The sequence below is a fragment of the Podarcis liolepis genome, assembly GCF_965112155.1.
Source record: "Podarcis liolepis genome assembly, chromosome: 5".
NCBI classification, from domain to species: domain Eukaryota; kingdom Metazoa; phylum Chordata; class Lepidosauria; order Squamata; family Lacertidae; genus Podarcis; species Podarcis liolepis.
Genome location: NC_139556.1, coordinates 92,902,475 through 92,973,689, shown reverse-complemented (window position 1 = coordinate 92,973,689; position 71,215 = coordinate 92,902,475). Strand labels below are relative to the sequence as shown.

Sequence of the window (71,215 nt, the reverse complement as noted above, 5' to 3'; positions counted from 1 at the left end):
GGCACCCTGCGCCACTAGCCTCTATGGGTAAGATGCCCCTGGCTGTACCCCCTCACCCCAAGCCCTACCAGCTTCTACTGGTCAGGGAGGAAGGTGTGGGTTTTCTTCGTCCTCTTTGCTATTCCAGCTCCAGCCCCCAAGGGATAGAAAAGCTTCTGGGGCAAAAAGAAAACAAGAACAAAAACAAAATTAAAATGAACATCAGCAAAGAAGAGGGATAGACAGCATCTTAAAAAGCAGAGACATCACCTTGCCAACAAAGGTTTGTATAGTTAAAGCTATGGTTTTCCCAGTAGTGATGTATGGAAGTGAGAGCTGGACCATAAAGAAGGCTGATCGCCAAAGAATTGATGCTTTTGAATTATAGTGCTGGAGGAGACTCTTGAGAGTCCCATGGACTGCAAGAATATCAAACCTCTCCATTCTGAAGGAAAATCAGCCCTGAGTGCTCACTGGAAGGACAGATTGTGAAGCTGAAGCTCCAATACTTTGGCCACCTCATGAGAAGAGAAGAGTCCCTGGAAAAGACCCTGATGTTGGGAAAGATGGAGGGCACAAGGAGAAGGGGACGACAGAGGACGAGATGGTTGGACGGTGTTCTCGAAGCTACCAGCATGAGTTTGACCAAACTGCGGGAGGCAGTGGAAGACAGAAGTGCCTGGCGTGCTCTGGTCCATGGGGTCACGAAGAGTCGGACACGACTAAATGACTAAACAACAACAACAACCACCACTGAAGGGTGGGGGGAAACCACAAGCCTGGTGTTACCAGCAGCTGCAGCAGGGCATGAGCAAAAGGTCATCTCAGAGAGGGAGCAAATACATATGGGAACAGGCAGTCCTTTCCGTTATTTGGTCTCAGAGACATTGAGGGTGTTAAAGATGAAAAGCCAGCAAGGTTGACTGTGTGGTCTTTGAGGCTCAGGTTGTGACCATGGCAGGAGGTGCTCAGGACAGATGCATCCTAGATACATACCATAACTATTTTCCTAGGCAAAATAAAAAAATTTCTTCCAGTAGCACCTTAAAGACCAACTGAGTTAGTTCTAGGTATGAGCTTTCGTGTGCATGCACACTTCTTCAGATACACATCTGAAGAAGTGTGCATGCACACGAAAGCTCATACCTAGAACTAACTCAGTTGGTCTTTAAGGTGCTACTGGAAGAATTTTTTTTATTTTGACTATGGCAGACCAACACGGCTACCTATCTGTAACTGGAACTATTTTCCTAGGGTGGGGGGGGGAGGAAAAGATGCTGGAGGCAAGCATGCATTCTAATAAATTCCTTTGACTGCTCTGAACTATTCATTAGAAAAATGAGCGCTATCATGTTCTTTCACTCTACATGTACTTCCTTCAGGGATAAATGCAGTGTGACATGTATCAATTTTTGTTAAATACGATGTAACAGGAGACGGAAGCTATGGGGCTACAGTTGGGGAGGAAGTAACCACAGATATCACCCCCTTCTCCCCACCCCCCAATACCATTTATTTAACATGTCTTCCTTTAGAAAAGTTGGAAACACAGACATTATCCCAATATTTTTCTGCTTCTACCTGATATATAGAAGCTAACTAAATAATGATAACAGGTTGCTGAAAGCATTGTTATATACAAGGCTGGCTCTACCACTAGGTAGAGGAGCAGGGAGATATCAGGGTACCACTAAAAGTAAAGGTAAAGGTAAAGGGACCCCTGACCATTAGGTCCAGTCATGGCCGACTCTGGGGTTGCGGTGCTCATCTTGCTTTATTGGCCGAGGGAGCTTCTGGGTCATGTGGCCAGCATGACTAAGCTGCTTCTGCCAAACCAGAGCAGCACACGGATACGCCGTTTACCTTCCCGCCGGAGTGGTATCTATTTATCTACTTGCACTTTGACGTGCTTTTGAACTGCTAGGTTAGCAGGAGCAGGGACCGAGCAACGGGAGTTCTCCTCGTCGCGGGGATTCGAACCGCCGACCTTCCGATCGGCAAGTCCTAGGCTCTGTGGTTTAACCCACAGCGCCACCCACGTCCCTCAGGGTACCACTAGAGGGCAGCAAATGGGCATTTGCTTACTTTATTATTATATTTTTGGCTTATGAGGACACCATCTTGGTTTTCTGCCACATGCTCCAAAACAGAATGGCCCCTTCTGTTTGCAGAAGTAATACAGTCAGTGCTATGTTTTCTTAATGCACATTGTTAATCTGTCTAGGTGAAACAAGGCCCAGATAACAGGATTTGGAATAAGGCAAAATGTGGGGAGGTGTGTGGCTGCAACAAAAAGTTGCGTTGTGGAGTCTGGCTGTACAGGATTCCAGACACTCTATTCCATATACCCTCCATTTCCACCTCCAGTGGTGTGTCTGCATGCACACCATACATTTAACATACGCGTGCGCATACACACACACGACTCCTGGGGAACTGCAGTTTACCTCCTCCCAGAACTATAATTCCCAGAACCCTTAACCAACTAAGGTTCCCAGGTTTCTTGGTGGTGGTGTGTATGTGTGCTTTAAATTTATGTTGCGCACACAGCCTTCTGTGCCAACTGAAAAGTCCAATACTTACTGGACTGTTTTGGGGTGTTGTGAAGGGTTGCATGTTGTTGTTGTTCTGTGCTTCTGCAAACCTCGGTTTTAGCAGCAAGTCTGCTGATACTCCCTTCTGTGTCTGGGTAATGCCATTTTGGCTACATAACGATCGACACAACCTGAAGATCAGAAGCAGAATAAAGACTACCTTAAAGGCTTACGTTGCACGCAAGTTTCTACATGAGTTGAAAGGACAGGGGAGAGAAGGGCAGAAGATAGGGAGGGTTGTTTTGGGTTTTTTTAATCATTTTTTCATCAGGGCAAAAAAGAATAATCCAAAGCGTGTCGGAAATGGAAAACAATTTACTCGGGACTGTCTCCTTAAGTGTCACAAAACTCTTCTCCGGCTGCTGCGACATCCTCTAATGACATTACAGCTTGTGGCTCCCATCTCATCTAATCTGTTAGCAAAATCCGAAAGTCACTTATGTCAGTCTCTAATGCAAGCTAAATGAGTCTTCCCAGTAATAAGAAGCTTCGCAGAATTAGTTTTCGTTCTGCAGAAAATTGCCATGGGGGCCGGCACTTTTATCTAAAAATTTCACTTGTGCATAAGCAAAAAACTCATATATTATTTGGTTACATTCCATCAGTGTGAGGAATAACATTGTGAGAATTCAATGCATGCTAATGATATATAGAAATCCACCTGCTTTCCGATAAAATGAGTTTAATTTTCTGTTGCCCACTGCCTGGTTGGCCTTTCATAAATTACTTATGCACAGCTATTATTAAAATAGAGGGAAAGCAAATTAGAAAGTCGGCATATCTCTCTACTGGATTTAACCAAGGCAGGACTGTGACAGCTAGAGTCAGCGTTTTTGAAAAAAAAACCCCTCTCCTCTCTTGAAAATTTTTGCATCTCTATACAATTCTCTGCCACTGTTGTAAACGTTCTGACCTGCCTTCTTACCAAATTAACCTAAATCCTTTCTATTTTTCAACATTAATGGAATCCTCTAGAGTCCTGCTGATATATATTAAAATATATTTATTGGTTAATTTGAATTCCAGCCATATATTTTTTTTGTACTTCATTTCCTGGCACTTCTGTTATATCTCCCCAGTTTGGAGCTTTAGCACGAGAAACCTTACAAATTAAGATAAATGCATCTGACAATTATCAGATCAAAAACAACTTAACTTTCATTGGAATATATGATTGCAAATTTCCCTTCCTGATGAAAGAGAAAAATGAGGACTTTCTCCTTGAAACAGTTAATTGGATTTTGAAGCACTGTACATTTCAAGCAATTGGTACAGCTTTGGGCTGGTCTGCGACTATATGACCCCTTGGCTTTACAAACAGACAATGGGCTTTCGTTTTCTCGCAGGTCTTTCAAGTCCATAGTTCACGGTGACTTTAACTTTAATTTCTGTTAATGATATTATTTTGCTCTTTTTAGGATAAAACTTTCGTGTGATGGGTTTGAGCAACAGTGGCAATCCCATTAGCTTCTCAAATTGCACTCTTTTTAATGCTGCTTGCAGCATTATTTCATTTTATACTATCTTTTCACACACAAACACATTTCATATGCATACAAACACACATACATATGCACACACATATAGAGAATTTCCAAGTATTCTAGGAGATACATAATAATAAAGGGTAAAGAAAATTAAATAAATTGAAGCTGCAGTCCTCTATCCATTTACCTAGGAGTAAGTCCCATTGGACTTAGTGGGGCTTACTTCTGAGTAATAATAAGAATAATAATTTTTTATTCATACCCCACCCATCTGGCTGGGCTGCCCCAGCCACTCTGGGCAGCTTCCAACACACACAAAAATAATAATAAAACATCAAACATTAATAGTAACAATCTGATCCAATATAAAAAATCACAATAACTTTAAAGTAAACAACTTATATCAAATAAAGCAATATTTGTACTGTGAACCACCCTGAGACCTCAAGGTATAGGGCGGTATATAAATTCAATAAATAAAATAAATAAATATTCAATAATCCATTACAATCCATAAGTAGACCATACGTTTGCACTGTAGATGATTAAGCCGTTGTACAGAGGAAGCTGATAATCTAATAGTCACAAACATTGGGTTGTAGCCAACATTAGTATTACTCAGAGCTGGATTTAGGTTTGATGAGGCCCTGAGCTACTGAAGGTAATGGGGCCCTTTATATGTCCAGCTGTTCTTTGTCAACAGTAAATTGTCACTGTTTTCTGTGTTGAATATATGCTACATGGTAATTTATGGACCTAACAGGTATCTTTATCAAAGTAATTGTTGAACTGAAATACAATTAAGAAGAAGTATAATAATAATAGTGAAATACAATTAAGAAGAAGCATTTTAATAGTGAAATAATTACTGGTACTAAGCTCTAACTTAAAACGAACTAAAAAATGCAAACACATTGGCATTTGGCAATGTTCCTTTAGAAACACTATTTACAAGGACTCATAATTTTTTGCCCCCCCCCCCAAGAGAGTGGGGCCTTAAGCTATAGTTTGTTTAGCTTATACGTAAATCTGGCACTGGTCTTACTCAGAGTAGACTCATTGAAAATATTGGGCATGATTGACTTAGGTCCACTAATTTAAATAGTCTATTCTGCACTGAATACAACCCCTTGTGGTTTCACTCAGGGATCTGATGAGAAGAAAGGGCAGGGGCTGATTCTGTTCTCGTGACTGGACTGTAGTAGCAGGGGGCCTGGTGAGAAAGAGCGACTCAGGGATTAGACTCACAACCACCCCATAATTGGGCCAGAGGAAGAGTGTTATTCATTGCCCCCCAAAAACCCACCACTTGCATTCAAGGGTTTCAGGTACTTGATATGTCCACTTGGTGGGCAGGATAATTGCAAACTGCAATGTTACTCATTTTCATTTTCTCCCTCTTTGACCTGTGTCCATGGAGCCCTTGTTGATTCTGTGCAGAAACACCACATTTTCTTGAAGTACGAAGCAATGGCAACAGAAAAGGTGACCACTTACACCTTGCCCAAAAATAAGACAAAAGGGGTCATGGTTCTGCAAAAGCTAATTTGTGTGCATTGATGCAAATTTAGAAATAATTGCTGACCTCCCTCACTGCAGATGGTGACAGCAGTCACAAAATTAAAAGACGCCTGCTTCTTGGGAGAAAAGCAATGACAAACCTAGACAGCATCTTAAAAAGCAGAGACATCACCTTGCCAGCAAAGGCCCTTATAGTTCAAGCTATGGTTTTCCCAGTAGTGATGTATGGAAGTGAGAGCTGGACCATAAAGAAGGGTGATGGCCAAAGAGTTGATGCTTGTGAATTATGGTGCTGGAGGAGACTCTTGAGAGTCCAATGGACTGCAAGAAGATCAAACCTATCCATTCTTAAGGAAATCAGCCCTGAGTGCTCATTGGAAGGACAGATCCCGAAGCTGAGACTCCAATACTTTGGCCACCTCATGAGAAGAGAAGACTCCCTGGAAAAGACCCTGATGTTGGGAAAGATGGAGGACACAAGGAGAAGGGGACGACAGAGGACGAGATGGTTGGACAGTGTTCTTGAAGCTACCAGCATGAGTTTAACCAAACTGCAGGAGGCAGTGGAAGACAGGAGGGCCTGAGATGCTCTGGTCCATGGGTCACGAAGAGTCAGACACGACTAAACAACAGCAACAACAACTGTCCTCCCATCACTGCCATGGCTGTGGTATACCAGGAAAGCAAAGGGTGAGGCAGCAGCAAGGTTGGCATGCTGCAACCACATTGCCAGTGCCAATCCGGTACGCTTGCTGGCATATTCGCACCCCGCTGACCTTGGTGTTGCCTCATCCCTGACCCTGCTGTTATGCTATAGCGATGGCAGTGATAGGCAACACTTCTTTCTTAGAGTTCTTTATCTTTAAACCAGACTTGGTCAAGGCAGCATGGAGGGCACCTTCAAATACGGAGCTGTCCCCCAGTGTTTCACCACCACTCCCCAAAGCACTTAGCACCTGCCGTGCCAACTGAGGTAGCTGCCTCACTTTGTCTAATGACAGGGCTGGTTCTACATACAGGAAGAGCTGGAATTTAAGCCATTTCCCCCCTTATGAACACCTAATGGTTGCTTTATGTCAGGCTTCCTCAACCTCGGCCCTCCAGATGTTTTTGGCCTACAACTCCCATGATCCTTAGCTAGCAGGACCGGTGGTCAGGGATGATGGGAATTGTAGTCTCAAAACATCTGGAGGGCCGAGGTTGAGGAAGCCTGCTTTATGGGAACACCCCTCTGAATACCAAGTTTTAATATCACAAGGCTCAAAATTAAGTGATTGTTATGCTTACATGGGCAAGACTGGTTCACAGAATAAGCTTTAGTGGGGTAGGAGAGCTGAAAATAATGTCAATATACCTTGCATCTGCCGACAAATGCGCCCCTTGGGTTTCAGATAACACAGGGGAAATTTAGGGCTGCCATACATCCAGATTTTCCCGGACATTACCGGGATTTCAAAGCTGGAATTGATGTACGGGGGGGTGGGGTGGGGGGATTTCCAAAAGGCAGCGCTTTGTCCTGGTTTTTAGGCAAGTCAATCAAAAAAATTGCTCTTTTTGCACTGTCATAAAGGAAAGCTCAACAGCTTTTGTCCTGGTTTTTACTTTTTGAAATATGGCAACCCTAAGCTAGGATTCCCTCTCTCACCCTTCATATTTTCAGTCTTCTTATGAACTCTGGAAAGATACAGGGATTAATCATGAGTACATTGACACATCATTCAGTTCAAGTTTCTAAATATTTAGATATAAATTTGCAAGTACCGTAACAGGCATTTAACATACAGGGGAACACAAGCACAGTTATCAACTAGAATCCGCCCATGTTAAAACTTAAACAAAAAGGGAAAGCAAAAGACAAAAGGCATAGCTTCCAGTTAATGAACTGTAGTAATTAATAAGTAATAGTTAAATAACCCCCTCATTAGGAACCAGCTGCTCTCCAACTTCCATTGGGTCCTTCTGTTGCTTATCTTTCTTTAGTACTGTGTATGCTCTCTGAGTTGTCTAATGGCTGGGATTAAAATAACCTTCAGTTTGATTTATTATTATTATTATTCATTGGTTAGTTGCTTTATGCATAAGTAGATAGTTTATTAGCAAGAAAAAAATACAATAAATTAAAGCAATTTAAAACCAGATTTTTATTTAAAAGTGAACTATACAAAATACATAAAATGCTTACTCAATATCATTAAGAAGGACAAGTCTTACCCCACCCCAACTAAGAAGAGCATTGCCACTGGAGAAACTTAATTCCCTAAGGCCTGACATCTGATGGAATATGATGAGCTAAATACTATGGCTTATATGTTGAGTTGGTGGGGTTTTTTTTAAGTTGCTGTTCATATTAATATTGTTTAATTTTACAGTTAACAAGACTATCAATAATAATATATTCCTGTTTACAGATTGCATTGTGTTGGTTTTTGTTGTGTGTTACTATTTATGACCTTTTATAAACTGCGCATTCTTGATGATTTGTACTCACGATGCTATTGGGGTGGTCATACACGATTTTGCTTTCCATACTGGTTGTGCCTGCAAAATGTTTGGAGTTCTCACACTGCTTCATTTCCAACCAGTTACATATCCCATAACTTCCTGCTGAAATACCACAACTTTTTATACTGCAACTGTTTTGGTTCTGGTTTTGTCCTTCTTTTGTTGTGCTATAGCCTCTCCAAACAGCAAAAATGTGGTAACATTCAGGAAACATCATGTAACAAACTGAAGCAGAATAAAATCCACCACAGTTGCGGTATATATATATATATGTTTGTGTGTGTGTGCTTTAAATTATATTCATTATTTGTTGTAGGTCTCCAAGAAAGTGACTGGTATTAGGCGATGAGCCCTAAACTAGTTCACCCCTCAATGTCCAAAGATGCTGAGAACCAAGGAAATTTCCCATGCACAGTAACATCCTACACAGAACTGGGCAAGTACCTTTACCGAAACATTTCACTAAGCTACAAGAACAAGGCAATATATGCCTCTCAACAGGCATGGTAGCAATCTCCTCCAACCCCCTAGAATGATGGGAAGCAAGACTATGGCAGGTGACTTGGAAGGTTCCACTTCTGGCAGAATTAACATTCTCCAGTAATTGGCTCACTGCCTCTTTAGCCGCAAAGCCATTGTAAAACAAAACTGGGAATAAGCAGGCATTTGACAAAGCATCATTTTGAGCATAGTATACTGAAAACAACATCCAAGTCTTGTTTGCGTAAGCATGCAAATTAGCTGGCTTAAGGGCAGAGAAAAAAGCAGCATTCCCTTGTGATGACTTTTTTTTTTTTACATAGAAAACTCGCTCTACTGTATTTGTTTGATAATGGATTCGTGCCTATTGTCCTGCCCTTCACTCCTCATCAACAAGAGCACTTCAGTACAGAGAAATATGATTTTACTGCAGAGGAACAAAAGCGAGTGAGAAGGCAGAGGGGAGGGGAGGGGAGAAAACAGCAGATGGAATATTATTTGCATCTGTGCAAATAATGCATTGCAACAAATATATATGCTGTTTTATTAAGAGATAAAGCAAGCCAGCTTGTCTAGAGTGCACCTAGTGTACGGAGAAGGAATGTCTTTGTTCGAGGCAAAGTTCTTAACCTTCATGTATATTCCTCCTTGTACGTCCATTAGCTTTTCTCTTTATGAATCTGTTCACTTGCTAGATGCCAAAATGGGCACACAGTGCATTTGCACAGGGCTGCATTATCATCAAAATGCCTTTCTTTCTAACAAGTGACACTCAAAAGAAGGTTCTGCTTTTGACTGTGACCACTGAGCTATAGATAGTCTCTAAAAACAAAACACACTTTATAGCTGCAGAGACAGGGAACAGGTGAACCTTCAGATGTTGTTGAGCTCCCATTAGCCCCCAGCTAGCATGGGCAACGGTCAGGAATGATTGGAGATTGTTGTCCGGCAATAACTGGACAACCACAGGTTCCCCATCCCTGGCATAGGGCCTTTTGCATAATCAGTAACCCTGCATGATCCAAAGTCCTCATTGAACATACAGAGCATGGATTTATGCACCTGTAGAGAGGCCTGTCCTGCTCTCATTCCTGCTCTTGTCAGGTGCTCAGTGAATGCATACGCGGGTGGCACTGTGGTCTAAACCACTGAGCCTAGGGTTTGCTGATCAGAAGGTCAGCGGTTCGAATCCCCGCGACGGGGTGAGCTCCTGTTGCTCGGTCCCAGCTCCTGCCCACCTAGCAGTTCGAAAGCACGTTAAAGTGCAAATAGATAAATAGGTACCACTCTGGCGGGAAGATAAACGGCATTTCTGTGTGCTGCTCTGGTTCGCCAGAAGCAGCTAAGTCATGCTGGCCACATGACCTGGAAGCTGTCTGCAGACAAACGAAGGCTCCCTCGGCCTATAGAGTGAGATGAGCGCGCAACCCCAGAGTCATCCGCAACTGAACCTAACGGCCAGGGGTACCTTTACCTTTAGAGAGGCCTGTCCTGCTCTCATTCCTGCTCTTGTCAGGTGCTCAGTGAATGCATACATAAACATAAGGGGTACCATGTTAGGGGAAGGGGAAGTGTGTGCAGCTCACATATCTGTTTATTTGAATGCTAGAATGTTTAGACCAGCATTTCCCAAACTTGGGTCTCCAGCTGTTTTGGACTATAACTCCCACCATCCCTAGCTCCCAGGACCAGGGATGATGGGAATTGTAGTCCAAAAGCAGCTGAAGACCCAAGTTTGGGAAACATTGGTTTAGGTCACTCCATGTCCCTTTTCATGGTGGGTCTTAGAGCCAGAGAGAGGGCTGCACAGAGACATCAGGAGGGCAGCAGACCTTGCAGGAGACATTTCATTTTTCTGGGTTCGTGTTGAATGTTACAAGACCCTCTTCCTACAATTCCTCTTTCTACTATGTAGGGACTAATTGCATCCCGTCTGCAAAGCAGAACTATACGACAGTTTCATATGACTTCACCCAACATGATTCTCCTGGTGAACTGTACAATAGTGAGTTATGCGATCCTGAACAACCCCTTCAGGAAGGCTGCTTGTGTTCGTTCATGTGAATGCAGTGTAAGTTTCAGTGGCTTGAAATAAAACAAGATACTGACCCTTTCCCTTCCTTGTTCTGTCAAAAGTATTTGCAAGCCTGTCACTTCTTTCTCGTTTCTGTGATGAGCTCCGTTTTGCTGCTGGCTGTAATGCATCTTTTTTTGTTTTTAGCAAAAGTGGCAAGTTCCCCCACGATGCCTCAGCAATGACTATTAAGAATTCAGTTGCCTACAAGCCAAAGTTTTCTTCCCGTTCTAAAACTTTTGAGAAGACTCTGATTCCAACCCAAATGAAAGGAAGAGTTTTAACAAGGCGTTTGCTTGTGAGTTCAGCACACGTATTTCTAATCTGAACCAGATCAAACCCTTGCTTCTCTGTACGGCTACTGTCCGTTGTGTACTGAACCAGATCTTCAGTCATCTTTCAGCTGACCAGTATCTATAATAATGATTCCTTTTGCTTTTTTATTTTATTTTTTTAAGAACGGAAAGGTGACTAAGTTCTCCACACATGCACACTCCTAATGGCTTAACATCTCCAAAGGGCATCAAGTCTTTTGGAGTAGTAATGAATACGGATTTTTGTCTTGCGCACTGCATGGGAGAGGAACTTTTCAAGCTTTCCCCCATATAGCTACCATGAAAACTCGACCCTAGGCAAGGGTGTGAGTCACTGATGAATGCCGCTCCAAGGCTTCATGCTGTGTGCTATGAGAACTGAAAAAGGCATTATAAGAATGCAAGAGTGGGAGGAGGATGAAGACAGATTGTGGTTGTTAGGAGGTTATTAATAAAAATCAAAATGTGTTTTTATGAGATGGGAGCCATTTCCTAAACAAGAAATTACTGCTGGGACTTTTGACATGGACCTTAAATGTCATCTAAAGGCTGCAGTGCCCTTGCTATCATGGGATACATCTGCATGTATAACCAGTGTCTTGCAATAATAATGAACTAATCTCCTGCTATTAACAGAATGTGCTAAACTTAGTATAGATTAGAAACCTGGGTCTTCTCTTGAGGTTGATCCAGACTGAAGCAGCCAGCCAGAGATGTGCGACCCCATTGCTTAAACCAGGAATGAGGAAACCTTTTCAACCCAAGGGCCACATTATCTCCTGGGCAACCTTCTGGGGGCCACATCTCAGCGGTGGGTGGGGCCAAAGGCAAAACTGTGTGGAACAATGAATGTGAGTTTTGTATTATAGTAGGGTGGTTTCCACACACAGCCACACAGTCCCCTCTGTCTTCTATGCAGGCAAATAAGAGGCATTATCAGTGTTCAAGGATGCATCCCAGCCAGGCAAAAACAAGGAGGGTGAAGAGCAGAACTTTTGAGGGAGAGGGAGTGTGGCCTGGGGGAAATCCCAAGAGCCAAATAGAAGGGGCTGAGAATACTTAGGCTGCAGCTGATGGGAGTTGTAGTCCAAAACACCTGGAAGGAGACAGGCTGGCAAAGGCTGAGCTACACTAACAGATGCTTCATCATCTTATAATCTTTTTCATTTATTTATTTTTTTAGCTGTGGTGGTCTTTGTTGCTTTCTTGTAGAACCCCACTGCTCCTTGTCTTCTCCTTAGCCAATTGTTTCCCTCTTCTTCCCACATTCCACTGAATATCTGAAAAGTCAACGCATTTCCACTTAATCTTTCCGCCATGCTCCTTCACCCTTTCCCTCACGTTGCTATTTTCTTAAAAACTCTTTATTGTTCGTATAGCTTTCTTCTGAAGCCTTTCCAACTTAACTTCCATCTTGAACTGTGGCTTCCAGAGCAGAGTCCTCAGGTGAGATCCTCCTAGCACTCTGTCAAGTGGACACTTCCCTCCCTTTTCTGGGAACTGAAGTTCTCCTTGAAGGAGAATAAAGAAGTAAACCAGACCTTGAAGAACAATTCCTTTGTCTCTCACTGGATGTTGAATGACGGGCAAAGATTGAGCACATATTAGATATGTGTTTGGAGACATTCAGGTGTCCCCCTCCCTGCAGCAGATGCCTTAGTTAAATTCTAGATTTGATTCCGTAGCACAGTGGTTCCAAACTTTTTGGGTGATTGTCCCCTTGGCTCCATAAACCCATCTCCAGTGTCCACTACCCTACCCTACGTATAAAGAACATTATTCAGAATAGCAGTTTCCACAACCCACTAAGGAAGATAATGACACAAGAAAATTCAAAGCAGTAAAAATTAGTTGTACATTTATAAAAAAATTCAATGCCATTAACTTAATTAATTTAACCAAAGTTATTAACTTGATCCAGTGATACCAGCTTTTCAATGTCTGATGGTCATTGTTACCAGCGTTTCCTTGCTACCACCTAGATAATTCCACAGCCCCCCAGGGTGGGCTCCTGCTCATTTTGGGAACCACATACTGAAACTTTTTTGGTTTCATCAAGTGCTTTTAGAAAATTCATTTGATACAGGTTTGGACATTTACTATGCATATTATGATTGTTGTTGTTGTTGTTATTGAAAAAGCATGTAAAACAAAACAACAATAATAATAATAATAATAATAATAATAATAATAATAATAATAATTTTTCATTTATACCCCGCCCTCCCCAGCCAAGGCCGGGCTCAGAGCGGCTTACAAGCAATAATAAAAACAAGATGAATGATTACAACTTGAAAACAAAAATAAAATACAACATTAAAATAATGGAACATTAAAATATTAAAATGTAGCCTCATCGCAGGAGGAGAAGGAAAAGAAAAAAGAGAGGGAGGGAGGGAATCAAATTGGCTCCAAGCCAAAGGCCAGGCGGAACAACTCTGTCTTACAGGCCCTGCGGAAAGAAATCAGATCCTGTAGGGCCCTGGTCTCATGAGGCAGAGCGTTCCACCAGGCCGGAGCCAGAGTTGAAAAGGCCCTGGCTCTGGTTGAAGCCAATCTAACTTCCTTAGGGCCCGGGACCACTAGGGTGTTGTTATTTATGGACCTTGAGGCTCTCCATGGGGCATACCAGGAGAGGCGGTCCCGTAGGTACGAAGGTCCTAGGCCGTGAAGGGCTTTAAAGGTCAAAAGCAGCACCTTAAATCTGACCCTGTACTCCACCGGAAGCCAGTGTAGCTTGAAAAGCACTGGGTGAATATGTTCCCATGGCAGAGACCCCGTGAGGAGCCTCGCTGCAGCATTCTGTACCCGCTGGAGTTTCTGGGACAGCTTCAAGGGCAGCCCCGTGTAGAGCGAATTACAGTAGTCAAGCCTGGAGATGACCGCCGCATGGATCACTGTGGCCAGGTCAGGGCGGGAAAGGTAAGGGACCAACTGCTTGATGCGGCGAAGGTGGAAAAATGTCGCCTTGGCTGTTGCTGTAACTTGCGCCTCCATGGAAAGGGAGGCGTCAAGGATTACACCCAAACTCTTAACGGAAGGCAATGGCACTAATTGGGCCCCCGCAAGAGAAGGGAGTTGGTCCCTCATCCCCATGCCATCCCGACCTAGCCATAGGACCTCTGTCTTTGAAGGATTTAGTTTCAATCGGCTCCCACGAAACCATCCAGCTACAGCTTCCAAGCATCTGGTCAGTGTGTTCGGGGCCGAGTCGGTGTGGCCATCCATCAGCAGATAGAGCTGAGTGTCATCAGCATATTGGTGACAGCCCAGCCCAAAGCTCCGGATAATCTGGGCAAGGGGGCGCATAAAGAACAAAACATTAGAACAAAACATTCCAAAAATCGCATCGAGGGAAAAAAGAATCACAGGCGAACAGTGCATCCTCCTTACACACGCTGGAAAGAATGTATCTCTATATTTTATATTTTAAAATATTTGTTTTGTTTTATTGGGCCCCACCATATTTCTGATTAGCAGGTAGTTTATAAATATTAAAATAAAATAAATAAAAGGGAGGATCACTCCATTTTTAGTTTGACAATGTTTCTTCAAAGTCCACTGAGGGCTTGTCCACACGGCCACCTGCCCTGTCGTTTTCCCGCAGGGAAACCCAGTATTTACCGCTGAATTGGAATAAACACCAATCAGTTTCTTTGCAGCTTGATGTTCCGATTCAGAGGGAAACAGTGTGCTTACCTGGAAAAGCGGTGGGACAAACGGAAAATCTCTTGGACCCATACTTTTTAGGCATGAGACAAGCAGAAGTGTGGATGAACCCTATGCCTTCCTTCAGCCTCACCTTTCCTAGTCTGTTGACTTCTCTGCTACGTCCTTCCTTGCTCCCGGACTCACTGTCCCTTCGTTTCACTGCATAGGAACAGAGGAAGCTGCCTCTTATTGTGCCAAACCATTGGTCCATCTAGCTCAGAACTGCCTTCACTGATTGGCGCTGGGTTTCCAGGATTTCAGACAATATTCTCTTCCAGCAATACCAGGAGACATCTGAAGGCAGCCCTGTTTAGGGAAGCTTTTAATGTTTAATAGACTATTGTATTTTAATATTTTGTTGGAAGCCGCCCAGAGTAGCTGGGGAAACCCAGCCAGATAGGTGGGGCATAAATAATAAATTTATTATTATTATTATTATTATTATTATTATTATTATTATTATTATTATTATTAGGATTGAACCTGGAACCTCCTGCAGGCAAAACAGATGCCCTTACTCAATGTCACAAGGAATGCAAAGGGAGACAAATTTCCTTATCAGTGCATAGGAGAAGCACGTGATAAATTTCCTCATCACTAAGCTGTTTATCATTTATATATTACATTGATATACCACCTTTATCTTCCAAGGATCTCAAAGGGGTGTACATCGTTCTCCTCCTCTCCATTTCATCCTTACAACAACACTGTGAGGTAGGTTAGGTGGTGACTGGCCAAAGGCACCTGCCTTTCTGTTTCCCATATTCATTGTGGATAGAGGCAAAACCTATACGCCTAACCCAACTGCCTTGGAGTAAGCCCAGCTAAATTCAATGGTACTTATTTTCTGAGTCGAGGTGGTTAGGTCTGCAGCTCACTGACATTTGATGACCAAGGATTATTTTTTGTTTTGTTTTCGTAACATGGGTTTAAGCCACTAGATATTTTCCCCCCTTTTGAATGCGAAGGGACTCTTCAGGAGGTATACATATTTATTTATTTTTTAAAAAAATATTCCCTTGAAATATACAGACACGCAGCACCATCTACTGGAATAATGATATTTTAAGTAAGGGAACATTGTCATAAATATTGGTTCACATGACAAGGTGGGAGGGAGTCATGAAACAAATACATTGTGTGTGTGTTTGTGTATAATTTCACATACAGTGTAATGCTCAGCATAGCCTTTTCCGGCATTTTCTATTGCGGAGAAAATCTCTTCAATTGCACATGTATGGGCCGAGCAAAGGGTTGTTGGTCCCTTGCCCACCCCCATCCCCCAATATCTCTTGTGCATCTAAGAAATGAATTAACAGGCAGAGAAATTCTGCATAGTTTGTGAATGTCTGCCTCTCAAACAGCAGAAAAGGCACAGCTTTTTAAAAAATTGAATCGGTTTTTGAGATGCGGTGGGCATGAGTAAATGGGAGTGAGATGCCTACTGTCTGTGCATACGTGCACCTGGGTTTTTTTTAAAAAGGCATAAAAACCTTCCAAACATAATGTAGGACCCCCCCCCCCCATTTTAAAACTGTGCTCTCCAACAACACATACCGCTGGCTCATGTTATAAACGAGGAACTTATAGCGAAGTATTCCATATAATAATGGGCACTTCCAAAAAACCTGCCTATGGAGCATTCATCCCGATTCGTTTTCAGGGAGGTCAGACAAAAGTCAATGAACCTTTCAGCGCATCCGTTCCACAAGAAATCTGAAGACCTCCCAATGGCGCCACCTCAATTTGCGACAGCCTGGAAACGCTCTTAGCTCTTATTTTAATATATATAATTTAATATAGGACTTAATATATTTTTAAATATATTAAAATATAATATATAAATATAATGTGTATAATATACATATATAATTATATATTCTCATATATATGGGAATCTCATCTATATATGTGGGAATTAAACCCAGATTCAATGGGACTGGGATATCAGCCTATTCTGACGCCTCCGACGTGGCGTGCAAGCTGCGAAATGTTCGTGCGCACGATGAGCGCTATAAACACTGGTCTGGAGGCGCCTCGTGTTGCCGAGTCGCTGCCGCCGCCGCCCCCCACCCGCCGGACCCCGAGTTTTATGAGAGGAGGGGGCGTAGGGAGAATCCCGCCCCCACAGCACCGCTCTTGGCTTTATAAACCCGCCGGGCCCAGGATGAGGCCTGCCTGCCTGCCTGCGCGGCGGTTGCCAAGGCCTCGCGCCGGCCGTTGCCAAGGCAACCAACGGCGCGCGTCTGGCTTTGCTCAGGGCCGGCATCGGCGGCGGCGGGAGCCCCGAGCTGAGGAAGGGGCGCCATGAACGCCTTGGGCGACCGCGGCCATGGCGGAGCCGACTCCACCGCTTCGATACTGGCCGAGCTCGACTGGGACGACGGCTTCGCCATCCCCGTGGCCAACGCGGAAAACAAGGCTCTGGAGGACGAGGCGAGTTGGCGGGACTGGGTGGGGTGGGGTAAGAGAGGCCAGGGCGGGTGGGGCGGGACCCCTTTGGCTCCATCTCGGAGTCTGCCTTGGTCAGGCCGCACCTGGAGCGCTTTGTCCCGTTTTGGGGCGCCATCATTGAATAAGGACATGGGCAAGCTGGAACACAGGCAAGAGACCAAGATGATGAAAGCCTAGCCTGATGAGGAACGGTTGAAGGATTGGCATATGTTTAGCCTGGGAAGAGGAAATACAATGGTACCTTGGGTTACATACGCTTTAGGTTACATACGCTTCAGGTTACAGACTCCGCTAACCCAGAAATATTACCTCGAGTTAAGAACTTTGCTTCAGGATGAGAACAGAAGTCGTTCTCCAGCGGCGCAGCGGCAGCAGGAGGCCCCATTAGCTAAAGTGGTGCTTCAGGTTAAGAACAGTTTCAGGTTAAGAACGGACCTCCGGAACGAATTAAGTACTTAACCCGAGGTACCACTGCATATTCACCTTTCACATATCTTCAGGGGTGTCCCATGGAAGAGGGAGCTAGCTTGTTTTCTCCTGCTCTGGAGGGTAGGACTCGAACCAGTGGATTCAAGTTACCAGGAAGCAGATGCTGACTAAATGTCAGGAAAAATTTCCCAGCAGTGAGAGCTGCTCCACGGTGGAATGGCCTCCCTCTGGAATCTGCAGACTCTCCTTCCTTGGAGGTTTTTCAGCAGAGGTTGGATGGCTATCTGTCCCCTGGGTGCTTCGGATGAGATTCCTGCATTGTAGGGGGTTGGATTAAATGACCCTCGGGGTCCCTTCCAACTCTACATTTCTATGATGCCAATTAAAAATGAGTGGGGCTGTAAAGGCTCCCCACTCCAAATGTTATTGGAGCGGGGAGGAGTGGGATCTCCTGGAAAGTGAATTGTGGGTTGGGTGATTTTGGCCGACCAGCCCCCCCAAGTGCAGGAATTTCCTGAACTATGTGCTTAGTGTGCCACAACCATTGCTGATAGAAGAATCGAAACCGAAGAATCCCCCCCCCCAAAAAAAACCCCCCACACACAAAAGTGTCCACCTGTTTTCTCATTGCATTATGCTCTGGTGCAAAAATTCTTCCAGCCAAACTCTACTTCCAAGGATGCTCTGTGTGTGTGAAATATGTGTGTCTCATCTTTGCACAGGGTGTGATGGGGACATTTCAGTCTTTCCCCGGTACAGAGATGCAGCAACATGGCACTGGAAGCGAATTTAAAGAAGAGCCTTGCTTCTAGGCCTTCAGTCACACTTAGGGGTCCATCTAAAACTGGATTCCAAGCAGCAACTAGTTTTCAGAGGCATATACTGCATCAGCGCATTTAGTTGTCATGGCTAAGAGCTGTTAATAGACCTGTGAGGCTGCTGCTCCATCTCTGCATAAGTACATCTACTTTGGGCTTGCTGCCTCCCAATGTAGAGTGACTAGTGCAGAGCAGAGGCGGTTCAAAGTAGGAATTTTCTTCAAGGGCAAGAGCGAAGAGTTCCTTGAATTCAGAGGAGAAAATAAAGCATGCCTCAACCACCTGGGGTTTGGGAAACATTGTGCTGATGCAGTATGGTGCCTTGTAGGGCTGTGTTCTGCTCTTTATCTTTCCGGAGCTGTCCGTAATTGGTCAGAAAAGTTGGCTTAGGAGAGCACTGCTGGATCAGAGTAAAGGTCCGTCTGCTTATTTTAGTTCAGCGTTCTGTTTCCTTACACTGGCTAACCAGATGAGGTAGGAACATGAGCTGGGTGTAAAGGCGGCCTTTATTGTTTGTGCCGAGCATATGGTATTCAGAGATGAATTGACTTTGGACGTGAAGGTTCCAAGTTAGCTATAATAGCTAATAGGTGTTAAGAGAGTGCATTTATGTAATCATTTTAAAAGGCCATTTAGGCTAAATGCCATGTGGCAGTAAATTCCATTATATACGCATTATGGTTGGAGTTTGTCCAGTCTTCTGCACGAACAAATTTTATATCCAACCCAGCCTAAATCTATTTTTACACAGGGTAAGGCTGCGTGTATTGGTTAAACTGTGGCAAAGTATGGCAGACAGGGAAGGAAGTAGGGTTAACTTGCCTTTAAAAGTGAATATATTTTATGGATGGCTGTGCTGACATTCCCATTTACTGTGTGTTTCCAGTGCTGGGCGTTTAATGCATATGTATCCTGAAATTTGGTGCAAAATGCTACTGTTTGATGTATTGTTTCTTAAAACAGCTTCACACTGATTGGATCCTTAAGCCTTTCTTAATTGCGAATTCGTTTCTAACCAAAGTGTAAACACCTTTGCATGGGGTAAAGACATCTCCACCCTGTCAACATACCTTGGCGTGTACACAAACAAACATATCTGATGAATTGAAGATGTTGTGATATAAACAGCTGGTAAGGGGAGTACTGTGAAACATGCTGGGCTGCTAGTGGTGAAATGTGAATGCACCACTTTATTTCTGAACAAATCACCAAATATGTTCATGTATGAAGACTTTGTGGTTTTTCTTCCCCACCTCTAAATGCAATAGTATCTAAAAAACCTGACCATCTTTTGATCTTCTAATACTTCTAATATTTTGTAACACTAAAATATATTGAATTTTGTTTACAGCTGCAAAAATTGCAAAAAGAAAAGGCAAACTTACAAAATCAGTTGACTGACTTTGAAGACCGTATTGCTGCTATGACATCACATTTGAAGAACGTCAGGCAGGAGTTTAATTTGACACAGGTAGATGCTTAAGAGCACTTCTTTGGTGAAATACATGTGTAATGTAGTCCTGTTCATGTTTATTTTGAAGTAAATCCCACTGTGTTCAGTGAGGCATACTCCCAACTAAACTGGCACTGGATTTCAATTTTATCTAAATATACCCATCTTTCTTCCCTTCAAGGTAGTAAACATAAGATTCCATGTGATCTCCCATCCAGACACTAACCAGAAATGTTGCTGTATTACAGCCTTTCTGGTCTGCCATCCTATGCACACTTATTAAGCATAAATAAACTTAATGGAATTTACTTCTAAGGAAATATGCTTAGGATTGTTATACAGAGCTGTAATCCTGTGTGCAATTGTTTGCAAATAAGACACATTTAACTCTGTAGGGTTCACTTCTGCGTAAACATGCATAAGATCAGGGTACATGAAACAGAAAAGGGGTGTTGATCATTGTTACTTATGTTCATTGTTTATCATTGTTGCTTGTGTTTTGCATCGATTATTTCCAAACATAATTTTTAAATGAGTTGTATTCCTCTTTTGTCAGTAGGCAATGCATGGCGGGTTCATAATATTTACAAAAGAAATGTTATAAGTAAAATGATATCATTGATAGTGTGGGCACTTAAAGATTTAATGGATTTTTATAAGTCAAAGGGATTCTAGCAAAAATGAGAGATCTTATAACTGGTTATATTTAATATGCTGGTTCTAGATAAGATTACGGAACTTCTTTGTAAGAGATAGAACATTTTATCTGGAAAAAAATGATTATTAATCATGACAGTTAATAATTTCTGTCAGTTAATTCATATAGCAGCTCTTGATATTAAGATGTTTGCTGCAGTTACTTTTTTTGAATGAAATAGACTCCAAATTTGTAGAGAAACCCACATGAATATAATTAACACTACATTTGTTCTGCTCTGGACTACAGAAAAATAAAATAATGGATTCAAAATCTCATTTGAAATGTTTGCATCACTTGGATAGCTAACCGTAGGAAACTGCTTCAAGAGAAAATGCTGGATCTTTTGTTATACAAAACTCATACCTTTCTAAGTCTCAATACCTGTCAGAAAGGTTCTTGGATATTTACTTAAGTGGAACTCCTTAGTTGTATGTTTTATAAATTCCCATCCATTTTTAACTTCAATTTCTTCTAAAAAGGAAACAAACACAAAAGGTGCCTTTAAATCATCACTGCTTGTTAACCCTGAAAAATAATTAATTGCCTTTCTCTTTAGTCTCTTTTCAGAGCCAGGCAGAATGAAATTGAAACTGAGCAGCATTTTAAATCCCTCGCAGAGAGAGAAGTGGGGCGACTGAAAAGCGAGATTCAAAGACTGGAGAATGAAATGGTTTCATTACGAGAGAAGAAAAATAGTCAAGAAGTATGTTTCAAGTATTTCATCACATATCTGAAAAATATATTCCTAAAGTTGGAAGCTTTCTCTGCTGCTATTCTTGCGCTGAGCTTCTCAGCTGCATCAAACAAAGGACTTCACACAGCAACAGTTTTGATATTCATACTGTTTTATTGCAGCATTCCCTCCTAAAGTATTTTAATGATCCAAGTATTTAAGGTTTTTAATGCAAGATTAGGGTACAATGTGGAAATGGTTATCTGAACTACTGTCTTGGTTTACTTTACTTGGTCACTTTAACATGGTTGATTAGAAACTTAAAAAGCTGTCAGACATTTAGTTCATCTAGCTCGGTTCTGTTTACAGTGACTGGCAGGAAATGTTTGGGATTGAATCTGGGACCTTAGGCATGCAAAACATGTTCTCTATTGCTTATCTACAGCCTGCCCCTGCTTATCACTCGATTTTCCAGGAACTGTTTACTTGGGACAAAACTGTACTTAATAAGAAGCAGTCTCTTATTGAGGCACTCATATTGGGCTATTGTTGAATTGCCTTGGGATGTTTTATGAGGTGTAACTCATAAATGAAGTAAGTAAATATTGTTACAGGCCACCCTAATCTTTGCCGAGTGGTAGCAAGAGATTCTGGGTTCTTCGCACTTAACCAGGGTTTTTGATTCCTTGGAAAAATGAGGCATAGCAGAGTTTGTGCGTCTTAGAAATAGGATTTATTCACACATATTCACACCTGAAGCCTTCAATGGAGGGGGAGTTCACAGTATTAACATTCCAAGAGGGGCTTGTCCTTCCCAGCAGCACAAGCAATGAATTCAGAGGCTTAGCTACATAACTTGTTCATCCGAACTGAGCCAAAGCTGGGTAACCGGAGGCCAGTGTAAATTCCTCAGAAGGGGCAGTTTAGAGGCATGGCAGAAGTGGGACCAGAGAGGGAGGACTTCATCTGCATCCTAAACCCATTCATCTTGGTCACGTGCCTTGGCAACCCACCACAGAACACTATTTTAAAGGCTTGTTTTCCCTCTGCAAAGCAGCAACAGCCCTGCTGCCAGATGAGCTTTAGATCTGGTGTAACTTTATGCTGCATTATTTTCCCAGGCTTGCTTTATGTGAGTTTCTTGTGCATAGGATTGCTCCCTCAATAATAGTTGGTGTTTGGCATGGATTTATAGTAACAGATGGTTTTATGCATATTATTTATTGGTATGCTGTACTGATGTTTTCTCATATGGCATGAGAATCCACTGTGTACAATTCCACTGAACTTGCAGAAGAAGTAAGAAGTGTCAAAAGAAGTCTTTGGATCCCAGCAATGATAATGATCATTTTTATCTCCTCCAAAAGGGTCAAACTAGAGTGACATGTCAGCTGTGCTAGGTGTGTCTCTGCTTTTATGCAAGTTCCCCTAGTCAGCTCCAGTGCCGGAAACTAGTTGGGTAGAGAAAAAAAATGTTTAAAGCAATGTAGAAGTAAGGTTGGAAAAGGGGATTGCTTTTTGTCCCCTTCTCCACTCACCTCTTTTGCTGTAAAGTAGTAGATCCACTTCCAGTTCTGGTTTTTATATGAATAGGGTAGGTACATGCTTAAAACACATGTGACTGTCCCGTCATGTCTGGTACAAATACACATATATAGGAAAGATTTGGAAGCAGCTAGTCTGTCCCCTTACCTTTCTTGGAAGCAGTCATGTGAATTAAAGTCCTTTCAATGTGATGAGTTAGTCATGGCCCTCTGTTATAAATACAACCTGTTTTTATTTATTCGGGCCCATCACTCCCATCTACTGTAACTCAGTGTCTTCAGACTAGTCTTCAGAGTAGGATTTCAGATTATTGGAGGGGCGAAAGGTAGAGAACCAAGAGATACACAAAACAGATTCTGACTCAATATTTTCCACAGGTAAGCAGCCTCAAGGTAGCCAGAGCATAGTTGTTTGTTGGGTTAATAAAAATATGATATTGTATGTTTTTTTAATTACATCTCCTTTCCCCCCCTTTTTCCTTCCTACTATATTAGAACAATATTTTCAAAGTGACTCAGAAGCTGGAAGCCTTAAGATGCCAAATGAACTGGGACCAACAAGCTTTGGAGGCTTGGTTAGAAGAATCTGCACGCAAAGACAATGATGCAGTTGCAATCCAGAAGTATGCACAGCAAGATGATGGCAAATTGCAAGTATGTATATATTTTATTTAAAGTTCACGTGTAACACCCCCAGCCCCGCAAGTCCATATTACCTGCAGCATCTGGTTGGATGGGAAAGAGGTGTAGTGCTGTACTAAGACATGAGATGCGAAACATGGATGTTTGCAACTATTATTTCTTTATTAACGGCATTTTACAACAAAATAAGGCAATATCTAATGTGAAAATCTGGAGTGGATTACGAGGGGTGGGTGCAGAATGGAGGAGAAGAGGTTTGGTTGTGCAAAGTGGTATTCTGTTGCATGAGCAAAACAGCCACATTGGATACTTCCAATGGAGTTATAAGTAGATGGTCCAGATAATCTTTGAGCCCTTCCTGGCCTTAGGATTTTATGACCTGAGGTTTTCTGAAAACATGGCAGTGGTAATGCTTTATTAACTTCTAACTATTTTATAATTAGAGTTCAGTATTTTTAAAAGTATGTTTCATTATCTTTTCAGATGTTAACTCTACAGATCGAAATGCTGACTGTACAATGTAATAACAGACGCAGAATTCTTGACAATGAGCTTACGGAAACCTTGGCTGCTCAGGTTTGTCCACTGGAGAATGGGTTTTGCAGTAATACTTCAAGTGCTTCTTATACCTGGTATACATTGTTATTAGTTTCCACTTCTCTTTACAGATAGAGCTGGATAAAACAGCTGAAGATTTCCGCAGGGTTCATCATGAAAGACAAGAACTTATCAGGCAGTGGGAGAGCACCATAGAACAAATGCAGAAAAGAGATCAAGAAATAGATAAGTGTGCCTTGGTAAACTATTTTCTGGCTTTTTGACCTCTTAAGATATGTAATTTCACCTAGGCTTCCATTTCCTAAAGAGCTGAATGTCATATGGGTTTTATCATATTGGTCTGAATATAAGCCACCCCAAAATATAAACCGCACTCGTAAAATGAGTTCTCTTTGGAAGAAAAAAAATGTCATAAATCTCTGGCACAATTTTAAAAACACATGCAACCTCTAGACTCGTCTCACACAGAATAATACTGGGCAACCAATGCCATCTATTGAGACGGTCGGTTGATCTTTTTACTAAAATTACTAAAGCTCTCTGTGGTTCCTGAGGCCTCATCTTAAATCACACCTTCTCTACCTATAAGTGCACAACTAAAGACTCTACTCAGGTTTTATACAAGCCAGATTTGGGGGGAAATGTGGACTATATTCGTACCAATACAGTATATAATTGGGTTTTCCCATCATTAACTGTTAAAGCAAGAAAACAGAACAAACAGTCCCCTGAAGAACAAATTTAGCTAACATTTTTTTTGCAATTCTTGGTTTGTTGATCCAGTAGCATGGTTACAACTATTTGTATATTTTTCTGTGCCTAGCTTTTAGCACAGGCAAGGCGGGCAATCCGTGCAAAGGAAAGTTTGCTTAAAGACAAGGTTCAGTTTTTGGCAAATGAGAGCGGTAATAACATGGAGTACGAGAAGAGAATCGCCGTGGCTGATCGGCTGGCTACCAAACTGAGGCTAGATTACCAAAAAGAGGAGGCCAATCGAAATCAGTTCCAGGATGAGGTAATTTTAACATCATATATAGTCTGGAGACTTTAATCTTTTTCAGTTTGGAATGTCACTTTGGAACAAAATGTCTGCCCATGCTGTCATAGCAGAAATATGCTGTAAACTTGAGAAAGTTAAAACGGAGCAAAATGAAGACACCTTTCTAGAACTGATAGTCCCATTATGTCTGATGTTTACTAACAGATTCATCAGAAGAAGTTATAATCAAAACTTGTTATGGTCAGTGCATGTAAGGGATATTTATACATATGTGGCATTTGTCCAGGGGTTCAGACTTTGGGCATTGGCATTTGAATTGGGAAAGCCGTAAAAATGCCAATGATGCTTTGTCAACTTTACATCTTTTGTCAAATGAAGTAGTAGGTTTATTCTCTCGTTTCACCTTTCAATTTAATTTTATGCACATAACTAAAATCCCACACGGCTATAAAATCTAGCCCCAAATTTTAGAATTTATCATTTTTACTATGACTGTTATTAACTTCTAGAAGTCCCAATTCTGTAAAAGGTTTATCTTTCCCGCCAGTACTTCAGTCTTGTGCTGAACGTCATCAATATTTTCTATTTTCAATATGGGAAACTGTGGCTTGGCAACCATGTGAGTTTGTGGCTCAGCACCTATTTGAACTTGAGTCACCCAGATCCTAAGATCAACATTTGTGGCCTAGTGAAGTGAAATCTGTGGACTCAGTCCACTGCAGTGGACTTTGTAGTTTATTCCTGCACTTCACAATCAAGTAGCATAAACTGAGAAAAAGCCAATACTATACACGCTTTCATTTCAATAAGGTTTTTGATGGGAAGCTCACAGAGAAATATACATAAAATTTAAAGTAAAAAGGTATGAAAACAAGGGGTGCTCACCTAAAATTGGGAATGTTTGCATGACAGAAATGCAGGTTGTCTGTATCAAAGTAATATTTATAATAGCTAGCTGTTAGTAATAAAAAATAAAGTCTGTGTTACAAATACAAAATCTGTGTTACAATACAAATGTGGGAAGTTGGTGGGCTGCCTGACAGCTACGATTTCAAAATGACCACAGTACTCTGAATAAACACTTATGTTTTCATTATTCATGAAACCTAACCATTAGCTGGATACCTTGAAAGCTACTGTGGATGGAACTGCTTCTGAGTTAGAAGCGATGAGGATGAATGTAGCTAACCTTAAAAAGGAAATCCAAGAGAAAACTTTAAGGTAGGCATTATAAATGGTGAGATGACTGCTTAGTTATTTAAAAAATACTTATGTAACAAGTACTAGAAGAATAGATACAGTGGTGCCCCGCAAGACGAATGCCTCGCAAGACGAAAAACTCGCTAGACGAAAGGGTTTTTCGGTTTTGCGTTGCTTCGCTAGACGAATTTCCCTTTGGGCTTGCTTTGCAAGACGAAAACATCTTGCGCTTTTTTTAAAAAGCCGCTTGAAGAGGCGCAGTTGCGACGGACCGTGCTTCGCAAGACGAAAAACATCGCAAGACGAAAAGACTCACGGAACGAATTCTTTTCGTCTTGCGAGGCACCACTGTACTTTAGACAATGATGAAAAGCAATGGCATGGGCAGAGTCACAAATATGACTATTTAACATTTACTGAACCATTTTTTGTTAGCTAGGTGTTTTTTTTAAAAGTCTTAGGGAAACTTCAGGACTTGGAGTATAGTTTAGGACAAGGTGCCGTATTACCTGGATGGTAAACATTGTCTCCCCTACCTCCCCAGCTAGAATTTATTCTCTTGTCTTCTCTTTTCCATACCAATCTGTAGATTCTCTCTGAATGCTACAGTATTCCATCCATTCTCTTCTACATTCTGGAAAAGTATAAGAGTTGACCAGGAAATTCCCAATTCCATTTTTGATAAAGCTTTAAAGGTGTTTCCTGATTCATATCTTAATATGTGATAAGCTATTAAGTGTAATAAAACTATCTGATTTATTTTGTCTTTAAACTATATCAAAACAATGGCTGAAATTTGGGCTCCTTACTAAGTAAGTTGTTAGAGGTCCTAAATAGCAAATTACATTTCTTAGAGTTACATGTAGTTTATATTAATTTGAGGGTTAGGGATATTAGCTCCAGTTTTCTCTTTTGAAAATTATATGTAACTTTCCTTCTCACCCCATAAATCTGTGCTCAGACTAAACGTGATAAAGGACCAGAATGACAGTCTTGCGAGTAAACTGAAATATGTGACAAACCAAGCACTGACTTTAGAAGAAAAAGCAGCCAGAATGGAAGAGCTCCTGAAAGAGAAAGAGAAAAGTGTCAAGGTAAAAGCAAATATATATAAAAAGCATACTTTCTTTCACTGTTACCAGCAGTTTGTCAAAGTGCCATTGGACATGGATACCTTTGACAATTTGGTTTCAGTTTTTATATGTTACTTTACAGAAATATTTGTTGTCCATGTGAGCTCTATCTGATTAATCATTTCCGCAATACTTTGAACTTCCATTAAGAACCGAGATAAACGTATAAGAAATTTTGAGATGAAAACCTGTAAGATCAGGTGTATGCCAGACAAATGTGTTTTGACTGAATTGGGAATGAGATTCACAGAGGAAAGAGAATCAGCAGTTCTAAGGTGAAGGAACTCAAATGTTATAACAAGCACCACAAAAGCAAAAATCCTTAAATCACCCAATGAATCACAGAGGATGTAAGGAAAGTCTAGTCATTATTTCCACATGGGATTTTTTTAATAAGTAATTTAAGGAAAACCTATAATAATGATCCTTACAGGAACTGTTCATACGAAGAAGCATGAAAGGTATTTTAATCACTATTCAGTTGTGCAAAGCTTTAACATTCTGGATGACATTATTTCTGGTCTAAGAGGCTCACAATCAATGCCTGTTATAAAATCATACAATTATAGAGTTGGAAGGGACCACAAGGGTCATCCAATCCAATCCCCTGCAATGCAGGAATCTTTAGTCCAATGTGGGGCTCAAACTCAACGACCCTGAGATTAAGAGTCTCGTGCTACTGACTGAGCTGTGCCAGAATCTTCATAAGGAACTTGAGTATCAACAATCTGTATAGACACAAGAGGTAGATTAGTTCCCTTGCTAGCACTGACAAAATATTTTATTGAAATTACTTAAGATGGGAACACAGCTCAGTTGTCTCCACTCCTTAAGCTTAGCAGCCAGTCTTCCAAAATGGCTATTTTTGCATAATGGTACTGATCTTGTAGTATTGGTGAGACAACATGGACCGGTTTGTGACACTGGACTGTGCTCTATTCTAAATGCTAATTTTTTGGCATATGATACTATAACACTAGACCTCAAGTGACTTCATAATTCAACAAGAAGCACTTTAAATTCTTCTTTGAACTTAAGTATAGAATTTTCTAAATGTGGATTAATAGTAGTTGAATTAAAATAACAATAAGGCAGAGAACCTGAAAGCACTGAAATGAAACAACCTGACTGCAGACTGCAAGAGATTATCCGTAATATTCTTAGGAGGGCAGCTAAACCATGTGCAGTGCTTCTTTCCTTACACAGGAAGTGGATAACCCGAGAGCATAGCAGTTCCACAGCTGAGGGGTGATAGTTTAACTAGGATGAACAATGTCTGTAATGTGTTAGTCATAAGTACGCTTTCCATCAAAATTAGCCATGCATGTCTATTTGCCACATCTATTAATTCATGGTGAAAAGATATGGGCAGGAAATAATGCACTCAAAATTGCTTTCTTTCCATTTGAGCTCCTGTTCCTCAGTGGCTGCCCCAGTCTCCCTTGTAGGAAAGCAGTGTTGCTGGGACTGAATCTCATTTAACTCACTGTATGTTTTAGGATCTCTATGTGTTATTAAAATATCTGAATTAAGGTCTTAATCATTTAGAAAGAATGAGATCTCATTTCAGTCAAAGTGAATTATATTTTTGTGTTCAGTTATGGTAATTGCTAACAGTGTTTTGTAGATTAGTGGATGAATAATTCTTACGGACATAGTGGTCTGCCCTTTAGGTAGATGAGAGAGATGAGAGAGATAGAATTGGCTGAGTGGTTGTCTTTCAGGTAACACTTTGCAACAGTGGGAGTGAGAGTGGGAATAGCCTATCTCTAGAAAGAAGAGGGAGAGGCATGATGGAGGTGTCAGATAAGGGGTGGCCTTGGTGCCAGAGCAGAATGGGTGCATATCCCAAAGAGGGACAGACCCACCCAAGGTAACTAATCTTAACTCTGGTTAAACTTAAAAGTGCATCCTTGTGTAGTCATTTACATTCTTAGGGTGCTTTCTGGTTATCACTGTTTCGCTGGTAGAATTCAGAATGAATGCTTAATAAATAGCGAGTGTCATATAACCTCCATGCAAACATTCTACAAACAAATTGGTCACCTGGAAGCAACCTTGGAATTGGAAAGATTGATAAAGCAACAGATAGCACAGCATTCACATTTTGAACGTTTTTAACACCATTAGGAGAGAGAGGCACTGGAACAACATCTGCGAGACAAACAGTTCAAAAGAATTAAGGAGCTGCAGAAACTTAAAGACAAGGAGAAGTGTCGCACAGCTGAAATAGATGGACGCAAAGGACAGCTGAAAAACCTACACAGTCGCTTATGCCGGGTGGATGCTGAGACACTCAAACAACAAGAACTCATGTATAAGCAGGTAAGGGATAACAACGTGTGTGTGTGTGTGTGTGTGTGTGTGTGTGTGTCAGCAAAGGGACATCTGCTGCAAGAGAGGGTTTTTAAAAAGAACGGGAAAGCAGAGGTAGACATTTAAGAACTGGAAGAACACCACGGGCTGAGCACTCCTAATTCTTAAACATTCACTTTTGACAGGTGTCCCCTTCCTGATAAATTTCTCCTTTCTTAGCACAGTCTCCTAGACTTTGTGATTTGAAATCCAGCTGTGCTGTTGATGATGGCAGAAGCCAAAAATGGTCAAGAAATCATTTTAAGCCTTTCACTGACATACATATAATTGCGTGTATATTTTCATTGTGTAGTTCTGACAAAATCTAAATCAGAAGTGTTTGCAAAATACAGTATTAAGAAAGAGAATATTTATTTGAGTTCATAGTTAATAAAGTTATTGTTTTGTCCTTCAGTTATAAAATATATTTATCTGATAGTAAGTGTCATTGATATTAGAGGAAGCTATTTCTAAAAAGGAAAAAAAAATCCATTTACTTGGAGACTAATTCCATTTACCTCCAAGTAAATATGTTTGGAATGGGATTGTATGATTTCCAAATCAGCTTTTTGCTATGGCTCCTCTGAACCATGGCTGCTTCAGGGTAAATTTTTGAAGCGATACAAGAGATGAACATGCCCAAATCCTGTTATTTGTTAATGGGATTTGTATGCATAACTCCTATGCACCACTTTGAAAATTTACCCCTTTTTATCAGCATCTACTGGTAGTGGTAAGATTGCTACTCAGCTGTAAGCCTCCCTAAAGCAGACTCTCTCTGGGTTGGGGACTCTTTGTTATATTTTTAGAAGATTACTTGGGAGCCAACATTTCACACCATCCATTTTAAGACACTCTACAAATGAGAAGGCCTATAGGCCTGAAACAATTGTACAGGAACAATTACTTAATTAGGTGCCTGTCCTACAGCTAATTTTTTTGTGTTAATGTTTTAGCATGTATAGAAATGACTCTAATTGTTTGCTTTTCAGCCTCTCTGTTCATTTTATTTCTTGCCTAAAATATTTTTAACAGGATTTTTACATACAGCAAGTTGAGAGAAGGCTGTCACGCTTGCATGGGGAGCTTAACACAGATGAGAAGCAAGTTTTAGAAGCAAAAGTTGCTGAACTTTCGAAGATAGCAGAAGAAAAGAAACAAGCATACAATACTCTACAAGCACAGCAGAAGAAACTCCAGGTAGTATGGCTTTTCATCTCATGGGATTGCACCTACAGCGATGATTACCGTATTTTTCGCTCCATTGGACGCACCGGACCATAGGACGCACCGGACCATAGGAGGGGGAGAACAGGGAAAAAATTTTTTTTCTTGTTCTCCCCCTCTAAAACAAGGTGCGTTCAAGGTACATTCACCAGAGCTTGTGGGGCTGGCGGTGGGGGGAAGCGCTGCTTTCCCCCACCGCCAGCCTCAAAGATCTCTGAAGCCTTTGGAGCGCAGTGCCCCGCTGCCCTGCAGAGGTTTGCGCGCAGCCGTCCCCAAGCTAGAGCAGCGAGACGGAGCCCTCCGTCTCGCTGTTCTGGCTTGGGAACAGCCTTGCTAGCTTCTGCAGGACAGCGGGGTGAAGGCACCCCGCTGCCCTGGAGAGGTTTGCGCGCAGCCGTCCCCAAGCTAGAGCAGAGTGACGGAGCCCTCCGTCTCGCTGTTCTGGCTTGGGAACAGCCTTGCTAGCCTCTGCAGGACAGCGGGGTGAAGGCACCCCGCTGCCCTGGAGAGGTTTGCGCGCAGCCGTCCCCAAGCTAGAGCAGCGAGACGGAGCCCTCCGTCTCGCTGTTCTGGCTTGGGAACAGCCTTGCTAGCGTCTTCAGGACAGCGGGGTGAAGGCACCCCGCTGCCCTGGAGAGGTTTGCGCGCAGCCGTCCCCAAGCTAGAGCAGAGTGACGGAGCCCTCCGTCTCGCTGTTCTGGCTTGGGAACAGCCTTGCTAGCCTCTGCAGGACAGCGGGGTGAAGGCACCCCGCTGCCCTGGAGAGGTTTGCGCGCAGCCGTCCCCAAGCTAGAGCAGCGAGACGGAGCCCTCCATCTCGCTGTTCTGGCTTGGGAACAGCCTTGCTAGCGTCTTCAGGACAGCGGGGTGAAGGCACCCCGCTGCCCTGGAGAGGTTTGCGCGCAGCCGTCCCCAAGCTAGAGCAGAGTGACGGAGCCCTCCGTCTCGCTGTTCTGGCTTGGGAACAGCCTTGCTAGCCTCTGCAGGACAGCGGGGTGAAGGCACCCCGCTGCCCTGGAGAGGTTTGCGCGCAGCCGTCCCCAAGCTAGAGCAGCGAGACGGAGCCCTCCGTCTCGCTGTTCTGGCTTGGGAACAGCCTTGCTAGCCTCTGCAGGACAGCGGGGTGAAGGCACCCCGCTGCCCTGGAGAGGTTTGCGCGCAGCCGTCCCCAAGCTAGAGCAGCGAGACGGAGCCCTCCGTCTCGCTGTTCTGGCTTGGGAACAGCCTTGCTAGCCTCTGCAGGACAGCGGGGTGAAGGCACCCCGCTGCCCTGGAGAGGTTTGCGCGCAGCCGTCCCCAAGCTAGAGCAGCGAGACGGAGCCCTCCGTCTCGCTGTTCTGGCTTGGGAACAGCCTTGCTAGCCTCTGCAGGACAGCGGGGTGAAGGCACCCCGCTGCCCTGGAGAGGTTTGCGCGCAGCCGTCCCCAAGCTAGAGCAGCGAGACAGAGCCCTCCGTCTCGCTGTTCTGGCTTGGGAACAGCCTTGCTAGCCTCTGCAGGACAGCGGGGTGAAGGCACCCCGCTGCCCTGGAGAGGTTTGCGCGCAGCCGTCCCCAAGCTAGAGCAGCGAGACGGAGCCCTCCGTCTCGCTGTTCTGGCTTGGGAACAGCCTTGCTAGCCTCTGCAGGACAGCGGGGTGAAGGCACCCCGCTGCCCTGGAGAGGTTTGCGCGCAGCCGTCCCCAAGCTAGAGCAGCGAGACGGAGCCCTCCGTCTCGCTGTTCTGGCTTGGGAACAGCCTTGCTAGCCTCTGCAGGACAGCGGGGTGAAGGCACCCCGCTGCCCTGGAGAGGTTTGCGCGCAGCCGTCCCCAAGCTAGAGCAGCGAGACGGAGCCCTCCGTCTCGCTGTTCTGGCTTGGGAACAGCCTTGCTAGCCTCTGCAGGACAGCGGGGTGAAGGCACCCCGCTGCCCTGGAGAGGTTTGCGCGCAGCCGTCCCCAAGCTAGAGCAGCGAGACAGAGCCCTCCGTCTCGCTGTTCTGGCTTGGGAACAGCCTTGCTAGCCTCTGCAGGACAGCGGGGTGAAGGCACCCCGCTGCCCTGGAGAGGTTTGCGGCAGCCGTCCCCAAGCTAGAGCAGCGAGACGGAGCCCTCCGTCTCGCTGTTCTGGCTTGGGAACAGCCTTGCTAGCCTCTGCAGGACAGCGGGGTGAAGGCACCCCACTGCCCTGGAGATGTTTGCGCGCAGCCGTCCCCAAGCTAGAGCAGCGAGACGGAGCCCTCCGTCTCGCTGTTCTGGCTTGGGAACAGCCTTGCTAGCCTCTGCAGGACAGCGGGGTGAAGGCACCCCACTGCCCTGGAGAGGTTTGCGGCAGCCGTCCCCAAGCTAGAGCAGCGAGACGGAGCCCTCCGTCTCGCTGTTCTGGCTTGGGAACAGCCTTGCTAGCCTCTGCAGGACAGCGGGGTGAAGGCACCCCACTGCCCTGGAGATGTTTGCGCGCAGCCGTCCCCAAGCTAGAGCAGCGAGACGGAGCCCTCCGTCTCGCTGTTCTGGCTTGGGAACAGCCTTGCTAGCCTCTGCAGGACAGCGGGGTGAAGGCACCCCACTGCCCTGGAGAGGTTTGCGGCAGCCGTCCCCAAGCTAGAGCAGCGAGACGGAGCCCTCCGTCTCGCTGTTCTGGCTTGGGAACAGCCTTGCTAGCCTCTGCAGGACAGCGGGGTGAAGGCACCCCACTGCCCTGGAGAGGTTTGCGCGCAGCCGTCCCCAAGCTAGAGCAGCGAGACGGAGCGCTCCGCAGTGCTCCGTCTTCCTGTTCTGCCTTTGGGCTTAGCGGCGCAGCCTGCATTCGCTCTATAGGACGCACACACATTTCCCCTTAATTTTTGGAGGGGAAAATGTGCGTCCTATAGAACGAAAAATACGGTAATTTATAGCCCACATAATGGTCTAATGTAACTCATTGTTTGGAACTCAGCACATTTGTCCTCAGCCAATATCAGGACAGAGGTGTGGTTGGGAATGCCAGTTCTATAGGGGGAGATCTAATATAGTATGAGCAGGCATCCTTGCACACTTCTCTTTCCTCTTCTCTAGAGGATCAGGGACCATTTGAAGCAGATTTTGGGGGTGCTTGGGGAATGCTGGAGTGGGGAAAAGAGAAACTAGACATCTTGTGGTAGTAGGTTTCTGTTATGCAAGCAGATGGACATCAGTAGATGTCACCCATGTGTCTGGGCTTCTTGGAAGAAGGAAGGGGTTTAAATGTAATCTCAGATGCCTGAGACCTAAATACATTTTGCTCAGGTAAGGATCTGGGATGTGGCAAGGGTCTACTGATAACAAAACAGTATTTATGACCAAACTAAAAGCAACTCTTTTTTTCTTTCTTTCAGAATGACATCCATTTTATCAAGTTGGCTATGACTAAGACTGGAGAAGAAATGGCTGGCTTGACAACCAGAGTAGATGAGCTAAATCTTTTCACTGAAAAATCAGAGAAGCTACTAAAAAAAGCCAGAGCAGATAAGCAGGTATAAATAAAAATAATTATTATAATGCTGACCCGCACAGATTCTTGTGTTCTTTGCACTGACAGACTGTCCATGGCCCTTGGGCATACCTAAATTGACGTGTCACAAGTTTGGAAACCAAACTATTATAAAAAAAAAGTTACATCTCAGGAGGCTTTGGATTTAGTGCTGAATATGCTTTTTCTTTTGCCAACTGAAGGATATGTTGATTGAAGATAACCTCCTGAAACTGGAGCTGAAACGTGTAAGAGATACCCTGTACAACAAGGCGGAGCAAGTTCTTTCCCTTGAAAAACGGAAGCAGCAACTTCAAACGGCAATGGAAGAAAGAACTGCGGATATCAAAGTTCATAAGGCAATGATTGAGACACAGATAAGGATAATAGAGCAGGAGCGTCAGACTTTGAGGTATTTGCCCTATGTGCTGCGTGGAGGTGGGAATGGATTTCTCTTTTCAAGGAAACACATGATATTGAAGGAATCACTTTGGAAGACCAACTTTATACTTGCTGCCTTTCTCAGCCTTGGTAGTTAGCTAATTACTGATGTACCTGTGTGATTGGTTGTCAGGAATTGCTATTACTTTGCTGCTTCTAAATTTCCTTGTACAAGAACTCTAGACAGAAGCAAACACACTCAATACTTATTCTCAGGCAGGGTTCTGCTACTAGGAGCCTGCTTTTATGCCTGCCTGCTTGCTTGCTTGTTTATCGCATTTGCACCCTACCTTTCTATAAAAATGTAAATCAGCAAAGGGCCCAATAAAGGCTAGCTACAGTCAGTTACAGAAACCAAGATACGAGCTTCAAGGACCTGGTTTTCTACAGCTTTAAGAAATCGGGAAGTAAGAATCTTTGTGCAGCGGGTGGTTAAAGCCAAGTGGGAAATGAACACTCAACCAGCTGATTTGGCAGCCCTTTTTTCCATTCTCCTCCTTCCATCCACAGCCCACGCAATAGGAAATTAGAGTGATTTAGTGTGACTGGAGCTTAACCCCTCGCCAAGCAGGCAGGCTCTGTGTGTTTTTCCTGTGATAATTACATGACTAATTGGCACTTGCATATAATTTGATTTGGGGTTGCTTCCTGCTGTTGCTTATTCTCTCTGAGCAGTGGCAATATTAAGATACAATCAGCAGGGGGCAGCTTCTGCAGCTGTAAGACTGAAATGCCAAACCTTTAAATATTTGGGTAAGGTTCCTTGGATGGCAGCTCCCCACGATGCAGGAATTTGCAATGTAATGTTGAATTTGTCTCCTTCTGTGTGTGGGGATTTGAGACAACTGTGAGTCGGGAGGACTGGGTACCAACAGCAACTACAATAGATGGGTATACCACTAGCCTCAGTACTGTGCTCTCTGTTTTTAATAGCGACATCATCCACTCTGCTATAGGGTTCACACACAGTCTCACTAAAGGGAAGAGGTCCCCCAAGGATGCATCTAGATGGGTAGCATTTGGAAAGTCTTTTACCAAGGCAGCACAGACTTCATCTCAATCTGCAATTGTTAAATTTAACAAAAGAAAAGTAGCTTTTGTTAACGGAAAAATCCGAGGGCTCCCTTGGACAAAAAACAAAGACACCAACCAGGATAACTTGGAGCAAAACAGCAGCCTGTAGGCTTGGCCTTTATTGAACTGTTGCAACAGGGTGCTCCCCTCACTTGCAGGAGAGAGGAAAGACACAGAAAAATGGTGTGCAAGGCCTTATAAAAACTTTTGAAATTCCCACCCTGTAGATTAAGACCACCCCCAGAAACATCATGCATACATCACAGAAAGGAGGGGTTGAGGGAGGAGTTGTGGTGGTAACCTGAGTGTCCTGTCACCTGGCTGGTTCCCCCTTACCCCCTCCCCATGAGTACTTTCCAGGTGACAAAGGGGAGTTTCCAGTTTCCTGCCCCCAGTGGGAAGCTCTGATCATTGTCCTTTGTTCCAGTCCATGCTGAATCCACTCCCATATGCAAGTTCTTTGTGATCTTGATTGTCTTCTGTCTAGGACCATCAGGGTTGGCATAGCAACTGGGCAGGGCTCCTGTGGATGTGCTGGTATGCTCAAGGGATTATGGTGGCCTGTATCAAACCTTCCCCATTTTGTAGTCCTTCCTTCATGGAGTAAAATAAAAGTGGAACAGTGCAAATCCGATGTATGGTTGCTTTTCTATGAATTTATAACAAAGCATAGCGTATGTAGTGTGTGAGTGTGAGTGTGTGTGAAGTTTGTACAAACTGAATGATGGGGGGGGGGTTCCTGCAACACTATGAAATAGGACAGTTCTCTGCCCCAAACCATCTCCTCTCAAAGCGGCTTCTCCTCACTAGATGAGCTGATGGCCAGGATTTTGTGCATACATTTGTATGTAGTTTGTAGCCCTGCTCTTACTTGGCAGTCACAGGAAAATCAAAAAGACATTTCAAAGAAAGAATCACATATGTCTGTGGAAGCTCCATGGTCCGGGTAGGAGGGACTGCCGGGAAACCCAATCTCAGTGATGCACAAAGGCTTTCCCCTCTAGCCTTCAGCACTGTCCATATGTTCTATGGACATGGATGGGCCTGTAGGTTTAATAGCCTTTTTCCTCTGCTGATTGGAAAGGAGGATCTTTGTGGAATGCTCTCCTCAGGGAAATGCACCTGGCACCATCATAGTCGGGCTAAGAAAATTTTATTTACCTAGGCTTTAGGTGCTTAAGTTAGCCTCTGCTGTGCTGTTAATCTTTCAGTGGGGTATAGTAGGATTTGTTTTTCTTACTGTTGGTTGAACAATTTAGATTTGTATTGTATGTTTTTTTAAAATTGCTTTTAATTGCTTTTACTTGCTTGTATTTTATTTTGCTGTAAAGTTGCTTTGAGTTTTCTTTTGTATAAAGCAAGTAATAAAAGTGAAACATAATAAAATAATAATTACTTTCAAGTCAAGCCCCAGTACCCCCAACAGGTGTACCTGATTTCTTAGGAAACGTCGTCTCACTTATTTATGACCAAGAGTTAAATGATTTTCTTTCAAACCTGTTAGTCATTTTCTCCTATTCTTCTCAAATCAGTTCTGAGTTTCATGAGCGACTGGGTAAAATTGAGAAATTGAAGAGCAGATATGAAATCATTACCGTTGTCATGATGCCCCCAGAAGGAGAAGAGGAGAAATCTCACACTTATTATGTCATCAAGGTAACCTTCCAGCTCGGATGCTGCCCATGAGCTTGTCGAATTATCCATACTTCATCTCCAATCTCTGCTGATTTCATTACTGGGTATCCTGCATCTATCCAGTGTGAGATTGGACTATGGGTTGGTTCCTAACTTCCTGATCTGCCACTTCAATTTAGAGATCACTCAAGTAATCTCATGAATTTGAGGGATTGTGCAATCATCCCAAGTGTAAATGAGAGAAAATATCCACAACCATCTTCAAAATCAGAAGGAATAGACAGGGAGGTGGGCCAAACAACCTTTTTGTAGTATTTCTGACTACACTTGTTATTGAAGAAGGAAAATGTGGCACTTTTGATATTGGCCTAGGAAGCAGAAGTGTGTGTTGCCATTCAGCCTAATCTTTCCACTGGTGGGCAGGGCATGTTACAGTTTCAGTGCCATTTAACAGTAAGGGTGTTGCTTTATAAGAAGAGTCTGTGGTCAAAACCTTGAGAGAGGTTTCATGTGACCATGTGCGTGGTGTCTCAGAAAAGGCTGGGGGGGGGGGGAACTAAACATGTTTATTTGTTTTCAGAAGTTATGAACCATAACAAAATCTCCATCACTCCTCCCCTCCCCTTGGATCAACCTTTTCATTGGGTCCTGATCCAAAGTTGGTAGACTGGAGTCAGATAAAATGACTTCATTGGCCACTGTTTGACCATAAACCTACACTTGGTTAGGGCTTGTTAGCAGCCCCTTCCCCATTTAACTGAACTCTGATTTATTCAGCTGTTTTAGGCATTCTTTTGAACTGAATAGGTTGCACATTCTCTCCCCCTGCTTTTTCATAGCTCCCTCACACACTTTTCCTGCATACCTCATTCAAAACATGCTGGGTACTATTCATAGGGTTTTAGCTGCACTTTCGCCTGCCCTTCTGCAAAGTTGTTTTTAAGAAAGTTTGCTGTTGATTCACGCAAGCCTAGAAATCTTTGCATATGTCCAGATTTTCACCCAGGATTGAAAACAAGCAGTGTTATGAGGTGTTATTAGACAATATGCACTTGTGCTTAACTACTTACCCCTTTCTGATAGAGGATTCACAAAACCCTCCAAGTCTCCCTATTTTCCAGGGACAGTCCTGGATTTACAGAAGCTGTCCCAGTTTCTGATTTGATCCCAGAAGGTACCAATTTTTCTTACGACGTCCCTATTTTCATCAGAGAAATGTTGGAGAGTATGGAGTTATGTGACCCCCCAAGCCAAGGAGATAAGTAACTATACAACCTTAAGAAGACATCTGAAGGCAGCCCTGTATAGGTTTTTTAAAAAATGTTTAATGTTTTATTATGTTTTTATATATGTTGGAAGTTGCGCAGAGTGGCTGGGGCAATCCAGTCAGATGGGTGGGGTATAAATAATAAAATTGTTGTTGTTGAATAGGATGTCCCTCTTTCATTGGAGAAATGATGGAGGGTATGGATTCTTTAATAAATACCCAAGTGTAATACTGCAGTGTAAGGCAGATGGGGACTGGGTATTAATCTTGAGATTCTGAAATCTGTCAATAGTGATTTTTCTTCTTTCAAGGCTGCCCAGGAAAAGGAAGATCTTCAGCGTGAGGGAGACGATTTGGATGCAAAGATCCAGCTAGCTGAGAAAGAATGTATTGCCCTAGAGAATACTATGCATGTGCTTAATAACTGCAACAGCAACTATCGAGACACATTCAAGGCAGTCACAGAGAAAAGTAAGTAAGTAGGGTAAAAGGCTAAAGTCCAAGAGCAAAGGGAGATCAGGAAAGGACTCTACTTACTAACTGCTCTGCCACAAACACTGCAATGTAATTTGCTTTTTTAGTCCTTCTAGGCTCAGAACATGCAATCTTTTCTATGTGATGCAGTGGAGTTATGGATGAAGAAGATCCGAGTTCAAATCTTTGCACAACCATGAGCCTCACTGCATCACCTGGGGCTGGAAATGCTTGAGCTACCTAAAAAGATGTTGGATCATTGGGACTTGAAATGCAGGTTGCATTAAACAACATAGTTCCTTCCAGTGATTTCAGATGTACCTTTTTCTCAGAAGCAATCGTTTCCTAAGTATAAAAGGCAGGTTTAATTACAACACAAGTAGGCTATGCTACTTACACTGAAAGTGTAGCAGACTACAATACCACAATACAAACTAGTTTGGAAAACAAACTAAATTGGAACTTTAAAATCTCCCCCTTTTATTTGTGCCTGAATATTAAAACAGTGTTTTGATGACAGAGAAAGCATTTGCAGTTAACTTTTGCTCCCTCTGCTGGTTCTATTACTTTATTATTATGCCATCTTCATTAATAAGTTGCGAGGATTTTTGAAAAACTGCCATGTTAGGCAGTTTTAAGAGAGGAGCTTCTTTAGCATTTATTAGATAAGGCATTAAAATGATATTTGAGTTGACCATAGAGCTGGTTCACACAACACAGTAAGCTATGCTATGATTTAGCAAGACTGAACATGCAGACTCCCAGGGACCCAGGAGTTCACAGATACTTTGTTCTGCACCAATCCCTTTTACCACCCTTAGATGTGATGTGTCATCTGAATTTTGATTTGCAGTTAGGGTCTCCCTGAACTAATTACAAGCTGCAACCAAGAACAAACCTAGAAAGGACCAGAGGGGAGCAAAGCAAGAACAAGAACCTATTGGGGAACCTGCATATTCACACAGAGGCATAGTCTCCCTAAGTCAGTTTCACTTACTATGTTGTGCGAACCAACTTATGACTACAATCAACACTGAACCAGGGTTAATCAATGTCTCACATTAGGTCTGCATTAGCCCATAAACTTTTCAGTCAAGCACACTGCATAATATTGTCATTCAGATTAGTATAAGGTACTGTAAAAGCGAATTTGTGTAGATCTGATCACTTTTGACGTCTCATTGCAGACTAAATGTTTTGAAATGCATCAGTTTTGTTATGCTGGAAGCGATTCATGCAGTCTCCTTTGCTGGAACGCATATCCTTTCCACAGTCCATCATTAAATGAGTGTCCGAGACCTTTTAATAATTTAAACATTTTTAAATTAGTGCATGACTTTAACATCTGCTTCTGTTTCTGATCATGTTTACAGTTGATTGTGCCTGTAGCAGTGTGGACTTTTGCCACTTTTAAAAACCCTTGCTTAGTTTACTGTGGTTGGTTCCCTGTATTTATTTAATAGCTGTATTGGACTAGACTGGGTGTTTTTAAAGTAATTTTTCCTGTATGTTGCCTAGAGGTAAGGCAACCAATAAATTCAATAAATAATTGTATTTTTAATAGGTGAGGAGCATCAAGAGAAGCTGAAATTGGAAAACGAGAAAAGAGCTGCGGATGAGAAATACAGATACAAGAGAAGACAGATCAAGGAAATCCAGGAAGATATACAGGTAAAGAAACTTCTGTCTTAAGCTAAGTTTTAAGCCACTCTATAATCCTTATCCAAATTTAAACTTTTCTAGCAACTTTGTTCTTATATCTATCCACTTCCTCACACTGTGAGGTGCCACCTTTGCTTTGCAATTGGACAGGAAGAGGTGTAAAGGGAGGAATAGAATGAAGCAAATTCTGTGCAAATATCCTATGAAGAGTATTTATTCATTCCATATTTTGCAACTGTCACTGTCTTTCCTACCAGTTCTTTTGAAGTCGTGTAGATTTTAAATTGCTTTATATATTATTGCTTTATATCATATATATATATATATATATATATATAATTGCTTTATGTATTATGTTGGGAAAGATGGAGGGCACAAGGAGAAGGGGACGACAGAGGACGAGATGGTTGGACAGTGTTCTTGAAGCTACCAACATGAGTCTGACCAAACTGCGGGAGGCAGTGGAAGACAGGAGGGCCAGGCGTGCTCTGGTCCATGGGGTCACGAAGAGTCGGACACGACTAAACGACTAAACAACAACAACATATATTATGGCAGGAGAAAATCAGGACGGTACCCGCTTCCTCCAGTCCACGCGTTGGGTGTCACAAAACATAGGGACCAGGCCCTCTAGAAGTCAGTGTTGGTGATGCTATTGGTGATAAAACTGCACCTATGCATTTGATTACACAGATAGAGGCTCCTCTAAAAACATGAGAAGTAGCAATGCCATTTAAGAGTAGAAGTCGGAGGAAGGCATATTGTTCCAAACTACACAGCCCCTACTAATTGTGTTACCCTTTGTACATTTTTTGTACTTTTTTATTATGGAGTATGTCTTACCTGGTATATGACCCAGAAATTTCCAAGGGTGGAATATAAAGGAAGTAACAAGTAAATCACTAGTTCCTTGAGCTTTCTTCTAACTCTCATATCATACTGTTGTTCTCATTTTACAGATCTGAGTTACAACTCAAGAAAGAGAGAATGTGCCAATGTGTATTTTATTTTATTGTGTAGCATTTATTTATTGTTATGGATTTTTAAAATGGCTTCAAAACAGGTTTATGTACAAACTTGTATTTCTCCAGACCATGCAGGGTAATCTTGATACTCTTTTGAAAGAGGAGGCTCTCTGCAGAGAAAAAATACAAGAGAAAGAAGCACAAGCTTTGCAGTTAAGTAAAGACATAGATGACCAGAAGCCAAAACTAGAAAGAGCCACAAAACAGGTTAGTTTACATGAAGATAGCATTATCATTATTAAATGAATTGTTTCAATTTCAATAAAAAAAGAGAGAAACATTGTCCATTACTGCTAAAATATTTACTATATAAAATCTGTTAACATGAAATCTAATTGTTACCATAGCAGCATCGATTAAACAATACTTGTAATACTTTTCTGTCTAAAAAGGTCGCCCGAGTAACTAGAGAGATCCGAGCATTAAAGAGGACTCAATCAGAAACACAAGAAGAACAAGATATTGAACTTCGTTCATTGAAAGAGTTCAGCAGATCAATTGATATAATGCTGCACGAAGTTGCAGAATCAAATCCAGATTTGAACACAATACTTCAGAGATACTTCGAACAGGTACTCTCTCGTGTTGATAAATCTGCTTCCAAAAAACACCACCAAAAACTTTCAAAGACTTGCAGACCTTAAACCCACACCGCAAAATACGGCAATTTCAAAGGAATAGCCTAATATGAACTCGGTATGGTTGTTTATATCCAGTAATGGTTAATACCACAATACTTTTTTTTTAGGCTTCTCTCCAGCTTCAGATTTCTTCTCGGCTTAGCTTTCGGTCATCTCCTCACAGCTCATCCTCTTCAAATGTGTAAGTGCTATTATAAAAATGTTTTAATCTTTGTTACTGTATAGTGACCACAACATTTATCCAAAGAGGATGGGGGAAATGGTCTGTATGCAAGGTAACTAATCTTTCCTGACTGACCACTTGGCAGGAGCTATGAAGAGAACACACCAGTGACTCACTATTTCAGTGGGGAATAAAGGGGAGAGTTGATTTGTTACTGGTACCCTGCACACAAACTGTCACTAAATACAGCAAGTAGAACTTGATGATCTACTGGAAAAGGAGCCCCACTTAATTTTGGTCCTGACTTTTGACCAAAGAAAAGTCGTTCAGTGTTTATGGAGCTTACTTTTTCGGCTAGAGCAAAATACAACCATATTCACACTAGTATGACACTTAAATCACCCTCATGGAGTACAGTGGTACCCCGCAAGACGAATGCCTCGCAAGACGGAAAACCCGCAAGACGAAAGGGTTTTCTGTTTCGGAGGCGCTTCGCAAGACGAATTTCCCTATGGGCTTGCTTCGCAAGACGAAAGCCCATAGGGAAATCTCCGGGGACCTGTTTTAAATTGCTGGTGGTCGGGAGCAAAGACTTTCGCCCACAGCCGGCCTTCAGAAGAGGTCCTGGACCTCTTCTGAAGGCCGGCGGGGGGCAAAAGTCTTTGCTCCCCCCCGCCTGCCTTCCCGGGACAGCGGAGACTTCTCCGCTGCCCCGGGCGATCTTAAAATGCTGGCGGGCGGGCGGGAGCGAAGCGTTCGCTGCCGACCCCCAGCATTTTAAAATCTCCCCGGGACAGCAGAGAAGTCCCGCCCCGCTCGGGATGGCGGCGCAGAGCTGTCTGCCGTGCCGGGACAGCAGGCAGATCTGCGCCGGCATCCCGAGCGGGGCGGTAAGTCCCGCCCCGCTCGGGATGGCGACGCAGAGCTGTCTGCCGTCCCGGGATCAGCGCAGCTCTGCGCGGCCATCGGGAGCCGGGGGTGAAGCCCGCCCCGCTCCAGATTGCCGGCGCAAAGCTGTCTGCCGTCCCGGGACTGCAGGCACATCTGCGCCGCCATCCCAAGCGGGGCGCTAAGTCCTGCCCCGCTCTGGATGCCAGCGCAGAGCTGTTTGCCATCCCGGGACTGCAGGCAGATCTGTGCCGCCATCTCGAGCGGGGCGCTAAGTCCCGCCCCGCTCTGGATGCCGGCGCAGAGCTGTCTGCTGTCCCGGGACTGCAGGCACATCTGCGCTGCCATCCCAAGTGGGGCGCTAAGTCCCGCCCCGCTCTGGATGCCGGCGCAGAGCTGTCTGCCGTCCCGGGACTGCAGGCAGATCTGTGCCGCCATCCCGAGCGGGGCGCTAAGTCCCGCCCCGCTCTGGATGCCGGCGCAGAGCTGTCTGCCGTCCCGGGACTGCCATCCCGAGCGGGGCTAAGTCCCGCCCCGCTCTGGATGGCGGTGCAGATCTGCTTGCCGTCCCGGGATCAGCGAAGCGTTTGCTGCCGACCCCCAGCATTTTAAAATCTCCCCGTGTCCCGGGGAGATTTTAAAATGCTGGGGGTCGGCAGCGAAGCCCTTGTTCCCCCCCAGCCCCCCCAGCCTTCAGAAGCCCTTGTCCCCCCCCCCCAGCCTTCAGAAGAGGTCGGGGGACAGACTGTCCCCGGACCTGGTCTGAAGGCGGTTTCCCTAGGAACGCATTAATTGATTTTCAATGCATTCCTATGGGAAACCGTGCTTCGCAAGACGAAAAACTCGCAAGAAGAAAAAACTTGCGGAACGAATTAATTTCGTCTTGCGAGGCACCACTGTACTAAGGAAAGGAGCTTTAATTATTCTGTGAACCCCCGAGATCTTTGGATGAAGGGCGGTATACAAATTTAATTAAATAATTAGGCCAGGCATAGGCAAACTTGGCCCTCCAGATGTTTTGGGACTACAACTCCCATGTTCCCTAGCTAACAGGACCAGTGGTCAGGGAATTGTAGTCCCAAAACATCTGAAGGGCTGAGTTTGCCTGTGCCTGAATTAGGCCTTCAACAGCATCTAATATCTGGCACACTTTTCCCCTTGGATGGACTTCAAAGGCAGCAGCAAAGGAAAACAGGGCAGTATTCAGTGCTGGAGAAGACCCATTATTATTGAAATTTGTTAGTCACTTAATTTTTCCCAAAGCAACTTAAAACCAAACCAACAACCCCCAAATGCATTAAAACCAAGGGGCAGGGAGCGGACATTAAAAACATCCCACCCACTTCTAAAAGGCCACAGATAAAGGCCAAAGGCCTGGTTATAAAGTTTTTACCTGGCACCTAAATATATATAATGACGACGCCACAAGAGGGGAGAGCATGCCACAAACAGGGAGCCACTGCAGAAAAGGCCTGCTCTTATGTTTCCACTCCCCAGACCTCTCATGGAGGGGGCACATGAAGAAGGAAGGACCTTGATTATGATTGCAGGGTCTGGGTCGCTTCATATGGGAAGCGGTGGTCCATGTGTGACAAGCAATTGATAGCAGTAAAAATAAGCTTATTTCAACGATCCTTTTGAATGTGGTGTAAAATGGACTTTAAGGGGCCATTCTTGGCCTAATGCTTTCGGAGTGTTGCTTCATACCTTTAAACATACTGAGCTCATTTCAATAAGCTGTTTCTTAGCATGTGCTGAGGTCATCGCCTTTTGGTGGTGGTGGGGATCTTGACTGATTGGAGCAAGGTCTCACAACAGTCACAGCAAGTACAGTGGTACCTCGAGTTACATACGCTTCAGGTTAAGAACTTTGCTTCAGGATGAGAACAGAAATCGTGCTCTGGCGGCCCAGCAGCAGCAGGAGGCCCTATTAGCTAAAATGGTGCTTCAGGTTAAGAACAGTTTCAGGTTACGAACGGACCTCCGGAACGAATTAAGTACTTAACCCGAGGTACCACTGTACTGAGAAGTGATCCACCGAAGACACTATGGAATCAGGTAGTACAGGCCGGTAGAGCAGCATTGATCACCTGCCATGCGTGGTTCTTGGCTACCAAGAGAAAAGGGAGAAAGGTAGCAGGGGGCTTGGTGTGGTTGTAGAGGCAGGCGTGTCAGATTGGCCCTGCCGCTGTTCACTCCCTACTGCCATGCCCTTCCCTCTTGGTAGTAAGTAGCAGTGCAGAGGATTAGGAAGCAAAGTGAGCAGCACTGCCTCACTGGCCGCAACTGGAATCAGACAGTAGCAAAAGCAAGAACCTCACATGCCAAGAAGCGTAGCAAAGATAGGGAACAGCACCAAGAGTACTTTATGGGTGAGGCCATGCCAAGTTTACCACCGAGAAGACCCTGTCTTCTTCCCCTGCTGCTGGGACAAGTGCTCAGGGAGGTTCATTAATATCTTCCTGTACTGCTTAAGATAATCATGTAAGATTCAGTGGAGGGACCAAGGCAGGGACTTCTCTTTACATTTTTTTTTAAAAAAAGAAAGGATTTTTTTCACTGCTAATATGGATGTTACAACATCGTATTGTTTTCTGCAATATTCAAGATATATTTATAGTGTGACATCTTTCCTTTTGTCTTCTAGGTCCCCCAAGAGTTCAGCTTCATCTGGTGCTCAACTTAAAGTTGTATCTCTGACTTTGAGTCCCAATGCAGAAACTCTTTCACGTCCTTCTAGCCAAAGCAGCTTTTCTGGAACCTCTCGTAGCAAAAGCCCCAATTAGCTTTCAATGTTATACTGCAGGGAATGTCTCAGAGCTTTTAAAGACATAAATGATTTAATGTTTACCTACTATTTAGAAATACTAATTTGCTAAACTGCAAGTTTCTTTGTGGAGAAGTAATTTAAACATTGTTTACTTTGGGTTATATCAAACAAGCTGAGTTACTGGAAAATAGAATAAAAGTTGTTTTTTTAAAAAACCCTCAATGAACATGAAGTTATTTAATAATTTCAGTAGCCTAAGAAGACTGGCTTTAATGTTTCACATTTCTTCAGGTTTTTTAAAGATTCTGTAGCTTTAACTAATGGTAATCTTTAGAAAACAATATCAAACTGTGCTCCCCTGCCCTACCCGTCTCAATAAACTTCCTCTATTCATGACTCGGCTTAAGTAGCATCTTTCACTTAAAGATTCTGAGAGCGTTGGGGAAGTTTTCCTAAGTCTTCTTGCTTAAGAGGCCCCCTCTTGGCCCACCCCCAAAAATGATTCAAGTGAAAAAGCCACTGGATGATCCACAGACATTAAAGAAAACCAAGGAAGTTTTATAAAAAATTTAATGGCAAGACAGGCTATTTACACACTAATGGCACATTTTTGTTTTTATTAACAATACAAAGTTAACAGTCATTGATGCCTTGGAAATATTCCTTCTGTAAAGTGCAATTTAGATGCCAATTAAGCACAGGTGGCAGTCTTAATAGTAGTAAAGTTTCTCAGCCAATCACGCTATCACATATGAATATCCAAAACAGCAAAAGAATTTTTTTTAAAAAAAAGATATGATGTAACTCTTGCATATTCGCCATTCCCTAAATCAATATCAAGTAGAGGGAACAGAAATACACCCCCCCCTATTTTTCCCCATTAAGAGTACAGACTCATCAAGTGATTAGAAGCTGAACTATACTTGCACCCTTTTAAAAAAAAAAATCACTGGTTTTTCTGTTTACTTCCCTTTTCTCGCTCAAATTCAGCAATCTGATTAAATATGTTGACCAAATTCTGAGGCAGTTGTTTCTTAGCACCAGTTCCAGACTGTCCTTTACCATTGAGTGTTGCTTCTTCATCTCGCTCCTTGGCTTTTGTGGTTTCCCTTTCCCTGCTCTTGGGTTCTCTCTCACCTTTAATCCACGCCAATTCAGGTCTGTTGTCAGCACTGTACCTGCTAGGCTCATTTATCCATTGGCTAGTATATCGGTTGTAGTGTTCAACTGATTTTGTTGAGTAATCGGACCCTGTTGGAGATGTGGAGTACTTTGTTTGGCTTGGGCTGTGCTTCTGATAATGATCCTTCTTTGATTCTTTTTCTAATTTTCCTGAATATCTCATCTTGTTCCTTTCATCAGACTTTCTACGATACGAACCTGTACTATCCCTCCTATCAGAAGAAACTCTATCTAACTTACCCTGTTTTTCAGTTGTGTTACTATTTGCCTGAGTCTTGGAACTGCTGTAGGACTCTCTAGAATCTTCAGACCTACCTCCATAAATATCTTCAGCGGCAGAAGTCCTTGATAGAGAGTGCTCTCTCTCTCTTACCTCAGTCTTTTGATAGATTAACCTGTCCTGTCTCTCCAGCAGTTTCTCCATTTCATGCTTTTGATTAAGGAAGGAAGCAGAGGTATTGGCTGGAGGAGAGTAGCAGTCATCTTTCCTACTCTGATGTAAGAAACTCCTAGACGTGTGCTTTTTAGAGCTGCGTGAGGACTCGGACCTGTTCCGACTCCTTTTCTTACGCTTTTTGTTATCGGAAGAGGAAGAGGAGGAGGCAGATTCATCTGATGAAGAACTGCAGGAGGAAGAGGAAGTTGACCTTTTCTTTTTCTTCTTCAACCTAAAAGTTTTAATTAAGCATGAGGTAATGCTGTTAGCATTAAAAATGCAGTATTTTTTGGCAAATATTTCCTACTTAGCTGTTGAACTATATACATTTTATGGTTTAAAAATTTCCTGGTAGTCAGGTTCAGAAGCTTGACTATTACTCATCTCATCAAGATGACCAAAATTACCCACCAAGTAGCAACACTAAAACAGGCATCACCAACCTGCGGCCCTCCAGATGTTTTGGCCTACAACACTCATGATCCCTAGCTAACAGGACCAGTGGTCAGGGATGATGGGAACTGTAGTCCAAAACATCTGGAGGGCTGAAGGTTGGGGATGCCTGCACTAAAATGTAAAACAGTATTTGAAGACCATGCAGCTGCTGTAGGAATTGCTTTACCCTCCCCTTAAAAAAATAATAAACAGTGGATTAAGTTCAGTAGATAGTGTCTCATTTTGCTTACCAACGCTCATTAGATTCCTAACTGAAATGCCACATACACTTCCTTTCTTGCCTTGCCTTATGTTTCCCCTTCCTCAAAACTAGTATTTTTCCAATAAAGTTTTGCCTCAACCCCTTAATCTTTAAGCTCTGATATGTGGAACTCTATTTCCTCACATTCATCTCATACTATTTTTGTCTCTTCCCCTTCTCTTTTCTGCTTTCTTCACCTGGGTCACAATATAGACTGTAACCTTACAAGAGTATTGACCTATGTTTATTCTAGAGTACTATATACAGTTATGGTACTGTATAAACAATTTTGGCAGTTATTCAGCTTTACCTATGAAAGACTAAACTGAGTGATTCAATACTGGTGCCTAAAGATTTGAAATTGGGAAAGGTATGTTTTGCTTCTTCACCTTAAAACAGATTTTCAGGACTAAAAAGCATTTGGTACACAAATCATTAAGCAGACAAGGTAACCCTCAGCCTAAATATAGCTGCAAGTCCCACTGATTTCAGTGTCTTTAGACTGACACTTAAAATTGCAGTGGGAGAGATTATGCTCTTAGAAAGAATTAGCTACAAGAGAGATAGCCAAAACCAAAATTTTAGTTCTGATATTAAGGAATCAACTAAATAGAGAAACGAACACTCTGATGGATCTGTTCTAGACAAAATGTCTTAATTGTATCCAACTGCACATTTCACCAAATAGACCAATCCTGACTTACAGTGTGGTCATCTCAAGAGAGGCTTGTTCCCCACAGCAGTGCAGCACTGGAGTCCAAAGCATCTGGTCTATTTGGTGAAATGTGCAGTTTGGGGATATAAGGAACCAAAGTAAGCCTTCTTCAAGCTGTCGCAGCCTGTTAACAAGTAACAAGAAGCCGAAAGCACCAGCCTGAAGATGACGAGTGAGACCTCGTCGAAACGTCGCCTAGACACCCCAACTCTTACACGGGAAGACACCCGAAGACACCAAAACCTGCATATATATATATATATATATATATATATATATATATATATATATATATATATATATATATATTATCCTGTATCATCAATGCAAAAGAGTGCAAGACTTGCTTATAACCAGATATTTTGTATATAACAAGAGGTCACATTTCCCCCACCCTCTGTGGTTAAGATTCCTTAATGTCCATGTTCATGTCACAGTAAGCCATAATGGGTTACCATGCATGAATGACCTGCACTCACTTCGCTGCTCCCCAATACCACTAGAAGGAAACAAATGACCCCAGATTTCATGGTTAGTTTCATTCCATACAAGCCACTGTAAGTCCAGGCTTGTTCATAGTGTACTGATTGCTGTAACCCTACAATGCAGTCTGACTAGATGGCTAAATACCTGGTTAAGAGCAACCCATTCTGTTCTCTTAAGAAATGTGAATTAAATAATGCTTAGGGCATTCAAAACCATGCCTCAGAGTTCAGCTGTCATTACAAAGGAACTTCATGCTTTAATCTTCCTCATTTATTCCCCGAGACTTTAAAAAAAGAAATAACTCTTGTGAAGGTTCTCATTAGCTTTTTTCACTAGTAGGGAGACACACACACACACACACACACACACACGCCACAAAATCAGCTCACCAATAACCACGAATGCCTTACTATACTTACAGTACCAACAAGGCTCTATAGAAGGTTGAATATAATGGAGGTTACCTTTTTTCTTCTTTTAAGAGCTTACGCAGTTTTTCTGCACTTGTTTCTATTTTCTTCTCTTTTTGTCTCTCTTCTTTCGCAGCTTGTTTCTCTCTCATTTCCAGAGATTTCTTTTTTGAATCCCAACATTGAAAATATTCCATTAACAAGCCAGTGTTGACCCAAGGTTCCCCCCCCCCAAATTCCACCCAATATTCACACAGTTTACACCAACCCCAAGGTATCAGATCCAAAAAGAAAGGTATTCAAGGCAAAATAATTGTGTTCAAATGGGATGTTAAGCATTGAGATGAACAAGTATGGCATTAAGGACCATATTTGCAGTTTAAAACCCATACATTAAAAGAGAATAATAGTAAAAGGACCAAGATGGGAATTAGCATCCATTGCCCAATACAATGACATTAGTAATTCAGAAGGCATAAATGGAAAAAATAGCAAAGTGGTCGGCCATACAGAATTTACCAAATACAGAGGCATCAAGGAAATAATCATTATTTGGATTTTTGCGTAAAACGTGATCCAAATTAAAACATAATTGGAAGAGGCCATGTATGAATACAAACCATATGGCAACCGTATCACAGCCCAGTTTGATGCATGGTTTACACACGTAATCATATTCCAATGGGTTGTTGATGAGCAGCACCAGAGGTCAGACACAGCAGCAACAGTTCCAGTTCAGAGGAAAATGCATTGAAGAAAAACATATCATCAGTATTACAGGAGGGCAACTGTTAAGTCTCAGCAGTAACTCAAGTCAACTTTGCATGTGCTTGTTTAGATTTCCCCCCTCACTGTCTGATGCTCCCCACCAAGGGGGGAGAGGTGCATATACGAAGGGGGACACAGAGTCTATTTTTACCAAGCTTCCATTTACAGGCTGCTTTTTTGCTGGCATGTTATGTGGAAATGTCTCGGTAAAAATAGACATGGCATCCCGCTTTGCATGTATTCTTCTCTGCATGACGGAGGAGAGGCAGCATGTAGAGGGGAAAAGCCCAATACTGGCACGTACAAAGTGACCCTCAATGTGTTTCAAACATGCACGCTATAAATAAATCTCATCTGGAAAACTTTTATTACCAAACTTTGAGGGCATGCTAACTAACCCTGTAGGTTAAGGATCTTTGAAAATTATATTCAGTTGTAGGTAATCAGCAAGCTCATGGCAGAGCAGGAAAGCTGAATCTAGTTGCTGGATCAATATCCCAAGTTACTGGCACCAATGCCAAAAGAAAAGGCAACCTTTTCTTTTGCAGGATTTATTTTGGTTCTGCTGGAATCAAGTTCTTGTAAGCCTCCCTGTGCCAACCTTGTAATCTGATCCCAAGCATACACGTGCTTCAGAAACAAGCTTAATTCCAACAATACTTATTTCCGAATAACTGCTTTGAAAGTTCACTTAACTACTCAATACGGGTAGGTCCTGTTGGCAGAACAAATCTGATTGAGGCATCTTGAATCTAGCTTCAGTGCCATATTTTACCTCTTCACTCAAATCATCCCCCAACCCTGACTTAGCAGCAGTTCAGAAACTCCACACACATCCAGTTTGATAGCTGCAACCATGCTCCCAGTAAATGACCCATGGAAGTTTGCAAGGACAAAAAGTAATGCATGCCTCTTGATGCATTTACCTCAGTCAACTAAGAGAAAGTAAAGAATCACCTGCATCTGCTTACGAAGTTTCAACAAGGCATCCTCGGCTTCTTGAAAGGTCTCATCTATGTTTAAAGCCTTCTTGTAGTAACTCTCAGCATTCAACAGCTTATCTTCCTCTTCTAACCTGGCAGATGATTTTATACGACATGTAAAGTATTCTAACTACCAGTTAGCCTCAGCTACATTTTTAGAGTGAGATCACTTTATGCTTAAGAAACGCTGACATCCTTTGCGATCAACCCATCAGCATTATAACAATGTGGGAACATGTTCCCATGTACCTCTCGCCATGCAAATGCCATTGGGCTGAACCTGAGCACAGCGAGGCATAACAAATTTCATAGCAGAGGTGATTGTGCGACATGTTACGGCACTAAATAATCAAGCGTCTCCTAGGTATGGTTTACTTCAGAAATCCTTAGGAAGAGATGGCAGTGAAATGACAGTTCTGCTAATTGAATCCAGCATTTTGCATGATAAAAAGTAGTTACATTTAAAACAAAGGTTAGGATGCAAGATGCAGCAGATGTCCACAACCATAGAGTAGGAAGGACAGCAACGAAAAAAGTAGATGCCAAGGTATGGTGGGATGGGTATGATTCGAGCTGGGTTTTCCTGGCAAACCACATACAGTGGTACCTTGCAAGACGAATGCCTCGCAAGATGAAAAACGCGCAAGACGAAAGAGTTTTCCGTTTTTTGAGTCGTTCCGCAAGACGAATTTCCCTATGGGCTTGCTTTGCAAGACGAAACGTCTTGTGAGTCCTTGCGAGTTTGTTTCCTTTTTCTTAATGCCGCTAAGCCGTTAATAGCCGCTAATAGCCGTGCTTCGCAAGACGCGGAACGGATTAATTTCGTCTTGCGAGGCACCACTGTAGTGACATTAGCAAAAGGAGCCTGTGCCTCAATCCCAGCCCTCTAAAAACAGCAAGTTTTGTTGACACAGATAATTTTTCCCACCTCTCCTTTGTCTTTGAGATAGTAATGAATGTGTGTGTGAGTTGGAAAAAACACTGACTTCCCTGAGCACAACAGCTTTGGCTAAGGATCCTGTAAGTACAGTACTGCGGGGGGAAATGAAAGACGCTTATATATTTGGCCCAGTCACAAGGCAACACTTACTGTCCTCCCCGTTCAACAAGCGTTTGGCAAAGGTATTTCCTGGCATTTCTGTGTGTTGGACAGTTTTCTAGAGCAACCTGAAAATCATCAATTGCTTTATTTAAGCTTCCTTTTGTTGCATACCTAGAAGGGGGGGAAATACCTTGTTAAGTACAAATATTTTAAATTTGCTCATAAAATTATTTAAAATTCTGCATTCTAGCTACAAATCAAACAGACACTTACAGAGCTCCACGAGCTACTAAGGCTTCAACATTTTGCACATCTATTTCCAGCGCCTTGTTGTATTCATTCATAGCATCCACATGGCGGCCTTCTTTGAAATAATCCACACCAATCTTGACACTAAAAAAAAAATAAAAAAAATGGCATTATGAATATTATGGTTTCTATATGCAAATCAATAATTGGGTAATGCGCTGCAGTAGTTCAAACTTGATAAGCTGTGAAGGCTAGTGACATTCCTAATTTTCTTTAGCTCCTAAATTTGCCTAATGCACTTTTTCTCATTATCATTGCAGATTTTCTCCAAATTCCTTAAAAATCAGTTTTAAAATGCAGTGGAGTTTCCTCAAGTTACATGAAGATAAGGACAGAATTCTTTGGGGACTAACCTTATCTCCCATCGATCCTCCATGGGGAACAAAGTAACATTTAGCACTTTTATCCACATGTAGACAAACAGGAAATGCAATGATAGGAAAGCTCACTCCAGTCTTGTGAGCCAGAAGTACATGATCCAGAAATATGGCTAAATGGGAAAACTAGTTAAGTATCATCACACTTAAAAAATTTTTAAGTGCCTCCTTAAATATCTACGTTCTCACTTTACAAGCATCTCAGCATGGTTCCCAATCATCAACCAGAGGAACTTGACAAATAGCTAATGTCCATTTCAAGCAAATATCACGATCCTGGGAGGAAAATGATAGTTCTTTCCAATCTTACATAAAACATTTGCCTATCAATATGAAGAAGTGCATACCATTTTAAGGCCCAGGAGGCTGATTGTTTTTTCCTCAAAGCAATGGCAAAATCTTCTTCGTTGAAATTTTTACTAGGGGAGAAAAATAAATCAAGGAACATTTAAATCACAGATGCATAAGAGCTGGAAGGTACCTCCCAGGGTCATCTAGTCCAATCCCCTGCAATGCAGGAATCCCAACTAGATCATATATGACAGGAGCCATCCAATTTTTGCTACAAAACCTTCAAGGAAGGAGAGTCCACCACCTCTTGTGGGAATCTGTCCCACTGTCCAACAGCTCTGACTGTAAGAAAGTTCTTCCTTTCTTGCAACCTGAGTTGACAACACCCTTCTTAAAATCAGTAATCTTTACATAGACGACTCAAAGCTAAGTTTTGGCCCCTGAGATGTCCCCATTAATTCCTTCTTTATTTCACCCTGCCTTTAGGCAGAAAGGTAAGTATCAGAAATATAAAGTGTAGTAGGTAAAACAGAGAGGTCTTTACAGGATATGGGACCTACTGCTCAAAAGTAAACTGATCGCTAAAGGAGGGCTAAAGGAAAATCTAAAAAACCTGTACCCTAACTGGCTCCAGCTGCTGCAGTCTTGTTTGTCCGCAAAACATTTAGAATGAAAAGCAAAAGGACTGATGGTATTTTAATTGATGTGTACCAAGTCTCACTGCTTCATTGATTTAGTGTATGCTTGTGGAATATTATATGGGAAATGCAAAAATGTTAACGTTTAGTATGTGAGGCCAAAATAGGCAAAGGAGGACCTTGCCCCTAAAAACGTCTTTATCTTGCCTTCAATAAGTTTCTCTGAAGGTCGTCCTCAGGTGGCATTTGACTTTGATTCAGTTATTAAAAATAAATAAATCCTTATCCTCTCTCTGCTGGAGGGGCTGTGGTAATTTTGGATCCTATTTTCTTCTTTTTTATGGGAATGCAAAATTGCTCACATATTCTGGACCACAGTTTCTAATATTATTTCTAAGATTATTTCCAAATATGGTTTTAGCTCGGCTTTCACTAAAATGGATTCTGACCTCACTATCTGATACAAAGATTTAGGGTTCTTTTTATTGACAGCCGCACACTTGCTGATAGCATGCTTTTGGAAATCTAAGGTTCAGAAACATATGGGAGATGGCTATCTCAGAGCAACTACTCAGGCACAGAAAGGTAACAAAAGGTACTGCCAAGAGAAAACTTTATTGAAACTTTTGTCTCCTTTCTTTTTGTATGTAAGGGCATCCCACCGACTACCCAGATTTGTCCATGGAGAGGCTATATTAACCATTAATGTATTAAGAATATGTTTGAGATGATACTACACAATTAACGTAATTTTAAGTGGATATAGTATTACGTAACTAGACGTGTACCCAATTCTTATTACAGTTTTGTTATTTTGGAAAATAAAAATTTTATTTTAATTTTATGCTGTAAGCTGCCTAGAGTGGCTGAGAAAACTAGCCAGATGGGCGGGGTATAATGATGATGATGTTGTGTGGTGGAGGGAGGTGATGTACATGGTTTCCCACCTCTTCATTTAATTCCCACAATAACCCTGTGAGGTAGGTTAGGCTTTATGGCTGAGGGGGAATTTAAACCCTGGTCTCCCAAGTCCTTTAGTCACTAACCCACACTAGGTGGCTGAATTAGTTTAAATCTGGTTGTGGATCAGAACGTTAACCTGTTGCCCAGTATAAACTACCGTATTTTTCGCTCTATAGGACGCACTTTTTTCCCTTCAAAAATGAAGGGGAAATGTGTGTGCGTCCTATGGAGCGAAGACGCCTTAGCCCCGCGACCCTCTCCCGGCTGGAGAAGTGAAGCGCAGCTATGGCAGGAGCCTCTACAGCCCCACGTCACCTCTCCAGCCGGGAGAGCGCGCGCGGGGCTAAAGAAGCACCCCGCGACCCTCTCCTGGCTGGGGAGGTGACGCGCTGCTATAGAGGCTCCTGCCATAGCTGCGTGTCACCTCTCCAGCTGGGAGAGGGTCGCGGGAGGCTGCTTTAGCCCCGCGCGCGCTCTCCCGGCTGGGGAGGTGACGCGCTGCTATAGAGGCTCCTGCCATAGCTGCGTGTCACCTCTCCAGCTGGGAGAGGGTCGCGGGAGGCTGCTTTAGCCCCGCGCGCGCTCTCCCGGCTGGGGAGGTGACACGCAGCTTTAGAGGCTCCTGCCATAGCCATGCGTCACCTCTCCAGCCGGGAGAGCGCTCGCGGGGCTAAAGCAACCCCCGCGACCCTCTCCTGGCTGGAGAGGTGATGCGTGGCTATGGCAGGAGCCTCTCCGCTGCGCCTTTCCGCTGCTCCCTGACCTGCTCTTTGGGGCTGGTGGTGGGCTTCCCCCCCCCCCAGCCCCAAAGAGCAGGTTGAAAGGAACCTGAAGCCTGGAGAGCGAGAGGCGTCAGTGCACACCGACCCCTCTCGCTCTCCAGGCTTCCAAGGTAGCCGCCTGAACGCACCTTAAACGACACCTTGTTTTAGAGCAGGAAAACAAGAGGGGGAAAGTTCTCCTCCTCTCTGTGCAGCGCCTCCTGCCGCTTCACTGAAGGGGCGTTGGGCAGAGAGGGGGAGATTTTTTTTCCCTTGTTCTCCCCCCTCTAAAACAAAGTGCGTCCTATTGTCCGGTGCGTCCAATGGTGCGAAAAATACGATATTTGCTCTGTTTGTTGAGGAAGTTTAATAATAATTTAGTTGCAAATGGAAAAAGAGCTTTTCCTGCACTCTTTTTTTGTTTTTTTAAAAAGTAATGGAAGTTTCACTTTAGTGAGCAATCTCAAAATAAAGTAAACCTGGAAGCTGCCCAAGGTTTAAAAGAACTGCAACACTTTCTGTGAAGAGGTGCCTTATATACCTTTGTAGTCCTCTCATTAAGGATGGTGGGCTGGATTCAGTCAATCCTAGTTTTCCTACCAGAAACTCAACTACAGCTGGATTGGCAAAGCCCAAGGAATGATGTAAAACTTTATCATATGTTTCCAAACTGCTGGCTATTTCAACACTTTTCCTGGGGAAAGAAAAAGAGAGGTAGCAATTATGAGCATTCTGTCCTTGGTTCCACCTTGACAGGGACATCTTTCCCATTCTATTTCTAACATAGAACTTATGAGCGACAAGCCTAAAGATACATAGAAAGATGCCCAACTCACCCACCTCCACAAGGGCTACTGGCACAACCACAAAATAGTTACTTTGTGAGGAGTTGCTAGTCATAAAATGTTCGTAGCCATTCCTGCTCTGTGCCTCCATTTGTTTTCTGAGAGGAACAAACACAACTTCTCTGTCTCCATTGACTGGATAGGGCAGCCTGCCTCAATCTAGCATTTAGAGACTGAATGCAAAATGTTTCTCCTCTTCACAATGAAGTGAATGTAAAACTCATTAATGGGCTAGAAACACACTGCACGTATCTAAGAAGTCACTGCATGAAGCATGAGACTTGGAATGTGCCACATTAAATATTTTGCCAGCTGCTTCTGAACTTGTGTGTACCCCATCCCCAACTCCTATTGCAAGTTCAAGGAAAACCTTAGAAACTTTTGCTTTTAGATAACCATGGGTTCCTGTTGTCTGACTGGTAATAATGATCCGTTACACAGGCCAGCTTCAAGCCACTGGTTATGAAGTTGGCTTGTTTAAATTAATGATAGTGATGACTATAGTTCCTAGTTTAGACAAAAAGGGCAAAGTGTCATTAACTAAAAGGAAATTAAAGCTTCAGAAATCCTCCCTCTAGACTCACAGGAGGAGCAGAGGGAAAGGGACAAAGTGTGTAAGCCCAGAAGACTAGGATGACTTATGTAGTGTGAAACTATGGTTGAGCATTATGTTCAAATGTGGCTAAATATTTCATTCTATTAAGGAAAGCCCAGTATGTACCGAAGAGTTTATTGAGCCACTAAAGAAAGAAGATGCAGTATATTACTGTTTCATACCTGTAGTGCAGAGGCAGATCTTCTGAGCTGATTACTCCTAATTTGGTACTTGCTAGACTGGGCGATAGAGCAGAGCTGTGCAGTGATACTGTGAGCTTTTCATGGTAGCGATCAATATCCTTGATTGCAGCTATTAAAACACAAAAAAGGCTTGATTTAAACAGCAGAATATCCTGTCAACATATCCTGAAAATAAATATGAAGGGGGAATCTAGTTGTGAGGCAGTCAGAGGCTAAGTCAAATTAACTTGCCTTGGATAAGGTCACCTGTTTGATAGTATGATAACGGGTCACCATGGCTGCTCTGGGAAGGCACATCCCTCAATGGACAAAGAGCCTGAAATAGAAACCAAATGACCAAAAACATTAGCATCCTTTACCAGACCAGTAAATGTTCTTGCCGGTGTGTAGTGGTTAAGAGCGGTAGACTCGTAATCTGGTGAACTGGGTTCGCTTCCCTGCTCCTCCACATGCAGCTGCTGGGTGACCTTGGGCTAGTCACACTTCTCTGAAGTCTCTCAGCCTCACTCACCTCACAGAGTGTTTGTTGTAGGGGAGGAAGGGAAAGGAGATTGTTAGCCGCTTTGAGACTCCCTAGGATAAAGCGGGATATCAAATCCAAACTCCTCCTCCAAGGGGAACACATATAACTTGTATAAATGAATTCTCAGGCCAGCTATATTCATTGCAGGGAGGGGTTCACTTAGGAGAAACCATGTTGGTCTGAACTTGCTGTAATGGCAACACTGAAGATTCAGTCCTGCTGACATTTTAGCTCCAAATCACAAGGGGAGGGAACAATATGTGCAAGGGAAAACATGGTAAGAGAGGTGGATTTGTGTTTTCTTCCTATTTTTGCAGTGTTCACCAGCGCGGCTGTTGCTGGTCCAGCCCCGTAATTCTCCCAGTGTCCCATGTAGGTTAGGAATTGCTGTAAAGCTGAGAAGCTCCCAGTAAAATGAGAACGTGATCTGACAGAGAGCCTTATGGTAAGGCAGTGAACATGAAGTCACCTGCAGATCCTTCTTTTTATGTTTGCAGGGCCTCATGAAAATCTTTGGCCTCTCCTCCAGACAAAGAGGCGCTTCTCCAAGCATAAATGTTTCTTGCACATTTTCCAGTAAGATACATACAACTTACACTTTTGCTTAACACCCTTCAGCACAGAAAAAGGAAGCAGAATTCATTTGAAAACAAATTCTACTCAGCTACCGCAAAGCAAAATACATAAATGTTTGCAAGAATGTCATTTTGAGATGTCTCCCTTTTTAAAGAGCCGCACAAATGCTACCAAAACTGCAACAGAGTTCACTTGAAGGCTTTTATGTTCTCAAAATAACCTTTAAACAAACAAAAAATGAGAAACGTTTTGCTGAGGTAGCAAAACAACTTCTAGCTCACCACTTTTCAAGGCCACACTACAGTAAAAGCTTTAAACTATTGACTGCCCCACAGCACACATTTACTTTTCCTGAGCAAGCAGCTCCCAATTTGTTGTACAAAAAGCTAACACAAAACAAAATGATCCATCAGAAAGTGTCTCCAGTGCAAGAATTTACATGTGAATAGTTATCATCAGACTTACAGTGATCTCTAGATCTGCTATCTCTCGAGTGACGCCACTTCGAAGGCAGAACAGCACCATGAAAAAACCAAATTCACGAATAGAACTAATCCTTCCAATCACTATGTCCCCACGCTCAATATCACGGAAAAACAGCTCTCTCCTCTCTGCACTGGGAACATCCATGAACTGCTCCAAAGGTGGCATAGTAGCATAATAATCTTCAATTGGGATAAAAAGAGTCATGTTGAAATAAAATATTATATAAACAGTTTTTAAAAATATTTTACCCACTGTATCACATAAAAACATTTTAAATCAAAAACTGCTACCTTACAGTATAACCTTTCACATGCCTACTTCAGCGGGACTAAAACTCACAGATAAGTGGGTTTAAGATTTCACTCTTACAGAACAATCCTAAATATGCCTACTTAGAAGGAAGTTCTAATGAATTCAGAGGGGCTAGGGGTTAGGATTGTAGCCACAGCTTCTTACAGCTATTCACAATTTTGACACACAGGCCACTTAGCACACTCCTCCCCTGGCCCAAATTAGTATTTAAAGAACTTGTCTACTTGCACCAGAGCTGGGACTTGACCCCAAAGAGAAGAGATCCCAGCTCTGGTGCATATATTAAAATCACATTTATTATATATAGTGGGACAGACACAGAATAACAGAGAAAATACTAATAAAACCATTTCCCCAATGAAAATTGGTGTCTGAAAAGGATCTGTAGTTTTTAATTCAAAACATCCACTTTCAAGCTTCACAAACTTCAGAAAATGGAAGATCTACACACACTGAAAACCAAGTCCACCTGTTATACAGTATGTTTCTTGATATATGCATATATTTAAACATTTATTGATTTATTTTACTTGATATAGGAATCCTAGGCAAGTGAGAAGCATCAGACATCAAATGATGTGTTGTGCAAAGGCTTTGGCACTATGAAGCTATTCTGTATTCTACCACATTTGCAAATACTATTCCAACTACATCTGAAAAATGTTGCTTAGCATATTACTGTTGACTGGAATACTAACAATGCTTGAACTCTAAATCAAGAAGTAACGTGAACGGATTATAGCAGTACTGTTTTCAAAAACTGCTTTAATAAATATTTCACTTCTAATACTTCAAAGAGCAAAATATTTCATATGAAGGTTTTCCTCAATTTTTCTAAACCATGGGGTGAAAGAAGAAAGAAAAAAAATTAAGGAGATGCACATATCAGCACGTACCACTAATCACAATATGACTTACAACTTCTGCCTTGTCTTAGTAGAAATCTTACCTTCATTCTCTTCATTTGCTTCTGTTGTTGTTGGCACATTTGTTTTCCAAGCATGAGAAAAAAGGAGATCAGCTTTTTTTGCAATGAAATGCTGTATCTCAATATTTTCAAGTCCTCTTTCTTTCCTGAAACAGAAAAGAAAAGAGATTAGCACCTCCTAAATCAGGGCCCACCAACCTGGGGTGACACCTCCCATGCTACCCACAGAAAGGTCTCTTTACATCGATAAAGGTAAAGGTACCTCTGACTGTCAGGTCCAGTTGCGGACAACTCGGGGGTTGTGGCGCTCATCTCGCTCTATAGGCCGAGGGAGCTGGCGTTTGTCTGCAGACAGCTTCCAGGTCATGTGGCCAGCATGACTAAGCCGCTTCTGGCGTACCAGAGCAGTGCACGGAAACGCCATTTACCTTCCCACTGGAGCGGTACCTATTTATCTACTTGCACTTTGACATGCTTTCAAACTGCTAGGTGGGCAGGAGCTGGGACCGAACAACGGGAGCTCACTCTGTTGTGGGGATTCGAACCACCGACCTTCCGATCGACAAGCCCTAGGCTCTGTGGTTTAGACCACAGCGGCACCCGTGTCCCTTCTTTACACAGACCTGAGTAAATGTTCCCTCAAAAAGCCACTCTCCAGCCCCAGGAGCCTTCATAAGGGAGCCATTTGCAGAGAAAGAACTGAGGGGAAAGAGACCCTGCATTGGACAGAGGGGGTGGTGGGTTTCACTTGTGCTGCCCCACCTCCAGGCCAAGGAACCTTCAGAAGGGAGTTGCTGCCACGGGCATTATGTGTATTTTAATGAGCTGAATAGAGTAAAAGATTATGAGTCGTGGGTGTGTGGAGGGAGTGATGTATGAACTTAACAGTGCTTAGTTTATTTTATGGCTGCTATTTTGTTAATGTTGTCAATATTGTTTTACAGATTATAAATGCTGTATTGATTTGTTAAGCATACAATGTGACTTTTGCTTTAACTGTGATGTTTAACTTATTTTTTAGTTGCTGTTTTGGTAACAGTGTTTTATAGATTGTAATTTTTTCACTGAAGATTTGTTAATTGTTCTGTATGATTTATGCTATACAGGCAGTGACTTTGAGGTGTGTCTGATATGGGTGCAAATGCAAAGCACATCATGCTGAACCCAGAAGTGACCCGAAAAGGTCACAAAAGGGGGTGGGGAAGGAATGGCGTGTTTGTAGGCTTTTGCAATGGGTGTTCTGATTATACACGATTTCACGTAAGCGTGCAGTGCCAAGGCATGCAACCCCTACGCAAATCGGTCACTTACTATATTTGTTATGTTCTATCATGTTGTTATTATTTACTGCTTATAAGCTGCTTTGGGATTCATTTGAATGAAAAGCCGCATAGAAATGTAATAAACCAAATCAAACTCTCTGCTTTTACTGCTCAATTCCTGTCTGCACTGACTCAGCCTTTCCTACATGCAGCATGCACCCTTCAAAACGTGCAGGTTTGGAAAGTCAGACAGGGGCATATCCACACTCTTTTGTGGTCCTATATATTTTTCCTTTAATGAGGGTGAAAGAGGAGAGCACAAAATATGGTCTGAAGCTCAACATCAAAAAAACGAAGATCATAGCCACTGGTCCCATCACCTCCTGGCAAATAGAAGGGGAAGAAATGGAGGCAGTGAGAGATTTTACTTTCTTGGGCTCCATGATCACTGCAGATGGTGACAGCAGTCACGAAATTAAAAGACGCCTGCTCCTTGGGAGAAAGGCGATGGCAAACCTAGACAGCATCTTAAAAAGCAGAGACATCACCTTGTCAACAAAGATCCGTATAGTTAAAGCCATGGTTTTCCTAGTAGTGATGTGTGGAAGTGAGAGCTGGACTATAAAGAAGGCTGATCGCCGAAGAATTGATGCTTTTGAATTATGGTGCTGGAGGAGACTCTTGAGAGTCCCATGGACTGCAAGAAGATCAAACCGATCCATTCTGAAGGAAATCAGCCCTGAGTGCTCACTGGAAGGACAGATCCTGAAGCTGAGACTCCAATACTCTGGCCACCTCATGAGAAGAGAAGATTCCCTGGAAAAGACCCTGATGTTGGGAAAGATGGAGGACACAAGGAGAAGGGGATGGCAGAGGACGAGATGGTTTGGCACTGTTCTCGAAGCTACCAACATGAGTCTGACCAAACTGCGGGAGGTAGTGGAAGACAGGAGTGCCTGGCGTGCTCTGGTCCATGGGGTCACGAAGAGTCGGACACGACAACGACTGAACAACAACAACATATTTTTCCTGCTCTTTCAGATGTAGCAGGCTTGCATTTCCTCAAAATTTCAAAAGGTTCCCTACCCCTGCCCTAAAGGAACACTGTTCCAAATGAGAACTTGGCAACTTGATTACTATAACAGCATCGTAGATAGAAAACACACTATCTCATTCTAGTAAGTCTGCTGTAAAGTGCACAACTTTGCTCTTCCAGCTGATGCTTTGTAATTATATGTTTAGGAACATGATTGTCTAATTCTGCCTTGAGCCACTTTTGCATTCAAAACACATTAGCTCTTAGTCAGCTACCCTTTCAGCCTTTAGCATATGTTTCTTTCTTGATGCCATTAAACTGACATCTGTACAGTCCTCAGTATGTTTATTCAGAATTCCTATCAAATTTAAAGACGCTGCTTCCCTAGTACGTTCTGGAGTCTGACATAGCTGGTTGGTGACTGCCAATGCTATATATGTACACACACACCCGTATATATATGCTCAGCAGACATTTAAAAGTTTAAATAGATGTCCCTGCTCAAGTTCTCATCATTACCATCATCAACATTTTACTTGTATGCCATCTTTCCATAGTTAAAACCATGCTCAAGGCGGCTGAATCTATTGACACCAATATTCCACAGGACTGGGCCAATGACACCAGAGGCTTTGTTTCATGTTAATGTCAAATGACTGTCACCAACTCAGAATAAAACCAGCGTCATTCCTGCAATGATCTTAAGTGATCAAGCTGGGATATGAGGGCACAGCTGGATGGCACAGAAGTACTAACATCTAACTGCTGTGCTGGAGGAGGATTGGGGCTTTACATCATACAACACAGAATGCCACATTGGGGGTGGGGTGGGGAAACGGACATGTTTATGTTGTGGAAAGAGGGAGGGTGCTCCAGTGGCAAATTTCTAGAAAGACGCTGAGCAATGGAGCAGGTGTGTTGATCACAGAAGGCCCCGTGTTCAAATCCCCAGGTAGGGCTGGAGAAGAATCTTGTCTGAAACCCTTCGGTCGCTGCCAGTCGAGAGCCGCCCATTTTGAACTAGATGCACCAACAAGCTTGACAGAGAATAGGGCAACTTCCTACAGCTACAGCCTGCTTTCAAACCTTATCAAGCAAAACCTGCTATGATATATTTAAGGTATATATATATATATATATGTGGTATATGTTTAATAGGTTATTGTATTTTAGTGTTTTGTTGGAAGCCGCCCAGAGTGGCTGGGGAAACCCAGCCAGGTGGGCGGGGTATAAATAATAATAATAATAATAATAATAATAATAATAATAATAATAGCACCTACACCTGTTCAGAGGCGCTCTTTCATGGGATAATACAGAGCCTCAGGGGCGGGCTGCAAAATAAAAACAAACCCTGGGAGAGCTCAGGCGGCCAGACTCTTCCTCTCAGGGTCGCGGGTTCGAATCCCACGCCGGGCAAAAAGGATTCCTGCACTGAAAGGGGGTTGGACTAGATGACGCAACACGCGCCCACCCAGAGGCCCCGCCCCCTCCACGAGGAGCCCCGCCCCTCCCCCCCAGCCAAGGCAGGGCCCGCTCACCTGACTGGCGGCAGCGCCTCCAGGCCAGGCCCGCCAGGCGGCAGGAGGCCTCGGAAGTCGGGGTTGTCGTGCTGCTCTGTGCGGAGCAAGGGGAGCAGCGCCGGCCCGTGAAAGCCGAGCGCCTGGCGGAGCAGGTCCCGCTCCATCCCCCGCGCAGTCGGCCCGCCTGCTCCTCCCCCTCACGCAGAACGATCTACGCGACCCGGAAGGGAAACCTTTCCGTAGACTTTCCCTCACGCCCTTCTCCCCGCGCTGAAGCAGCGAATTCGGCGCAGGCGCAGAGGGGAACCCCGCTCGTCAGCATTAAACTCCAGTCGCGAGGAAGGGGCGGGGAGGCGGAGCTTAGCGAAGAAAGGGCGGGAAAGGCCGTTGCTTCGCCCTATTTACCTCACGAAGTGGTCGCGCCTCAGTAAAAGGCGAAGTTTCTCTGTAGCTTCGCGAGGGGAGAACGGAGTTGGCCTTAAATATAATAAAATGAATTTTTCTTGCCCTTGTGAAGTTTCTTTCTTTCTTTCTTTCTTTAGTGCAGTAGCCTAATGTCATTCAGAGACTCATGAAATACGACAGGCGCGCGCACTCTGCACTTTCCAGAAACAATCGAAGACATTTTTGGTCCCCATAGGCTTTCCCAGCTGGGCATGGGAGCAATCCTAAAGATGAGAAACCAGTATAGTATTAAGATTTTTCGGGGGGGGGGTAGGTGGAAATTCCTGATCTAAACTCCATTGAGTGGCTGAGGGGGCCTAAACGGGAGCATGAAAAGGAGCCTTTAAAATAGAGTTTCGTTTCCCTTTTGGTGGCTTCAGTTGAGACAGGTCAGACCATGCTGAATTGGTTCAGGGTGATTTCAGCCTAAAGCCCCTTCCTATCTAGACACAAATTTGGGGGTGCCCTCCTTTCCAGGACTTAAGACAGTTTAAGATTTGGCAGGGCAGATGCTAAATTAGAAATCTCCAAGCTCAGCTGGAGATCTGCTGGATCCCAACTGCTCATCCTGGTGGATCTATTCTAGCCTTAAGGTTGTGTCCTAAATGGGTCTTTGCCATGAGTGTCTATTTTGGATATTACTGGTAGTTTTGCTTTCAATGTTTATTTCTCTTTTTTTTGCTATTTTTTATTGTACATCACCTTGAGATGTTCACATATAGGCGAATAATAATAATAATACATTTTATCTGTTTGTTTTTTTAAGTAGGGGTTTTTGTATATATTGCTGATGACATTTAAATATTGCTGCAAACATTTCTGAGATCATGGTTTTTTTCCAACCAGTGGCTCTTGTCCAGGTTTGTTAATTGTCTTACTTTAAATGATTTGAGGATCTTATGTCCTTTTAAAATGTATTTTTTTGGGGGTGGGGATTTACTGGGTTGTTTTTATTTTGATTATGTATTTTGTGGTTTTATATTTTGATTTTATTCTGTGAACTGCTCTGAGACATCCGGGTATAGGGTGGTATATAAATTACTATAATAATGGTTTGTGTGCTGTACCAACAGTTTGATCTCATCCCCAAAACGCAAATTCTTCCATTGCCTCCTGAGACTGGTGGATGCCAGGACATGTATAATTAGACTTCGGCACCACCTAAATAATTTTTTTTCAAGCAAATGGTTTGTAAATTTCCAAAATAAATAAATAAATGCGTAATGTAGGCAAAAAAATAATAATCAGAGAGCTGATAATGAGATAATGGGTTTCATCCAAAGCTCTGTGAGCAGCATCCTATTTGCACAAGGGGACTTCATGTTCTTTGAATCTGCCCCAGAGGGTCCCTGCTGGTGGGGGCCAAAGGAGAGAGGTTGGGGATGTTGCCTTGCACTAGTAGGGAGCCTGTCGTGCAAGTGAAATGGCAGGGTCGGATGCGACCTGATAGATATCATAATGATTTTTGAGAAGCAGGACGACGGTCCAGGAAAAAACACTTCCACGTGCCTCCTATTAGTGGAAGCATCTGTAGGATCGGAAGCCCCTTTTGTAAGCACAAATAACCCATTTGAATTCTACCCACTGTCTTCCACAGCCATGGAAGCATTAGAACAGATCGGCTTGTCTCCTGCAAGAGCACCCACACCTGCCAGCTATCTCAGCCAGCCCACAGAACTTCCATCTCAGCTAGTGAGGCAGGATGTCAAGGAAAATGGAAGATTTAGCCTGGCACTGTCCAACTGTTGCTGATGCTGCCTGCTATCCCGGTCACCCAGGGCTCTGTGTTTATTCTGCCTGGAGGAGGCTTTGGAAAGAATCTCAAAAAGTACTGAATTTAGTTTGCAGTCAAGCTACTGAAAAAAGAAACGCATTGATAACTGGCAGGGCATTTTTATTTAAGAAAGTGCATTTTTATTTAAGAAAAATGTCATTTGCATTTGTTGTTCGCCTCTTTGTTTTCCTGTGAAGAGTGGGATAAAATGTTCAACATCAATAAGGAAATATTACAAAAAAGAAAATAACAGAAGACCTCTAGTCATCACATACAGCTCCCAAGTTAAAACAGTACAACGCATCATCAGAGATCTACAACCTCTCCTGGACAATGACAGTTCTCTTTCTCAAGCTCTGGGAGGAAGACCTTTCATTGCCTACAGACAGCCACCCAATCTTAAACAACTCCTAACCCACAATAATACCACAACCAGACTTAACACAGACACTGGCACCAGAGCCTGCAATAAACCCAGATGCCAACTTTGCTGCCACATACACCCGGACAACACCATTACTGGCCCCAACAACAACACACATACCATCTCGGGACTATTTAATTGCTCATCGTCTAACATTGTGTATGCCATCAAATGCCAACAGTGTCCTTCAGCTCTCTATATTGGACAAACAGGCCAAACCTTACGCCAAAGAATAAACGGACATAAATCTGACATCAAGAATCACAAAACAGAGAAACCAGTAGGAGAACACTTCAATCTCCCAGGACATTCTATACAAGATCTCAAAGTAGCTGTTTTACTACAAAGGAATTTCAGAAACAGACTGGAAAGAGAAGCTGCTGAATTACAACTCATTACCAAACTTAAAACAATGGAAAAACCTGGGCTCAACAAAGACATTGGATTCTTATCTCACTATACATGACTATACCATTTCTCACCTTCTCACCCCTTGCCTTTTCCTGTAAGACCTATTACAGTCGTTAAAAGTCGTCAACAGGCTCTCCCAGCTATCGGCCTATCTCCCATTCCCACCACCCTTCTGAGTAACACCCCTCCCCACCTTCTCACTATATAGAAGGATCTGGCAACTTCTGTTTCAGTGTATCTGAAGAAGTGTGCATGCACACGAAAGCTCATACCAAGAACTAACTTAGTTGGTCTTTAAGGTGCTACTGGAAGGAATTTTTTTATTTTATCAATAAGGAAGTTAAAGAATGCTGTTCCTGATTGTTATTTTGTTTGATGAATTTGTAAATCACTCTGCCCTAAAGATGTGTAAATATTAGGAATATATACAGTATACACACACACACGAACCAGCTATCACATTAATACTTTGCTGTTCTAGAGATGGTGAGAAATATACAATGGTATAACTGAATTTCAGATAAGCTACAAAACTTCATACATTTACTAAATTACCAGGCAATATGGAAGTGAGAGCTGGATCATAAAGAAGGCTGATCGCCGAAGAATTGATGCTTTTGAATTATAGTGCTGGAGGAGACTCTTGAGAGTCCTGTGGACTGCAAGAAGATCAAACCTATCCATTCTGAAGGAAATCAGCCCCGAGTGCTCACTGGAAGGACAGATCCTGAAGCTGAAGCTCCAAGACTTTGGCCACCTCATGAGAACAGAAGACTCCCTGGAAAAGACCCTGATGTTGGGAAAAATGGAGGGCACAAGGAGAAGGGGACGACAGAGGAAGAGATGGTTGGACAGTGTTCTCGAAGCTACCAGCATGAGTTTGACCAAACTGGGAGGCAGTGGAAGACAGGAGTGCCTGGCGTACTCTGGTCCATGGGGTCACAAAGAGTCGGACATGACTAAACAACAAATGCTAACATCTGACATCCTAACTTGCTAATTCTGAAAGGCAAACATGGCCTCCAGATTTTATAAAGCTTGATCTTAAATGGATTTTATCAAACTTTACAACCAGAATGGAAACTTTTATCTTCCTGCGAGGTTTGGTTTCAGAATAGGATTGAAGCCTAAAACACAATGACATTCAGGGTCCTTGAAAAATCTGCAATGTGCAGATATTCCACTAGAGGGTGAAACAAGATCATGTGAGTCTAACCAACTGACTTTATTTTTTTTTTTAAAAAAATACCCTTATTTTTGTGTGCACCTATGTATAGTCTGTAAGTATGTTCGGTATCTTCGTATGTGCAGATAGATACAGTACATATATGTTTCTATCTACTGAATAGATAGATTTCTACCAAATGTTTGTAATATGGATTCCAAATCTGTATGTTATTGTTGCAATCCTGCTTCTCTAGTCATGTTTTCACACGGCTGACTCAGACTTAAATATCAATAAAAATATTGATTGCACCTTTCTGAGTGCAACTCTTCCAAGACGGTTTACATAATACTATAAGGATACCAACAATACAAAGTTAAAGATAAAACTACTACAATCCACCCATAGTTAATGCTGTTCCATTTATCAATGAAAACAGTGATTGCTATAACATCAATAGTTCAAAACAAAACATCCCAGTTGAAAAAGATTGCCATCGGAAACTGATCTTCATAGCCTTCTGGAGATCCTTAGACCCTATACACAGTCAATAATAATTTTTATATCCTGCCATTCCTCCAAGGAGCACAATGTAGCATGAATGGTTCCCTCCATCACCCCACCCCCCTATTATCCTCATAACTCTAATGTAGAGATAGTGAGAGATAGTGGTTGGGGTCAAGGTCACTTGGTATGCTTCCTGGTTGAGCAGGGTCTCCCCAGCCCTGATTCAACATTTAATCACTGCATCACTCAAGTTCTCAGTAAAGGGCTATTGCCCTTGTGTCCTGCTCATGAACTTTCAGAGACATCTGGTTGGCCATTGTGGGAAATGGGATGCTGGATTAATGAACCATTGCTCTGATCTAGCAGGGCTCTTTTTCTGAACGTGAGCTCCATTGAACACAGTGGGACTGGCTCCTTTGAGCCTTGCCCGTCTTGGTCTTAATTCACTTGAGGATGCCTCTGCAACCTTCTGCAGAGGTTTTTAAGTATTTCAGAGCCCCAAGTAGCTTTTGGGTTCATTCACCCTTGAGCAATTAGCATTTTTTTCTCCCTGCCTCTGTGTTGGTTTAACTCACACCCCCACTTTCACAGCATGCATAACCAGTAGCCTCTAAAGAGCAATTAAATCCAAGTGCCCATTGAACATTTAATGAAGCAGAAGCTCCTATCTTGCCCCAAAGTCATTAGCAGCCCCCATTCTTGTTTGCTTTAAATGGTATTGCAGTTTAAATTATCCAAAAGCAAAAAAAAAAAAAATCAAAAATCTAGAGAACACGATTAGTCTGAATAACTATCAACAAGAGGCAGTATTTAAGTTGTGGAGGAAATGAAGGAGGCACAATTTAACTGATATTTCAAATTCCAGACTGGTAATAATTCATGTTGCTGCAAAAACAGCCTTAAAAGCAGTGGCGGAGCTTTATTCTCTGGCACCGGGGGGGGCGGAGAGCAGGAAGGACGGGGCTGGCGTGCGTCCTGGGGGTGTGGTGCGCCACCCGTAGGGACATGGTGCACAACTTTGGGGCATGGCGCCCAGTGTGCGGGGGGGGGAGCCGCCATGGCACCCCGCCAGGATTGCGCTGCCGGGGGCGGTGTGCTCCCCCCCCACTCTTCCTCTGCCAGTGCTTAAAAGTTAACAATTTTATAGCATAACATGCACAAAGTGCTATGCTAGGATGCCAGAAACATAAACACAAGTGTGTAGTATATAAAAAAGTAAGCGATGAGGTAAGAGAGAAATGAACTGCCAAAATTACGGACTGTGATACTAAAGTTCAAATGTATGTAAAATAATTGAACATTGCTTTTATTAGATATTATATTATTGGTACCATTACAATCATCATCTTGTCATGGATGGGTTCAGTGCTAATTAAATTCAATGGTTCAAGTTGCGTCCACATGGCACTCGACGGTTCTCTATTAGTGCTGCAATCAATAATGGATGTTTAAAAACTTTGTAAACCAAAATTACCTGCTGGATCAGGCCTGCGGGAAACCTTCTGGTGTTTGTTGAGGTCTTCTTAAAAAAAAAAAAAAAGCTCATTTAAACTTTTTGTAATATGGCACCCCTAATGATGTTGCCTCTTACCTTTTCTCTAAACTAAAAAATCCCACATGCAGCAACCTTTCTTCAAATGGTTTCATTTTGGTTGCCCTTTTCTGAACCTTTTTTCAACTCTACAATATCCCTTTTGCGGTTAGGTGACCAGAACTGCAGTCAATATTCCAAATGTGGTTGTACCCAGTGCTATTTTTCTAGAAAAAGAGGTGCCAGAACTCACCATGAAT

The 71,215-nt window shown here is 42.9% G+C and overlaps 2 protein-coding genes and 2 long non-coding RNA genes across 7 annotated transcripts; 3 read left to right on the top strand and 1 right to left on the bottom strand.

The window, feature by feature from the left end:
• The first annotated feature begins 16,690 nt into the window (after positions 1 to 16,690).
• On the top strand, positions 16,691 to 46,748 carry CCDC39 (coiled-coil domain 39 molecular ruler complex subunit). The gene is made up of 20 exons (XM_083504007.1): positions 16,691 to 17,098; positions 19,715 to 19,834; positions 21,073 to 21,219; positions 23,229 to 23,387; positions 23,859 to 23,951; positions 24,044 to 24,172; positions 24,757 to 24,948; positions 26,051 to 26,154; positions 27,095 to 27,227; positions 29,397 to 29,591; positions 30,657 to 30,821; positions 34,179 to 34,316; positions 34,516 to 34,724; positions 37,360 to 37,483; positions 39,041 to 39,200; positions 40,768 to 40,874; positions 41,957 to 42,097; positions 42,283 to 42,462; positions 42,639 to 42,712; positions 46,230 to 46,748. The coding sequence occupies exons 1-20, from the start codon at positions 16,970 to 16,972 to the stop codon at positions 46,366 to 46,368; spliced, it is 2,838 nt and encodes a 945-aa protein (XP_083360133.1). The 5' UTR covers positions 16,691 to 16,969; the 3' UTR covers positions 46,369 to 46,748.
• Positions 44,487 to 46,111, top strand: LOC310707514. The gene is made up of 2 exons (XR_014526531.1): positions 44,487 to 45,417; positions 45,610 to 46,111. It is a non-coding gene; the product is annotated as an uncharacterized lncRNA (long non-coding RNA).
• Positions 46,749 to 46,904: 156 nt separating the features above from the next.
• Positions 46,905 to 64,986, bottom strand: TTC14 (tetratricopeptide repeat domain 14). 4 transcript variants are annotated; one of them, XM_083504096.1, is made up of 12 exons: positions 64,718 to 64,976; positions 60,900 to 61,024; positions 59,618 to 59,817; positions 58,285 to 58,369; positions 58,033 to 58,162; positions 56,952 to 57,104; positions 54,105 to 54,176; positions 53,345 to 53,464; positions 53,120 to 53,242; positions 52,004 to 52,121; positions 50,333 to 50,442; positions 46,905 to 48,202 (listed from the first exon to the last, which is right to left on the bottom strand). In XM_083504096.1, exons 1-12 carry the CDS (start codon positions 64,861 to 64,863, stop codon positions 47,299 to 47,301), a joined length of 2,286 nt encoding a protein of 761 aa, XP_083360222.1. In that variant the 5' UTR covers positions 64,864 to 64,976; the 3' UTR covers positions 46,905 to 47,298. The 4 variants fall into 4 exon arrangements, 3 of the variants coding, with proteins under 3 accessions (XP_083360222.1, XP_083360223.1, XP_083360224.1); XR_014526385.1 differs by lacking the exon at positions 50,333 to 50,442 and having other exon boundaries at positions 48,098 to 48,202; positions 50,899 to 52,121; positions 64,718 to 64,984; XM_083504097.1 differs by lacking the exon at positions 46,905 to 48,202 and having other exon boundaries at positions 49,683 to 50,442; positions 64,718 to 64,986.
• Positions 63,038 to 68,988, top strand: LOC310707558. The gene is made up of 2 exons (XR_014526578.1): positions 63,038 to 63,076; positions 68,649 to 68,988. It is a non-coding gene; the product is annotated as an uncharacterized lncRNA (long non-coding RNA).
• Positions 68,989 to 71,215: the final 2,227 nt, after the last annotated feature.

Bases quoted from the DNA above. Each gene is read 5' to 3' on its own strand.
- CCDC39 (XM_083504007.1), top strand. From the start codon at position 16,970: ATGAACGCCTTGGGCGACCGCGGCCATGGCGGAGCCGACTCCACCGCT. The intron at 27,228-29,396 runs GTAAAAGCAAAT...TAACACCATTAG, and splicing joins AGAAAGAGAAAAGTGTCAAG to GAGAGAGAGGCACTGGAACA. The intron at 42,713-46,229 runs GTAAGTGCTATT...TTTGTCTTCTAG, and splicing joins AGCTCATCCTCTTCAAATGT to GTCCCCCAAGAGTTCAGCTT.
- TTC14 (XM_083504096.1), bottom strand. From the start codon at position 64,863: ATGGAGCGGGACCTGCTCCGCCAGGCGCTCGGCTTTCACGGGCCGGCG. The intron at 52,122-53,119 runs GTAAGTGTTGCC...ATCATCTGCCAG, and splicing joins CTTGTTGAACGGGGAGGACA to GTTAGAAGAGGAAGATAAGC. The intron at 50,443-52,003 runs GTGATTCTTTAC...GATTCAAAAAAG, and splicing joins AACTTCGTAAGCAGATGCAG to AAATCTCTGGAAATGAGAGA.